Raw genomic sequence first — 72089 nt, forward strand, 5'->3', positions numbered from 1 at the left:
ATACAGGCTAACAAATACGCTACACCAACTGAGACCTGGTGTGGCCTTTCCCCTGAGATTCCCTGCATTTGCTGTGACAATGTGAAATAGCAGTCACAAGCCATCACTGAACTTTGTGGAAACTAGGAGCTGCAAATCCATCCCCGTGGGGGTGTTCTGTGGATAAAGGCAGCGCAATGGCAGACTGAGTAACCAGCAGGGTGCAGCAGAGAGCTCACAAGGGAGTGCATGGTGGATTTATCGAAACAGATGCCAATACCAGTGGTAACCTTGGAAATGCTGCGAGAGCAGGAACTTCAGTCAACAAAATTAGGAACTACTCTGCACCAGAAAGTCCTTGGTTTCCCCAGAGTAAGCATTTTTCTTAAGAGGAAACAGAGAGCGCAAACAGGGTTACAATGTCTATGACAAATGAAAACACTTTATAACTGCAAATGCCATTCTCTGTTCCATACAATAACATCATTTTTGCCTTTAGTACATAAAAAACAGATTCAGATGTGCATATTAATTGTGACATCTGTATAAAGCAAGTACGAATTCAGCATCTTTAATAACAAAATGATCTCTCTGTACATACTGATATTGTTTGGTTATTGTAACTATGACAGCCATGCTTCTTCCGGGATTACAGAGATCCTACAGGACATTAGAACAAATGAAGATAAAATTTTAAAGGTAAGCTCAGTTTCTACTGTCTGTAAGTAACAACTTGCTTCTGCTTAAAATTTACCAAAGTTTATGACAGATTTATTTTCATGATATATTTTATTGTTTCCACCCTTATTCTCCCAGCGTTGTAAAGCTGGGGGCAAGTAACTGAAGCCAGGCTGAATATGATGTCCACAGACTCTCACATTTTTAGTCTAGTGCCAACTAGTAGAAAGTATGCAACTGCATGACCCTCCTTCCTGGTTGTGGGGGAGTATTTGGTTTTCACTTCACATCTCTCCATAGATTTACAGTTCAGACCAGCAACTCCGCTTAAGCAGGAAACTGGCTTATCACAGTGACACTGCTCTTTGGAAGTCCAACCCAGATTTTGTCTGCTCCTTCTGTTTTGTGGCGAGGTTTGAGAAGTGGCTTTAATACCTGTTGAACTTAAAAATCCATTCACTGTCTTTTGGAAGAAGTAAATGCACATAAATTTCATTTCTTTCAGGCTTTGCCCAGGAATATGGATACACCAAAGATAAACCTGGTAAGGTTTCTAATTTTGCTAGCAGAGGTATTAAGTATTTACTTGCAACAATATTGAGGTGGATTTTCCAGTAGATTTCAGAAAACCGAATTCATGATCAAATGGAGGCTCTGAGCTTGTACTTGATGGCAGTGAGATTAGCAAATGTCCTGATGGTGGCCTTGTTATTAACCACCAGTATACTTGCCATGTTTAGTGAGCTCCTGGCTGTTGTCGAGCCTGGAGAGACTCACTGGAAGAGGGAGGTACTGTTGGAGCATGGTCCCTTCAGAGGCATCACTGTAAATGACAAGTTCAGAGCAGAACATCCAATAGGCCCTTACTTAGATTTAGATTACTTACAGTGTGGAAACAGGCCCTTTGGCCCAACAAGTCCACACCAACCCGCCGAAGCGCAACCCACCCATTCCCCTACATTTACCCCTTTACCTAACACTATGGGCAATTTTGCATGGCCAATTCACCTAACCTGCACATCTTTGGACTGTGGAAGGAAACCAGAGCACCCAGAGGAAACCCACGCAGACACGGGGAGAATGTGCAAACTCCACACAGTCAGTCGCCTGAGGCAGGAATTGAACCTAGTCTCTTAGAATGGATAGGATACCCAACTCGTGAAATTCTCTGGACTGCAGATCTTTCCAGTCTATAGCGCCCTCCTTCAGGGATGGAGTCTCCAGATACAATTGCATTTCAGCCTCCCAGATTTAGCTGGTAATCTCCACACTTGGTGAGGGGCTGCTCCATTGCTGGTAAAGGCAAGGCCTAAAACCTATTTCTATCATAATTGTCTGTCCGCCCCAGCTTTTGAAAGGACAGTGATCTTCTTCCTGTGCTGCATGAGAACGTCCCCCTGTGACAGAAATGTGATGATGAGTCATTCCAAAGCGGACTCCCTCCACTTCTCTCCTCCTCGATTCCCATCACTATGGGGCCAGGAAAATTCAACCCCAATGGCTTTATAACATACAAAACTTTGAAAAATCTGCATTGATTCTATTTTCATAACTGTCCTGAGAAGGTTGTTGAGAGCTGTGCTTTTTCTTATGCCACCACAGCATGGAGCACTTGCTTTGACTGGAAAGTGGCAACCATAACAGGAGAACCAGTAACCAAAGAATGCCATTTTAAAATAATCATCAAAACGCTAGAAGGGAGAGCAAGAACAATGATTTGCATTAGCAGTTAGCATGCACTGCCCAAATGGATGGAATGACCTAACCTATTAGTAACTTTCAAAATGCAATTGGATCAAAACTTTAGAAAAGAAGATTTTTCACGTGAAACGATTGGGAAAGAGAGCGCTGAACTTTCAGAGAACTAGTGCAAATACAGCTGGCTATCCACGTGTGCTGAATGATTCAGGGGGGTTGATGAAACAACCATGAAATGCAGAATCAAGGCTATAGTCAGCCAACAATTCATGAAGGAATTAAATTTAAACTCTTTATTGAATTTGAAGACCAGTTTGAAGAGGTGATTTATTGCTTGTTAGTCCAATACCGCATATGTTAGCACTCATGTGTTGCTGGAAAAGCGCAGCAGGTCAGGCAGCATCCAAGGATCAGGAGAATTGACATTTCGGGCATGAGCCCTTCTTCAGGAATGAGGAGAGTGTGCCAAGCAAGCTAAGATAAAAGGTAGGGAGGAGGAACTTGGGGGAGGGGTGTTGGAAGTGCGATAGGTGGAAGGAGGTCAAGGTGACGGTGATAGGCCGGAGTGGGGGTGGGGGTGGGGGCAGAGAGGTCAGGAAGAAGATTGCAGGTTAGGAAGGCGGTGCTGAGTTCAAGGGATTAGACTGAGACAAGGTGGGAGAAGGGGAAATGAAACTGGAGAAATCTAAGTTCATCCCTTGTAGTTGCAGGATTCCTAGGTGGAAGATGAGGCGCTCTTCCTCCAGCTGTCGTGTTGCTATGGTCTGGCAATGGAGGAGTCCAAGGACCTGCATGTCCTTGTTGGAGTGGGAGGGGGAGTTGAAGTCTTGAGCCACGGGGTGGTTGGGTTGGTTGGTTTGGGCGTCCCAGAGGTGTTCTCTGAAACGTTCCGCAAGTAGGAGGCCTGTCTCCTTCCACCTATCGCATTTCCAATGCCCCTCCCCCAAGTCCCTCCTCCCTACCTTTTACCTTAGCCTGCTTGGCACACTTTTGTCATTTCTGAAGAAGGGCTCATGCCCGAAACGTCGATTCTCCTGCTCCTTGGATGCTGCCTGACCTGCTGCCCTTTTTCAGCAACACATTTTCAGCTCTGATCTCCAGCATCTGCAGTCCTCACTTTCTCCTCCATGTTAGCACTCATGTCCTACAACATTAAGTTCTGACAACAGCAATTTACAATCTTTATAGATTCAAAGTAATATGGTGGGTAATTGGGTTAGCAATTCATCTGCCACATCTGTCGCATCATCTGTCAATCAAACTGTTCATCTTTTCAGGTTCATTCTGAAACACACAGATAACCATGGGCTTGTGTTCTCTGCGGAAAACAATCTTTTTAAAATGCTTCTGCTTTATCATGTTTTCAATCACCCCCAATAACCAGTGCAAGGAGCCGTGGACTGCTTTGTTACTAAGTGATCTGATAAGCCACTTTTTTCCCTTCCACAGCCCACCAACCTAAACATCTCTAAAGTTCCCATGTGGCTTTGCCATGAATTGACACCTTCCTTTGGGTCCTCTCTAATCTTACCTCAATCTCAGTCAGAGTTCTCCTGATCAATGTGACATAGCTCCTACTCCTCAGTCATATTTTCATGGAATGACTCACTGCACAAGGTTCCCTCCTGATCTGCATGTGACCCAATATTATTAATGGTGCTATTCAGTCTGGTGTTGTCCCTCTCTTATTCAAATTTGTTTTCATCAGCAATTGTGTCAAAAGATAAGATCATAAAGTAAGTAGGCCATTCAGCCCATCAATTCTACTTTGCCATTAAATGAGATCACTGTTGACCTGACAATCCTCAATTTTGTAACATTTCCTAACTCCATCCCTGACTCAGCTCACCTGTTGCTGACACACTCATCTATACCTTAGTCACCTCTATGTGCAACTGTTCCTACAGACTCCTGGCAGGTCCCTCATGTTCCATCCTCCGTAGCCTTGAGACCAGCTCAACACTGCATTTCTTGACTTAATTTGCTCCAATTCACAAATTTACAATTGGACTTCAGATCCTTGTTTCCAAATTATGGCCTCACCCCTTCCTCTCTGTGTGATCTCCTGCATCCCCACAACCTTCCGAGATGCATGGAACATAGAACATAGAACAGTACAACACAGTACAGGGCCTTTGGCCCTCAATGCTGTGCAGCTTTTTTATCCTACTCTAAGATCAGACTCACATACGTACCCTTCATTGTACTAACTCCCATGTGCCTATCGAAGAATCCCTTAAATGTCCTTAATGTACCTGACAGCACTACCACTGCTGGCAATGCATTCCACATACCGACCCCTCTCTGAGTAAAGCACCTATCTCTGACATCTTCCCAAAACCTTCCCCAGTTATCTTAAAATTGTGCTCCCTCGTGACAGACATTTCTGCCAAAGGAAAAATTCTCTGGCTATCCAGTCTATCTATACCTCTCAATGTCTTGTACACCTCTATCAAGTCACCACACATCACCCCTGGCTCCCTCAACCTTCCTTCATAAGACATGCCCTCCAGTCCAGGCAGCATGCTAGTAAATCTCCTCTGCACCCTCTCTAAATCTTTCACATCTTTTCTATAATGAGGACGCCAGAACCGAACACAATACACCATAGACACTCCCCTTTTGAGCATCACCAGTTTCAATTGCTCTATCAGTGGCTGCCAAGCTGTTAGTTGCCTGAGCTCTCACTGTATTTTTTCCTCCCTCAACCTCTTGACTTCTGCGCTTTTCATTTACCCTTGAAGTCTTTCTTATACCAAATTGTTTTTGGTGAGTTGCCCAATTACCTCTTTGGCAAAATTTTGTGAATCTCTGTCACTGAGTTTGTAAATAACAATGGGGTAGGTTGGAGTATATGTGAGAGATTGTGAGAATATGTGATGGTGTTTCCCAACGTATCCACAGATGTATGAGGTTACAGGTAAAGCCTTGGAATCTGTCCACATTTGGCCCAATTAAAATGCCCAAATGGGTAATTATTGACCATTTTCCACTTTGGATCACCCTACTCCCTCGTCTCCAAAGTCAATCCCTCATGACCACTTCTTTCTCCTCACAAATCTCTCCACCAAGACTACTCTCCTTCTCTTCCATCCCCTCCTCACATCTTCAGCCTTCATTCCTCTCCATCTGACAAGATCTTAGTGTGCTTTTCAACAGAAACAAATTCAAGGTGAGCATAAAGCTTTTTCACACAGCAGGTAGTTAGGGTCTGGATTGCACAGCCTGGAGGTGTGATGGTGAGATATTCAACCGGGCCATTCAAGAGGACATTAAGTGATTATTTGCACAGAAATAATGCACAGGGTTACGCTGAAAAGGCAGGAGAATGTCCTTTCGTTTTGATGATTATTCAGAGTGTAGCTGCAGACATGATAAGCCAACTGGCCTGTTTCTGAATTGTAACAATCCCACCCCCACCATCCCCACACTCCAGGACATTGGTTAATCCACTTTTGGAATATTGCATGCACTTCTGGTCTCCTTCCTATTGTAAAGATGTTGTGAAACTTGAAAGGGTTCAGAAAAGATTTACAAGGATGTTGCCAGGGTTGGAGGATTTGAGCTAAAGGGAGAAGTTGAATAGGCTGGGGCTGTTTTCCCTGGAGTGACAAAGGCTAAGGGGTGAACTTATAGAGGTTTATAAAATCATAAGGGGCATGGATAGGATAAATAGACAAAGTCTTTTCCCTTGGCTGGGGGATTCTGGATTAGTGGTGCTGGAAGAGCACAGCAGTTCAGGCAGCATCCGAGGAGCAGTAAAATCGACGCTTCAGACAAAAGCCCTTCATCAGGAATAAAGGCAGAGAGCCTGAAGGGTGGAGGTGGGGAGAAAGTAGCATAGAGTACAAAAGGTGAGTGGGGGAGGGGATGAAGGTGATAGGTCAGGGAGGAGGGTGAAGTGGATAGGTGGAAAAGAAGATAGGCAGATAGGACAAGTCATGGGGACAGTGCTGAGCTGGAAGTTTGGAACTAGGGTGAGGTGGGGGAAGGGGAAATGAGGAAACTGTTGAAGTCCACATTGATGCCCTGGAGTTGAAGTGTCCTGAGGCGGAAGATGAGGCATTCTTCCTCCAGGCATCTGGTGGTGAGGGAGCGGTGGTAAAGGAGGCCCAGGACCTCCATGTCCTCGGTCGAGGGGGAGGAGGAGTTGAAATGTTGGGCCACAGGGCGGTGTGGTTGGTAGTGCGGGTGTCCCGGAGATGTTCCCTAAAGCGCTCTGCTAGGAGGTGTCCAGTCTCCCCAGTGTAGAGGAGACCCCATCAGGAGCAACAGATACAATAAATGATATTGGTGGATGTGCAGGTAAAACTTTGATGGATGTGGAAGGCTCCTTTAGGGCCTTGGATGGAGGTGAGGGAGGAGGTGTGAGCACAGGTTTTACAATTCCTGCGGTGGCAGGGGAAGGTGCCAGGATGGGATGGTGGGTTGCAGGGGGCGCGTGGCCTTGACCAGGTAGTCACGAAGGGAATGGTCTTTGCGAAAGGCGGAAAGGGGTGGGGAGGGAAATATATCCCTGGTGGTGGGGTCTTTTAGGAGGTGGTGGAAATGTCAGTGGATGATTTAGTTTATGCGAAGGTTGGTAGGGTGGAAAATGAGCACCGGGGGGTTCTGTCCTTGTTACGGTTGGAGGGGTGGGGTCTGAGGGCGGAGGTGTGGGATGTGGACGAGATGCGTTGGAGGGCATCTTTTGCCACGTGGGAATGGAAATTGCGGTCTCTAAAGAAGGCCATCTGGTGTGTTCTGTGGTGGAACTGGTCCTCCTGGGAGCAGATACGGTGGAGACAGAAGAATTGGGAATACGGAAAAGGTGTAATCCCACCCTACCTCTTGCAAACATGCCATCTCATATTCCCAATTCCTCTGCCTCCGCCGTATCTGCTCCCAGCAGGACCAGTTCCACCATAGAACACACCAGATGGCCTCCTTCTTTAGAGAGCGCAATTTCCCTTCCCACATGGTTAAAGACACCCTCCAATGCATCTCGTCCACATCCCGCACCTCCGCCCTCAGACCCCACCCCTCCAACTGTAACAAGGACAGAACCCCCCGGTGCTCACTTTCCACCCTACCAACCTTCACATAAACCAAATCATCCGCCGACATTTCCACCACCTCCAAATGGACCCCACCACCAGGGATATATTTCCCTCCCCACCCCTTTCCACCTTCCGCAAAGACCGTTCCCTCTGTGACTACCTAGTCAGGTCCACGTCCCCCCCTACAACTCACCCTCCCATCCTGGCACCTTCCCCTGCCACCGCAGGAATTGCAAAACCTGCGCCCACACCTCCTCCCTCACCTCCATCCAAGGCCCTAATGGAGCCTTCCACATCCATCAAAGTTTTACCTGCACATCCACCAATATCATTTATTGTATCCGTTGCTCCCGATGCAGTCTCCTCTACATTGGGGAGACTGGACGCCTCCTAGCAGAGCGCTTTAGGGAACATCTCCAGGACACCTGCACCAATCAACCACACCACCCTGTGGTCCAACATTTCAAATCTCCCTCCCATTCTGCCGAGGACATGGAGGCCCTGGGCCTCCTTCACCGCCATTCCCTCACCACCAGATGCCTGGAGGAAGAACGCCTCACCTTCCGCCTCAGAACATTTCAACCCCAAGGCATCAATGTGGACTTCAACAGTTTCTTCATTTCCCCTTCCCCCACCTCACTCCAAACTTCCAGCTCAGCACCGTCCCCATGTCTTGTCCTACCTGCCTATCTTCTTTTCCACCTATCCACTTCACCCTCTCTCTTATCTATCACCTTCATCCCCTCCCCCACTCACCTTTTGTACTCTATGCTACTTTCTCCCCACCCCCACCCTCCTCTAGCTTATCTCTCCACCCTTCAGGCTCTCTGCCTTTGTTGCTGATGAAGGGCTTTTCTCCGAAACGTCGATTTTACTGCTCCTCGGTTGCTGCCTGAACTGCTGTGCTCTTCCAGCACCACCATTACAGAATCTGGTTTCCAGTATCTGCATCATTGTTTTTACCTTGGGTGGGGGAGTCCAGAATTAGAGGGCATACATTTAGGGTGAGAGGGAAAAGATATAAAAGAGACCTAAGGGACAACTTTTTCAGTGGTACATGTATAGAATGAGCTGCCGGAGGAAATGGTGGAGGGTAGTACAGTTGCAACATTTACAAAGCATCTGGATGAGTATGTGAGTAGGAAGGGTTTGGAGGGATATGGGCCCGATGCTGGCAGGTGGGACTAGATTGGGTTGGGATATCTGGTCTGCATGGACTGAAGAGTTTGTTTCCGTGCTGTACATCTCTATGAGTCTATGACTCTATGACTTTGAACCTGAGGACTGCTCATAGCCCCACTCCTGCACATGGCTCCATCTTATATTGCTATGGCTGCAGAGTTATCGACCAAATAGATTAACCAGCAAATGTCTGAGGCTAGATTGCTTCCTCAGTGAGGAGCTGAAACCTGACTCCAGCCAAACAACTTGAGATGTTAAAAAGAGTCACTGGGGCTCAGCAGAAATGCATTCCCCGCCAGCAAGTGTTGCGGTTGTAAATCCATTCATCTGGAAAATCTTGCCCATTGTCTGGCCCCATGTCAAATTTTGCTTTAATACACTCCATTAGATACTAGCTGCCATCCTGCAAAAGACTCTCTTATCCCGACTCTCTGCTTTCTGCCAGTCAGCCAATCCTCCATCCATTCCACTACCTTGCTCCTCACACCATGGGCTCTTATTTTATTCAGTAGCTTCCTGTGTGACACCTTGTCAAAGGTCTTCTGGAAATCCAAGTATATCATTTCTACTGGCCGTCCTGTGTCGAACTTGCTCATTACCTCCTCAAAGAATTTTAACAGATTTGTCAGGCATAACCTCCCTTTGATGGAGAAGTGCTGACTCAGTGCTATTTTATCATGCACTTCCAAGTACTCCCCAGCCTCATCCTTAAACAAATGAAGTCACATGTAGGCCAGACCGCATAAGGATGATGTTAGCAAATCAGATGGATTTTTACAACAATTGACTTAGTTGTATGATTAACAGTAGGCTAGCTTTTTATTGAACTTTGATTTCACTACCTTCTGTGGTCAGCTTTGAGCCCATGCTCCTTGAATATTAGGTTGGATTAATAGTCCAGGGCTATCTCACAGACTTGTCAAGTGACAGTCTGACATAGTCATACTCACGGACAGCATCTTCCAAACTCACAGCCACTTCTATCTAGAAGGACAAATGCAGCAGATACATAGGAATACCACTACCTCCCTTCCAAGCCACTCACCATTTGGCATTCAAATATATCACTGTTTCTTCACTGCGTTGGGTCAAAATCCTGGAATTCTTCCCCAATGGCATTGTGGGTCAACCCACAGCAATTGGACTGCAGCAATTTAAGAAAGCAGCTCACCACCATCTTCTCAAGGGCAACAAGAGATGGGGCAATAAATGCTGCTCCAGCCATTGATGTCCACATCCCATGAATGAATTAAAAAACAATTACCACAACACCACCACCTCAAGAATACCTAGTCTTTGCCAAAACATTAATGACTCATTCTCCAAAGCTGCATGTTCTAAAATTCTTTTTTGTCCTTCTTAAAGTGATCCTTTTTGATCAAGTCCTTGGTTTCTCGCTTGCCTTTAGCCTAGTCTTCATTTACTAATAATGTCACAATGTGATTTTCTATGTTGACCATAAATACAATGTATATACTTTGCATTCACTTTGCACCTCCTGTGCTTTAAAACTTCCAAAATCAGGAGGCTGTGGAGGGACTTGGACAGATTAGGATAGTGAGCAAAGAAATGGCAAATGGAACACAATGGGGGAAGTATGAGGTTATGCACTTCTGTCAGAAGAATAGTGGTGTAAACAATTTTCTAAATGTGGAAAGGATTTGGAAGCATAAAGGAACTTGGGAGTCCTAGTTCAGGATTCCCTAAAGGTTCAGTTGCCAATTTAGCAAGGCAAGTGTAATGTCACCATTCAAGAGTGCCACTTTGGATTGGTAATTTATCTCTTCTCAACAACTATTAATGTTCCTTTTGCCTTTTGTTCTACAACAATGACGATCTCTAATCTCCCTCACTCTTTACCCTATCCCAAACCTTCTTTCTGATATACTCACATCTTTATTCCTCTCACCTTTTTCAATAGCACAAAACGTATAACAGCACTGCCTTCATTTCAGAAAAAGAGATTCAGAATGTTAGCTCAGTTTCTCCATCCATGGATGCTGACAGGCCTGCTGAGGTTCTCCAGTAATTTATCTTATTTTAGATTTTTAGCATTTGCAGTATTTTGATTTGCATTTGTCGTATATGTTGTATGAGCCACAATTGCTGTAGATACTTGAATGTTTAAGTAATTCTACCTATGAGACCCAGGGAGGAGAGGCACTGGAGACAAGTGTTTCAGCTGACTGTACTGTGGGATGACAATTCAGAACGTTGCAACTGCCACAAGAATGTCGTTTGTGATTGTGATTCATACAATTTTGATGCTGTGATTGGTGCAGTAGGGATTATGGGAACTGTTATACGAAAGTGGCATTCACTTACAACCCTTGTTCCTTATAAGAGATTCTCATCAATACATGTGAAATATAAAACAAACTTCCATATTGAAAGTATAGCATGCTAACACCATCTCTAATTTATTCTCTCCATTAGGACAATGGATGTAGAAATGAAATTATTGATAAATTCCATGAAGGGCTGAGGCAAGTCAATATAACTGCTAACAGTCAGGGTGAACTTCGAGTAATAATGGAACGTATCCTGTCAAACTTAGAAAGGGAAAAGGAGAACATGGTACATTTCACTTATATTTGCATTTTAGAATTGCCTATAAAGTTTTGAATGAATACTTGACTAATGACATTTTTCAAATATATTTTAGTTGATAAGAGTAGATTGCCAACATCCTGAAGTGGCAAGAGTGACATCAAGAGAATTCCTGGAAAAGTTCATCAATCTCTTGCAAGGCATTAACAGAAATAGCCGCAGCAGAAGCCACATTAGTATGAAATAACACTAGGGATCAAACTGAAAATTATTTGCTTCAGCATGTGGTAAATAAATACATAATATATAAGTGAGTGTGTATATGTGTGTGTATGTGTGTATCTTTTTTATGTATATATACATACATATATTTATATAGAACATTATAAATATATATGTGCTTAAAGCTATGCACATTCCAACCAATATAGTCAGTACGGTATTTGTTTCAAATCAAGACAAAAATACACATATTTTCCAAATGATTGGCAAGATTAATTGAATGCCTTTTTATCTTCTCTTTTTAAAGAAATCTGTGAATGTGATTGTATTTATTTATTTATTTTGTTTTTATTTTATCTCTGACCTTACTGTGACTCTTGTTGTAGGAAGTCACCAATGGTTTATGTTGTAAACATTAATGTGAAAAAATATTTATGCTGTGCATAGTAATAGATGTTACTATTGTTCATATTTATATCTGAATAAATTATTTTTTTGCCTAATTTCTGTTTTATGTAGCCATCACTTTATACGGGATATTGCAAAGACTTTGTTATTATGTTTATATAATTGTGTTAGAGTTGAAAAGCTGATTGTGGTATTGGTAAAATCACTAGACATGGCAGTGAAGGGATCCCAGTAACTCTAGAATTGGAATCAAGCCTTAGTAATGGTGAAAATGAAATTATTGTCAATTGTAGTAAAAAGTCATTTGGTTCACTGATGCCCAGAATAGAAGGAGATCTGCCATTCTTACCCAGTCTAGCCTAGAAGTGACTCCAGATCTGTATCAATGTGGCTAACTCTTAACTGCCCTCTGAAATTGGAATTGTCTCCCTCATGGCGTATTGAGTCAACTTAAGCATGTTGATTGGAGTCGTTCAAGATGGCAGCTCACCACTATCTTTTCAAGGCATGGACAATAAATGCTGGCCAGTCAATAATGCCCATGTCCCACAAGGGAATATGAGAAATGGGGCCTAGCAAGCCTCTCAGTTCACGAGGAATTGGGGATGAGTAGGAAATGGTGGTGTGAGTAAAAGAAAAAAAATGCACCTGTGGATTTCGTAGGGACTATCAGAAGTAAATTGCCAGCTTAGTCCAATGGTATTACTTTGACTCTGATAATTATGGGTTAAAAGCACAAATCAGTCTCTCTGCTTGTAAGTCTACCCTTATTTTTCAATGAGAAAAGTAGAAAATAAAATACCAGTTTGACTTAATTGAGTACCTTTCATGACCCTCGGATTCCTCAAAGTTCTGCTGTGCAGTCAGTTTTTTGAAGGATAGCTGCTGCTAAAATACAGAAAATACAATTGCTTGAAGCACCATCTCTTAGTTGGAACTAAAACGGAAAAGGTTATTCAGATTGGTGAAAACACTCCTGTGGCACTATCTAAATAAGAACATAGAAATATCTTGGACAACATTCATCCCTCTTCCACTACGTGGTTGTGGAACCTGGTTGTGTGCACATCTGCAAATGGTGAGAAAGACATGATGGATTAAATTAAACATGAAACAGGGTTAGATCAGGATGACAATATGGGATGCATGCCAAATCTGTTGCATCTGGGAGCTTGTAGAGTACAATGAAATTCTAGACAATCTTATCTTTAGTAGCTGTTCACAGCTTGAATAAATTCAGCTCAGAGCTGAGAGCTGGAATCTAAGATGCAGCAATGGCAGTGCCTCAGACAAAGGGGGAATTACCTGGGAATTTTGACAGGTTAAGGAACGTATGGTTCTGCTCAGTGATCATAGACAAGACCGTGTGATGACAACTCAGGCACGTAAGGGAATTGCAGAGAGAGTAGTGAAGGAACTTCAGTCTTTGCCATTGTTCAACATGTATATGATGTCTGCTACTAGTGTGGATGAGAACAAAGATTGGAAAGTCATTAAGTAAATGGGTTATGGCACTATGACAGAGGAGCTGAATCAAGTGGGTGTGTGTGAAAAGGAATGTGGTAATAATAGAGGACTGTATAAATGCGTATAATGAGGATAGATACCATTCAATACAGCTGCAACTGTACTGCGATATAGTGTGTTGTTTCTCCCCAGGGCAGTTTTAAATCCATTTCCTCATGGTTTGGAGAAGAATATAGAAAAAGTGGGAAAGGATCCACTTGTGGTCTATATAAGAACTAATAGCATAGATAAAACCAGGATTGAGGTTTTCCTGGTGATTTAAGAAGCTAAACTACAAACTAAAAAGGTTTCAATTTATCATCTCTGAATTATTGCCTGAGGCAAGTACAAATAGGCATTGTGACAAACAGCTTAGATGTTTAATTGTGTAGTTGGAGATGCTGCCTTTCAACTGTTAGGGCTTGCACACCAGGGCTGGAAAAGCGTTTGTTTTCATTTTGGAACGGACAATAGCTAAATTGGATTAAGTGCAGTGCCTTGGAAGTTGAATAAGGAGATTGATAACAAGGAGGAGGGTGTGTTCAGGTAAAAGTAAATGTAAATGTCTGAAGAGAAAAATTAAAGTGATTTTGGAAAAATTAAGTTGATTGAAGGAACAGAAATTTTAAGACCATTAACAGCATTCACAACTTAGGCTATATCAAGGGTAAATAGCAAAACCTTAGAATTGAAGGCACTATTTCTGAGTACAGGAAGTGTCTGTGACCAAATAAATTAATTAATAATACAGATAGAGATATGGGCTTGACATAGTCACCACTACAGAGGCGTATTTGCAGTTGGTCAAGATTGGAATCTAAATATTCAAGTGGACTTGACTTTTAGAAAAAAATGGGTAAAAACAATGACTGCAGATGCTGGAAACCAGAGTTTAGATTAGAATGGGAGAAAGTGAGGACTGCAGATGCTGGAGATCAGAGCTGAAAATGTATTGCTGGAAAAGCGCAGCAGGTCAGGCAGCATCCAAGGAGCAGGAGAGTCGACGTTTCGGGCAAAAGCCCTTCTTCAGCAACACATTTTCAGCTTAGATTAGAGTGGTGCTGGAAAAGCACAGCAATTCAGGCAGCATCCGAGGAGCAGTAAAATTGATGTTTCGGGCAAAAGCCCTTCATCAGGAATACAGGCAGAGTGCCTTAAGGGTGGAAAGGTAAATGAAAGGAGGGTGGAGATGGGGAGAATGTAGAATAGAGTACAATAGGTGAGTGGGGAGGGGATTAAGGTGATAGGTCGGGGGGCAGGTGGAGTGGATAGGTGGAAAGGAAGCTAGGCAGGTAAGACAAGTCATGGGGACAGTGCTGAGTTGGAAGTTTGGAGCTGAGCTGAGGTGGGGGAAGGGGAAATGAGGAAACTGGTGAAGTCCACATTGATGCCCTGGGGTTGAGGTGTTCCGAGGCGGAAGATGAAGCGTTCTTCCTCCAGGCGTCGGGTGGTGAGGAAGCAGCGGTGAAGGAGACCCAGGACCTCCATGTCCTCGGCAGAATGGGAGGGGGAGTTGAAATGCTGGTCCACAGGGCGGTGTGGTTGATTGGTGTGAGTGTCCTGGAGATGTTCCCTAAAGCTCTCTGCCAGGAGGCGTCCAGCCTCCCCAATGTAGAGGAGACAGCATCAGGAGCAACAGATACAATAAATGATATTGGCGGATGTGCAGGTAAAACCTTGATGGATGTGGAAGGCTCCTTTGGGGCTTGGATGGAGCTGAGGGAGGAGGTGTGGGCAATTGCTGCAGTGGCAGGGGAAGGTGCCACGACAGGAGAGTGGGTTGTTGGGGGGCGTGGACCTGACCAGGTAGTCATGAAGGGAACGGTCTTTGCGAAGGTGGAAAGGGGTGGGAGGGAAATATATCCCTGGTGGTGGGTCCATTTGGAGGTGGCGGACATTTCGGTGGATGATTTGGTTTATGTGAAGATTGGTAGGGTGGAAGGTGAGCGCTGGGGGGTTCTGGCCTTGTTATGGTTGGAAGGGTGGTGTCTGAGGTAATTTCGAGGTAGGAAGATCCACAAGACTGACCACCCTGGCCGACCCATTGTCTCAGCATGCTCCTGCCCCACTGAACTCATTTCTATCTACCTTGACACTGTCCTATCCCCTCTCATCCAGGAATTCCCCACATATGTTCGAGACACCATCCACGCCCTCCACCTCCTCCAAGACTTCCGTTTCCCCGGCTCCCAACGCCTCATCTTCACATGAATATCCAGTCCCTCTACACCTCCATCCGTCATGACCAGAGCCTCCAAGCCCTCCTTTTCTTCCTCTCCCAACGTCCCCAACAGTACCCTTTCACCAACACTCTCATTCGTTTGGCCGAATTGGTCCTCATCCTTAACAATTTTTCCTTTGAATCCTCCCATTTCCTCCAGACCAAAGGGGTAGCCATGGGCACCTGTATGGGCCCTAGCTATGCCTGTCTCTTTGTTGGCTACATAGAACAATCCATCTTCCGTAATTACACCGGCACCATTCCACACCTCTTCCTCAGCTACATTGATGACTGTTTTGGCACCACCTCATGCTCCCACGAGGAGGTTGAGCAATTCACCAACTTCACCAACACATTCCACCCTGATATTAAATTTACCGGGACCACCTCTGACACCTCCCTCCCCTTCCTGGACCTCTCCATCTACATTAATGATGACCGACTTGACACCGACATTTTTTACAAATCCACCGACTCCCACAACTACCTGGATTACACTTCTTCCCACCCTACCTCTTGCAAAAATGCCATCCCCTATTCCCAATTCGTCCGCCTCCGCCGTATCCGCTCCCAGGTGGACCAGTTCCACCATAGAACACACCAGATGGCCTCCTTCTTTAGAGACCGCAATTTCCCTTCCCACGTGGTTAAAGATGCCCTCCAACGCATCTCATCCACATCCCGCACCTCCACCCTCAGACCACACCCCTCCAACCGTAACAAGGACAGAACCCCCCGGTGCTCACCTTCCACCCTACCAACCTTCGCATAAACCAAATCATCCGCCGACATTTCCGCCACCTCCAAACGGACCCCACCACCAGGGATATATTTCCCTCACCACCCATTTCTGCCTTCCGCAAAGGTAGTTCCCTTTGTGACTACCTGGTCAGGTCCATGCCCCCCAACAACCCACCCTCCTGTCCTGGCACCCTCCCCTGCCACCGCAGGAATTGCAAAACCTGCGCCCACACCTCCTCCCTCACCTCCAATCAAACTCCAAAGGAGCCTTCCACATCCATCAATGTTTTACCTGCACATCCACCAATATCATTTATTGTATCCGTTGCTCCTGATGCTGTCTCCTCTACATTGGGGAGACTGGACGCCTCCTCGCAGAGCGCTTTAGGGAACATCTCCGGGACACCTGCACCAATCAACCACACCGTCCTGTGGCCCAACATTTCAATTCCCCCTCCCACTCTGCTGAGGACATGGAGGTCCTGGGCCTCCTTCACCGCCACTCCCTCACCACCGACGCCTGGAGGTGGAACGCTTTATCTTCTGCCTTGGAACACTTCAACTCCAGGGCATCAATGTGGACTTCACCAATTTCCTCATTTCCCCTACCCCCACCTCAGCTCAGCTCCACACTTCCAGCTCAGCACTGTCCCCATGACTTGTCTTACCCGCCTATCTTCCTTTCCACCTATCCACTCCACCCTCCTCCCTGATCTATTACCTTAATCCCCTCCCCACTCACCTATTGTACTCCATGCTACTTTCTCCCCACCCCATCCTCCTCTCATTTATCATTCCACCCTTCAGACACTCAGCCTGTATTCCTGATGAAGGGCTTTTGCCCGAAACGTCGACTTTACTGCTCCTCGGATGCTGCCTGAACTGCTGTGCTTTTCCAGCACCACTCTAATCTAAACTTTTGGAAAAATGACAAAGTGGAGAAAGAGATGGATAACCCTGATAATAAAGTATGGGACAAAGTAACAAAATTATTTTTAGCCCAGAAAATCAAGATATAATAGTAGAATGGATGGAGCTAAGGAATAATAAAGAACTGATTAAAACTTATGTCCTTTCAGATTTCTAAAATGTGTACTCAAGATAGATTGTTTGAACAATATGTAGAGGCACCAGCTATGCAATGGGTTATTTCAGATTAAATATTGTATGATCAGACATAAAATAATTAATAATGATTATAAATTATAATTATTATAATTTAATTATAATTAATTTAATTTAATAATAATTAGAATGACAAATTCTAAATAATTAGGTTTTTTTTAGTTAAAGATCCTATTTGGAAGAGTGGCCATAATATGATAGTTGATTCCATATTATATTTGATAGTGTGGTGGTTAAGTCTGAAACAAGGTGCAGAAATTTAAACACCTTCAATTACAGAGGTATGAGATGTGATTTGGCGAAAGTAGATTGAGACATTAGATTTAAAAGTAGATTGGTAGATAAGGAATATATAATTTTTCAGTGAATGATTATACTTCACAATGATGAACCTTCATTTAAGGGGAAAAAAAAACTCCACTGGCAACAGTGCCCAACTATGGCTAACTGGACACATTAAGGATAGAATTACACAATGAGAACATGCCTACAATATTGCAAGTAAGTAATAAGCCTGACATTTGAGCAGATAATAGAAGTTAAGAATAAGAATTAAAGTAAAAAGAAGGATAAGAAAGGATCAGATAGAATAAGAAAGTAAATAGACTGTGATCGCAGACTAGTGAAAATGTAACCTTTACACGTATTAAGAAGTAGAGATTCACAATAATCTTGACAAATGACTTTGTGTCTGTCTGCATGGCAGAAGAGACAAGGAGAAAAATTGAATTTTTGGAAAACAGCTTCTAAATTAATTATTGTCTATAAGCATACATATGAATCAACATATTTTGGCTTTTAAGAAAACATATGATATTAGGGATCTGTGTTTTGATATCAGCTGCATAAATCTGCCTCACTGGCTTATTTAAGAAAAGCCCAAGTGTAGCATATTGAATCCTGCTGTTGATAAGAGCTGTTAGGAAGATGCAAAGGAATCTAGATTTATTGATTGAATTTGAAGGCTCAACATAAAGAATAATGTGGGGAAATATGAAATCATTTACTTTTGTGAAAAGATTGAAAAAGCATCATAATTCTTAAAAAGTGAGAGATTCATACGTTGGTGTTGAGAGATTTGCACACAGCTCACAGGAAGTTAACTCATGGGTTCAGCAGCAGTTCAAGTGACAACTCCTTTATTGAAAGGATTTTAAGCATGCGATGAAGGAAGTCCTGTATAATTAAATAAGGCTTTGGTGACAATACCCCTGGAGTATTATGTGCACTTACAGATCCCTTCCTAAGAGTTCAACCTGAGGGTCGAGAAGGAGAGACATTCACTGTGACCTCATCTGGAAAGGGAATTGAAATCTGCATTGTCGGTATCTGTCTGCATTGCAAATCAGCCATCCAGTCAACTGCAGTTATATAGGGCCTTGGTAAGACCACATGTGGAGTATTCTGTGCAGTTTTTGCTTTCTAACAAGGTAAGATATGTTTTTGATAGAGAAAGTCACTAGGCTGATACCAGGAATGGAAGGTCAGTTGAAAGAGAAGAGATTGGTTCAATTGGGCCTGTATTGAGTAGAGTTTAGAAGGATGAGAGGGGATCTGATTGAGGTGTATAAAATTCAAACAGAGCTGACAGATGCAGAGAGGATATTTCCCCTGTGGTTGGGGAGCCTAGACGCAGCAGACAAAATGATATGGAGACTCATGATATGGAGTAGGCCATTTGGGACTAAGATGAGGAAACATTTCTTCAAACAGAGGGTGGTCAAACAGTGGAGTTAGTGATCACAGAAGGCTGTGGAGGCTGGGTCACTGAGCTTATTCAAGAAAGGTAGACTTTTAGATATTAAAATAACCAAGGGATATGGAGAAATAGCAGAAATATAGCATTGAAATACAAGAACAGTCATGATCATAATGAATATTGAAACAGGCTCAAAGGGCTGAATGGCCTACTCCTGCTCTTAGTTTCTAAGGTTCCAAATCTTAAAGTGGGTGCAATGAATATTCACTAGATGGATTCTTTTTCTATTCTGTAAGGAGAAATTGAGCGGGTGGGTGGGCAGGCATGGGGTCTGGCATAGCTACACACCAAGTATGTCCTCAGAATGGTTCTTCAGCTCAAAATTTGTAGAAGCTTTTATGGACCTCCTTTTAGTTTTGAATGTTTCAATTAAAAACATATTGCACAGCTTTCAGCTTTCTGCTTTAGATGGGACAAAAGACTGGTTAGACAGTTAATACTGAAAGTTACACAAGTAAAATCTGATAAGATTCTTAGCTAAAACTGAGATACAAAAATCTAAGCTGAAAATGTGTTGCTGGAAAAGCGCAGCAGGTCAGGCAGCATCCAAGGAACAGGAAATTTGACGTTTCAGGCATAAGCCCTTCATCAGGAATGAGGAAAGTGTGTCCAGCAGGCTAAGATAAAAGGTAGGGGGGAGGGGCGATGGAGATGTGATAGGTGGAAGGAGGTCAAGATGAGGGTGATAGGCCGGAGTGGGGTGGGGGGCGGAGAGGTCAGGAAGAAGATTGCAGGTTAGGAATGCGGTACTGAGTTCGAGGGATTCGACTGAGACAAGGTGGGGGGAGGGGAAATGAAGAAACTGGAGAAATCTCGCCCCTCCCCTAAGTCCCTCCCCTATCACATCTCTATTGCCCCTCCCCCCAGTCCCTCCCCAATCACATCTCCATCGCCCCTCCCCCAAGTCCCTCCTGACCTCTCTGCCCCCACCCCACTCCAGCCTATCACCCTCACCTTGACCTCCTTCCACCTATCACATCTCCATCGCCCCTCCCCCAAGTCCCTCCTCCCTACCTTTTATCTTAGCCTGGCTGGCACACTTTCTTCATCCTGATGAAGGGCTTATGCCTGAAATGTCGAATTTCCTGTTCCTTGGATGCTGCCTGACCTGCTGCGCTTTTCTAGCAACACATTTTCAGCTCTGATCTCCAGCATTTGCAGACCTCACTTTCTCCATACAAAAATCTAAAGTTGGTAAGCATAAAACTTGCATATAAAAATAAAAATTAGATAAGTTTCTACAACTGTTGCAGGCTGGCTTAAATGAAAGTTCTCTTTTCAATGTGAAGGAGTTAAATTTGTGGTCAGATTCAGCAGCTGTGATGTCTCTGTTGGCAAATGCACTCACAACTGGACCGAACAGACCAGTTCCTGGGAGTGGGATAATACTTCCTGTGTTTCACTTTTGTGCCAATTTAGATTATGGCTTTTGGTAATCTGCTTCAGACCAGCAGTTCTGGAAAAGCCTATCTGTTGTGAAGTGACTACTCAAGATATTACTCATATTCTCTTCATAAAATGTTAGCTCACACATAGACATTTGCACAGTTCAAAGCTTAAAATGGCTGCTACCCAAAACTGTCAAATTGCGATTTGTTATTGAGGGAGTCTATGCCTGGTGCACAGGTTCATCCATTGTCATTTAGTCAAGGCAATTAAATTGTTAACTGTCACACATCTTGGATGGCTTCCATTTCATTAAGTGTTTGAGAGCTATTTACACACCCAGAGAAAACATTGTCAAGAATTTATTTTCTAACTTTGAGAATGTTTATTGAATTTCAAAAGGCCTCTTGTGGTTTATTTTTGAGGCTGACCTGCTCCCAGCCACAGCTGAACCTACAAGTAAAGTCATCTGACACTTGAAACCATTTTATAAGATTCACAATATCCACTTTATCCGGGCAGCCTATCTGTTTGTCTTCCATCACTGATCTATAACTGTGGATCATAGTCTCAGAAGGGTCTGATTTTGATTGTGGGTAAATTGCTTGAGGTGATTATAAAAGATAGGATTTATGGACATTTAGAGAGGTAAAAATTGATGAGGGATAGTTAGCATGGTTTTGTGTGAGGAAGATTGTGTCTCATAAACTTGATTGAGCTTTTTGAATAAGTTACCAAAAAGATTGATGGTAGCAGAGAAGTAGACATTGTTTATTTGGATTCTAGTAAAGACTTTGACAAGGTTCCGCATGATAGACTAGTTAGTAAAGTTAGGTGACATGGGATTCAGAGTGAGCTTGCCAAGGGGATACATAATTAGCTTAATGGCAGGAGACAGAGAGTAATGGTGGAGGGTTGCTTTTTGGACTGGAGGCCCAATGTTCTGCAAGGATCAGTTCTGGGTCCGTTTTGTTTGTCATTTATACAATTGACTTGGATGAGAATATAGAAGGCATAGTTGTGGAATTCACCAAAACTGGTCGCATCGTAGACAGTGAGGAAGATCTTCTAAGATTACAAAGAGATCTTGATCAAATGGGTCATTGGGCTGAAAAATGACAAATGGAATGCAATCTGGATAAATGCGAGGCATTGCATTTTGGTGCAACAAACAAGGGTAAGGCTTATACATTACTGGTAGAGCCTTGGGTACTGTTGTAGAACAGAGGAACCTAGGGGTGCAGGTACATAATTATTTGAAGTTTGCATCAGATATAGACACACTGAAAATGTGTTGCTGGTTAAAGCACAGCAGGTCAGGCAGCATCCAAGGAACAGGAAATTCGACGTTTCGGGCACAAGCCCTTCATCAGGAATGCAGAATGGTTCAAAAGGCACATGGCATGCTTGCTTTCATTGCTCAGTCCTTTGAGTACAGGAGTTGGGAAGTAATGTTGAAGTTGTACAGGATATTGGTGAAATGCTGTGTCTAGTTCTGGTCACCCAGTTATAGGAAGGATATTATCAAGCTGGAGAGGGTTCGGAAGAGATTTACTCGGACGTTGCTGTGTATGGAAGGATTGAGTCATAAAGAAAGGCTGGGACTTTTTTACTGGAGGTTGAAGGTGACCTGATAGAAGTTTATAAAATAATGAGAGGTATTGATAGAGTTAATGGTAGTTCTCTTTTTCTGAGGATGGGTGATTTCAAGGTTGGAAGCACATTTTTAAGGTGAGAGGAGAGAGATTTTAAAAAATGAGAGGCAAAAGTTTGCACAGGAGGCGATTCATGTGTGGAATGAACTTCTTGAGGTAGACGCAGGTACAGTTACAACGTTTAAAAGACATTTGGCTAAGTGCATGAATAGGAATGGTTTGGAGAGATATGGGCCTGTAACAGGCAGGTGGGACTAGATTAGTTTGGGATTATGCTCGGCATGCACTGGTTGGACCGAAGGCTCTGTTTCTGTGCTGTCTGACTCTATGACTGTATGATTCTATGTCTAATAAGGAACTTTCCTTTTTGGACTGAGACGGGCAGAAACTCTTCACCCAGATGGTTGTAAATCATTGTGATTCTCTACATCAGAGATGAGATGCTTCAATTCAAAGAGTGTAAAGACAGGATATATAGATTTTTGGGATATAGAAATAGGATAGGAAAGGGAAATAGATGCCATGGTCTTATTGAATGGTGGAGAAGCTTCAATATGGTCTAATGGCCTACTCCTGCTTATATATCCCACCTTCTTTAGTTCTACTATGCTGCATTATAATATGATTCATGAAAAGTATTTCACTAACTTTAGGACACCTTGTGGATAGGACAATGTTTATGTGAATGTGCATTCTTCTGTTAATTGTTCTTTAGAAGACTTCAGTTCAAACTGTCTTCCTACCTTTTATGAATGACCCCTAAAATCAAATGGAAACAATGTCCTCTAAGGCAGGATCTTTATCTGTAATCTGAAGTTGACCTGTTTCTTTTCTCACTTCATAATATTTCTCACCCTCCCTCAATCCTTTCAAAGTCTCTAATCAGTCAGACACCTTCTCAAACATCCAGTTATAGATTAGCAGACATTTCTCTCAACTAAACATTAGTATTGCCAAAGACACTATCTTTAGTCTCAGACATAAATTAAATTTCCTAGCTGTCTACTCCAAGATTCTACCCGCCAAATTTTGGAGGCAGAACCAAACTGTTCACAAACTATCACTTGATCCTGGTGTGAGTTTCCTGCCAGGCATTCTTGTCATCATCAAGATCACCTTCTTCTGCATTTGCAACATCTCAGCCCTATCTCAACTGATCTTCTGCTGATGCCCCTGATTCATGCCTTTGTAACCTCTGAACATTCCTATTCCATGACTTTCCTAGCTAGCACCTATGTTCCTCTTTCCAAAAAGTTGAGCTCATCCAAAATTCTGCTTTATTTGTCACAAGTCACACCAATTCTTGCTCAACCTTTACATCCGTGCTCTCTGGCCGACATTGTGAACAGTGAATAGTGTCTCCATTTTAAAATTCTCATTGTTTTTTTTACCCAAGTCTTTCCATGGCCTCATGTCTCTCTATCGCAGAATTCTTATCAGGCTACAAACTTCTGACATATGTGTTCATCCAGTTTTAGCCTCTTGTGCATGACCGATGTAAATCACTCGATGTAAATCATGACCGATAGCACTCGTAGTTTCAGCTACCTCATCCCTGAGCTCTGGAATTGATATAACTCCACAAGGGCTGGTATCCAATCAGGAAGTCATCCTTTATTTACATGAGGAGCGTCCTTGACTCTGATCCAGCTTTCTCAGAGCCAGCTCTTGGAGTGATACTCTTGTTATATCTATCAGCTGGGGCTCCCTGATTGGAGCAGAGCAACAGCCCAAATATTCTGAGGTCCGCCTGGCTGACCTCATTACAATCACTGCAGGAACTACTTTCCCAAATCTATCTACTTCTTTTTCTTTCTTTATTGTTTTTTTAAAAATCTACCTTTCTGACCACACTATCCTGAATGTGACTAGTGTCAGTTTTGTCTGATAATGTTGGCATACTGTTTTACCATAGCAAAAACACCACATAAATGCAAGCTGTTGTTGTATGTTGTTGATTGAACGTAACTTGTTTTTTTTCTCAGCAATTCCATTTTTTTATATACTTGGTGTATACTTACCAAACACATAATCAAACAGAGGATGAAAACTGTAGTTTTGAGGGAATGACTACCTTTCCTAGAATTTATTTGTGAAATTTAATGCTCAGTATAAGTTTCTGAAAATATTAAAATGCTTAGCTAGTTTTATTTCTCATCCCAGTCTCATAACTAGAACTTGACTCATTTCCAAAGTTCAAGGGTTAGATTTCTTCTTGCTGAGACACTGAATTAGTTTAAATTTATCAATTCTTGCATGTACCCAGACAGATTTTAGAATCTGATCAGACTATAGGTGACACATACCTCGTTGCTGAACGATTCCTTTTTTCAATTTCTACAGCTGCCTTCCATGTTAATCAGAATTACAAATGTTGGAAAATTGCAACGATTAATTACAGCAGTGTAAATACTCAACTGTGAAAAAAGGAAAGAAAATCTTGCATTTATATTGTGCCATTCATGACCTCATGACTCAGTGCTTTCAGAGATACTCTGTAAAGTACTTCTGAAGTGCAATCATCCATTGTAATGCAGGAAAATTTGTAAAACTCAGCCAGATCATGAACATCATTCAGATAGCGATCGCAGATGTAAAAGCAACATATTGTGGAAATCAGAAATATAAAACAGTAAGAGCTAAGAATACTTTGAAGGTCAGGCAGCTTCTGAGGAATAAATCACGGATAATCTGTCCTCGTTGTTGGTCAAAGCGTCTGAGGTGAAGTCAGTTTTGGCAATTGTCTCAAGTCAGTTAGAGTCTGGGCATATGACGTCAAGCTGGATATGCAGAGGTGTCACATTGTATTCTGGGTGGCGTTCTAGGATTCAGAGCCTCGCACATTTACTAATAAGAATAAAAGCAACTTTAGTCTGAATCTAATTCTGTTATAGCTAACTTCAAATTGTTTAATTCTGGCTCTGGGACCATAATTGTGAATGTGCATGAGAACAGAAAGCAAACACTGCAAATCCACTTAAAGGGGACAGTGCTGGAGGAGGTTATAGAAAGAGGGAAAAGGGAGGATATGGACCGGTACGCAAACAAGAATGAACATTTGAGAATTGCTGTTAATTGGGAGTAAATGTTGGACATCACCAACCCAAGGAAATCTAAACACATAAATAAAAAGTGGGCCTTACCACCAGTGCTTCACCAGAGATTCACTGATGATGTTACCTAGTATGGAGATGAAACGTCTGAGAACAAATCCTTCAGCTCAGAGAGCAAATTTACATACAAAAAATTGGCAAGTCATGTGGCAGCTGCATAGAACTTTTGTAAAGCTACATTTGGAGTATGGTGTAAATTTCTGATTGCCACACTACTCAGGAGGATGGGGAGGCTTTGGAGATGGTACAGAAGAGGTTGCCTGGTTTGGAGGGTATTAGCTATGAGGAGACTGGTCAAGCTTAATTTGTTTTCATTTGAACATCGGAGACTAAGTTTATAAAATTATGAGATGCTTGGATAGAATGGATAGCCAGTGTCCTTTTCCCAGGGTAGAAATGTCAAATAACAGGGGGCATAGGTTTAAGATAAAGGCAAAAGAAGTTTAAAGGAGATGTGAGAGGCAGGCTTTTTACACAAAAAGTAGTAAATGCCTGGAATGCACTGCCAAAGCTGGTAGAAATTGATAGAATAGCAGTGTTTAAGAGGTATCTTGAGAGACACATGACTAGGCAGAGAATAGAAGGAGTGTGTTGCTGGAAAAGCACATCAGGTCAGGCAGAATCCGAGGAGCAGGAAAATCGACGTTTCAGGCTGGGGCCCTTCATCAGGAATGAGGCTGAGAGCCTTGGGGTGGAGAGATAAATGGGATGAGGTGGGGCATGGGAGAAGGCAGCTAAGAGTGCAATAGGTGGGTGGAGGTGGTGGTAAAGGTGATAGGTCGGAGAGGAGTGTGGAAAAGATAGGTGGGAAGGAGGATTGGCAGGTGGACAGGTCATGAAGTCGGTGCTGAGCTGGAAGGTTGGAACGGGGGTAAGGTGGGGGGAGGGGAAACTGGTGAAGTCTACATTGATGCACTGGGATTGAAGGGTCCTAAGGTGGAAGATAAGATCTTAGCATTACTGTTCTCCAGTCTAAAACATCACTATTTATTACGACTCACTATTTTCTCTCCTTAAGCTAATTATTAGCTCAGCTGTTACTGAATTTAAATGGTCTTCAATTTTATTAACCAGCCTTTAATAAAAGGTAGCACATTGCCAACACAGACATTTTGACAACATCTTCTTGGATGCATATAGTTAGGGACTCCTTAGAAAAAAAACTTCCATTTATTCTTTATTAAAAATTCACTCATGGGATGTAGGTGATGCCTGCTAGACCAGCATTTATTGTCCTTCAGAATATGGTGATAACCTACCTTCTTGAACTGCCACAGTCTGTGTTGTAGGAAAGTGCACAATGGTGGGAGGAATGGAAATCTAGGATTTTGATACATAACAGAGAAGATACATTTATATATTTCCAAATCAGAATGTTGAGTGTCTTGAAGATGATCCTGCTGGTGGTAGTGTTACCATGTATACTTGTCCACCTAGATGTTAGTGGTTGCTGCATGGAAGGTACTTTCCTAGGATCTTTGGCAAATTTCTGCAGTGCATCTTGGAGATGGTATGCACTGCTGCTACTGAGCACAGGTGGTGGTGGTAGTGGATGCTTGTAGATATGGCGCAAATAAATCATGCTGCTTTCGCATGGATGGTGTCAAGCTGCTTGCGTTTTGCTGGAGCTGCACTTATGCAGGCAAGTGGTGAGTATTCCATCACACTCCTGACTTATGCTTTGTACATAGTAGCCATGATGTGGAGGTGGTAGAAAGTGAGGACCTCAGATGCTGGAGAACAGAGCTTAAAAATGTGTTGCTGGAAAAGTGCAGCAGGTCAGGCAGCATCAAAGGAGCAGGAGAATCGATATTTCAGGCATAAGCCCTTCTTCAGGAATAAGGAGGGTGTGCCAAGCAGGCTAAGATAAAAGGTAGCGAGGAGACACTTGGGGGAGGGGCGTTGGGAATACGATAGGTGGAAAGAGGTTAAGGTAATGGTGATAGGCCGGAGAGGGGGTGGGGGCGGAGAGGTCGGGAAGAAGATTCAAGGTCAAGAAGGCGGTGCTGAGTCTGAGGGTTGGGACTGAGATAAGGTGGGGGGAGGGGAAATGAGAAACCTGCATTCATCCCTTGTGATTGGAGGGTTCCTAGGCAGAAGATGAGGCGCTCTTCCTCCAGGCGTCGTGTTGCCATGGTTTGGAGATGGAGGAGGCCATGGACCTGCATGTCCTTGGAGGAGTGAGAGGGAGAGTTAAAGTGTTCAGCCACGGGGTGGTTGGATTGGTTTCTGCGGGTGTCCCAGAGGTGTTCTCTGAAACATTCCACAAGTAGGCGGCCTGTCTCCCCAATGTATAGGAGGCCACATCGGGTGCAGCGGATGCAGTAAATGATGTGTGTGGAGGTGAAGGTGAATTTGTGACGGATATGGAAGGATCCCTTGGGGCCTAGGAGAGAAGTGAGGGGGAAGTGTGGACGCAAGTTTTGCATTTCTTGAGGTTGCAGGGGAAGTTGCCGGGAGTAGAGATTGGGTTGGTGGGGGGTGTGGACCTGACGAGGGAGTCGCAGAGGGAGTCGTCTTTCAGGAACACTGATAGGGATGGGGAGGGAAATATATCTTTGGTGGTGGGGTCTGTTTGGAGGTGGCGGAAATGATGAAGGATGATACGCTGTATACGGAGGTTGGTGGGGTGGTAGGTGAGGAACAGTGGGGTTCTGTCCTGGTGGCAATTGGAGGGGCGGGGCTCAAGGGCGGAGGAGCAGGAAGTGGAGGAGATGCGGTGGAGAGCATCGTCAATCATGTCTGAGAGGAAATTGTGGTCTTTGAAAAAGGAGGCCATCTGGGTTGTTCGGTATTGGAATTGGTCCTCCTGGGAGCAGATGCCACGGAGGCGAAGGAATTGGGAATATGGGATGGTGTTTTTACAGGGGGGAGGGTGGGCGAAGGTGTAATCTAGGTAGCTATTGGAGTTAGTCGGTTTGTAGTAAACAGCTGTGTTGAGTCGGTCGTCTGAGATAGAAATGGAGAGGTCTAGGAAGGGGACGGAGGAGTCTGAGATGGTCCAGGTAAATTTGAGGATGGGGTGGAAGGTGTTAGTAAAGTGGATGAACTGTTTAACCTCCTAGTGGGAGCACGAGGTAGCGCGATACAGTCATCGATGTAGCAGAGGAAATGATGGGGTGTGGTGCCAGTGTAGCTGCGGAAGATGGTCTGTTCCACATATCCTATGAAGAGGCAGGCATAGCTAGGGCCCATGTGGGTGCCCATGGCTACTCCTTTGGTTTGGAGGAAGTGGGAGGATTGGAAAGAGAAGTTGTTCAGAGTAAGGACCAGTTCAGTCAGTCGAAGGAGGGTGTCAGTGGAAGGGTACTGGTTGGTTCGGCAGGAAAGGAAGAAGCGGAGGGCTTTGAGGCCTTCGTGATGGGGGATGGAGGTGTATAGGGACTGGATGTCCATGGTGAAGATAAGCTGTTGGGGGCCGGGGAAGTGAAAATCATGGAGGAGGTGGAGGGTGAGGGTGGTGTCCCAAACGTAGGTGGGGAGTTCTTGGACTAAGGGGGACAGGACTGTGTCAAGGTATGCAGAGATATGTTCGATGGGGCAGGAGCAGGCTGAGACAATGGTTCGGTGGGGCAGGAAAAGGCTAAGACAATGATGTGGAGGTGCCAGTGCTGTACTAGGTTGGTCAAAGTCAGAAATTTCACTACACCAGGTTATAGTCCAACAGGTTTATTCGAAGTCATAAGCTTTCGGACTGCACTACTCCATCTGGTGAAGTGAAGATACCACCCGACAAAGGAGCAGCACTTCAAAAGCTTGTGATTTCAAACACACTTGTTGGTGTAATCTGACTTCTGATTGTGTAGATAGGGGGCAGGCTTTGGAATGAGATATTCCTATCGTCTGTTCTGTGTCATATCTCAACAGCAGAATGTCTCAACGTGCTTACCAGCTAATGAAGCACTTTTAGAAGAATAATCTTTGCTTGTGATATAGCAAATAATTAGCCAATATACTTCAAGGAAGTACTTAATCGATTATGAGACATTCTGCAATGGCTTGAGCTCTTGAAAGGCACTTCAGAAATGCAATTCTTACCTTTCTCTTTTCACTATCTTTGTGGATATCAAAATCACCATTGGTTATGGGAATTAAAAATAGTTTGGGAGTGGGGGTTCTGCAGCAGAGCAGCCAGTCCAGAATGCCAGTTTTACAACTTGGCAGGATGGGTTTCCAAGCTTCTAAACATGATGCAATTAAAAGTAAGACAACATGGACTTTGGAACTTGTGTTTCATACCACAGTGCTATTCTTTTACTCATTATATTAACCAGGATAGTTAGCATATATGAAAAACATGACCAATAGCAATAATATTGACTGAAACCAGGTGAACTATTGAATACAAAATAGATAACACAGTGAAAAACTACACTGCCGTTGAGATTCTGCACTACAGAGCAAACCACCTCCATATTGTTCCCAAAGACAAATACTGTTGATGTTGAAGATGTGGAATAAAAAATAGAAAATGCTCAGCTGTTGGAGAGAGGAACAGAGTTAATGTTTTACATTATGCGGTGAAAGGTCATAGACCACCTTTGCCAAAGCTCCAAAGACTTTTTCTCTTCAGATGTTTTTCAAATTCCTCTTTGAAAAGCCTAATCTTATCTGCCTCCACCAGACTCTGTTATATCCAAGACACATCCCCTCAATCCTCATATGGCCTTTGGTTTTCCTCCACTTACTGTCAATGGGAGCACTTTTCTCTAACCACTGTGTCTAGGTGCCTCGTGATTTTGGACACCCCTCTAACTCTTTGTTTCAATCTTCTATTCAGTCAAGAGGATAATGCCAGTTCATCCAATCTATCCATGTAACTGAGTCCTTCATCTCTGTAATTATTCTTGTAAGTCTTTTCTTGCTCTCTAAAAGGTCCACACCCTTCCTAAAGTAAGAGGCCCAGAACTGGACACTATCCTCCAACTGAAGCCAAAACAGTTTTTATATACATTCAGTGAACTGAAGGGGAGATAGACTTTTGTATCCAACAACGTAAGGGGACAAGGGATCCAATTGTAGACTACAGAGATGAGCCAGGAGGAAGCATAATAATTCTACAAGAGCATTACCAGATAACCATAGAAGGTGCATGCTTGATACTTATGCTCCCAAGTATAATGCCAGAGTAGGTAGGAAATCTGAATGATCAAAGCACTAATTCATCTGAATTAATTTCCTTGCATATTGCTTCAATAAGATTTTGTACCACCATACATAACAGGCTGCATATTCACTGTTGAATGATGTTTGGGTAGTTCAGACAACAACTTGGAAATGGATCACACATCCTGACCAAGTGTCAGTTGTCAGGCAGAAAATAAGCCTCATATGAACATTATACTTTGGAAAGTATTATTTTTCTTTCATGCACAATGTGTTAGGAATTGGATTCCATTGACATTTCTACTGAGGCAAATCCAAACAAATGGTGCTAGTATTTATCAAATGCCTTTTTGATGTTCATTTTGTAATATATTTTACCAAAGCTTTCTTTGTGAAGAGCAGAAATTGATGCTTGCTTTTCTTCTCAAAATAGAACTTGAGGATTTTGCTTTATTTTATCATATCAGCATTTGTAAGCTAAAAAGAAAAATAAAATACCGAGACAGTCAGTTCTTCTGTAATGTGATGGATGCGATTGTGTGCAACCTCGCAATCATGCTTTTGAAACCGTGCTTAAAGTGTTGGTGCTGCAATCGCATTACAGCCAAACCACGTTTTAAAAGTTCATGCTGTAGAAACAGCATCCCCAATTCGTCAACTGTATGATAGTGAATTTGCATTGATGAAATGCTCGCTCTAACAGAACGATCTGTACTTTGAACTGGGAAATTTCCTTGAAGAGGAATGACATTCCACAGCAATGACTGTTGTCGGCCACACATTCAACAAAGCTAAAATCCTTTTTCCCAAGAATGTGATAAAACAACCATGATAAATGAATAACAACATATGCAGCTTCTGACTGGAGAATATGGGCTGAACCAGTTACAAAGCCACAGTTAGAAAATTTGACCAATTCCGAACCTTATAAAGCTTCAGCATTTTGAATGAGGAAACATGCGTATTCTTTTAATAAGATAGTTGTTCTCGTTTGCATAATCAGAAGTGTGGTCCTGCATTAGCACAAAAGAGTTTTCCACTTCCAAATTGCTGTCAAACATATCCACCATCCGTCCCATTCTGACCGTGCCAAATTCAAAAGTTTAATGAAAGTTGTCAACATGAGAACTATTTGCAGTGGGAACAAGGTGTAATAACTAACATTTGTTCAGATAAAGCAATCATAATCTCTGGTAGTAAAGCTCAACCTCACTTGATTCACTTGCCAGTTTGTTCACCCTGTGAAATGTATGAGGTAGACATTAAATTTATAGTCTACCAAAAGGATTTCAAAAAGGCCTCATTCATGCCTCCTGAGGATGGTAGTTGCTGCAATAAATATCTGTCCGCTTACATTAACTAAAGCCTACTTTGTTGCTAGGTTACACATTGAAACACACTTACATTAAACTCAGAAGTTGAAGCCAGTTGCAGTCATGATGGAAAAGTGACTTTTTTTAAAAAAACTGCCCACTCCTACGCAACAATCTTCTAGCCCACCTGTTTTGATGGTGGTTAAAACTTTCCTGATGAGTTGTGTCAATGTGGGATTTCAGATGAGCCCGTGGAGAGAGGTGTTTGATGTAAACCTAAATAGAGGAGTGGATTAAACCTTCCGTTCTTGGAACTAAATACGTTTCTCAATTCATAGTAAGTTCGTGATGGTTTGGAATGCTACTCCTACCAAGATTACCATCATACAGTGGTTTCCTGTCACTCTGTCAAAAGTATAGGTTTAATGACGCTGAGTTGTCTGTTTCACTATTAAATCAGGAGATGAGAGCACAGCTGTCAAATTATTTCCACCTCTAATTATCATTGAGAAGGTACTGGTAAATCATTTTCTGGAACCAATGTACTTCAGCAGGAACAGTCCCAAAGAGTATTGTTGCTTTCCATTCATGGTGTGGGATATGGATGTCACTAACTGGGCCAGCATTTATTGTCATCCCTAGTTGTTCTTGAGAAGATGTGGTGAGCTGCATTCTTGAACTACTTCATCAATGTACATTAGGTGGACCCACAAGACAATTTGGGAGGGAGATTCAGCAATACTGAAGGAATGCTGATATGTTTCCAATTCATGATGGAGTGCGGTTTAGTGAGGGCCTTGTGGGTGTTGGTGTTCTTACTTAGTCCTCAGGATCTTTGGTGCATTTCTGCAGTGTATCTTTTAGGTGGCACATTCTGTTGCTATTGAGTATCTGTGGTGCAAATTGTGGATGTCTGTGGATGTGATGCCAATCAAGTGGGGCTGCTTTATCCTTGATGAAGTCAAGCTCCTTGAATATTATTGGAGCTACACCTCATCCAGGCAAATAATATTCCATCTTATGCCTTTTAGATGTTGGACAGGCTTTGGGGAGCTAGCAGGTGAGTTACTGTGGGAAAGGATCTGCTACCCAGCCTAGCCATTGTAGGCCCACACAGATCATAGGAAAACAAACTTGGCCAACTATACCAGAAACACCCAGAATGACTCAGCAGTGACCAAACAGGCTGAAATGTGAAACTAGACAGAACTATAGTCACTCGCAGGCAACGAAATACACTTCCCAAAACACACTAACAATACCAGGTCAACACAGCTGTCCCAAAACCCCACGAGCAGTCTCATAATACAACAATATCAAAGCCATGCAAATGGCAGGTCAGACAGAGAGGCACCAAAGGACCTCGCCCTCCCAGGACAAGAACAATGGAAGCACTGTTTCAAAAGAGACATTCTTACCTACCTGCAAAGAGAGCTGGAATCTCCTGATCCCATCAAGAACTCATTGATTCTGACAGGATGTTATATTGTATCGACAATCAGGACATTCTTCAGACAACTGTTTTTCAATTATCATCATTGTAACTGGATTACTTTCCAAAATTAAAAATCACACAATACCAGGTTATAGTCCAACAGGTTTAACTGGAAGCACTTGCTTTTGGAGCGCTGTTCCTTCATCAGGTGGAGCTCCGAAAGCAAGTGCTTCTAATAAACCTGTTGGACTATAATCTGGTGTGTGATTTTTAACTTTGTATACCCCAGTCCAACACTGACATCTCCAAACCTTAATTTCCAAATACATTGTATCTTTCCCCATTTTAATTAACCTTATTGTATAAGATTCCTATAAAACCTGGCTTCATCCTCAGCTCAAGGAAGAGAATTCTAGGCTACTTGGACAGACTGTGCTGTTTCAGCTTAGTCAATTTCTCTTTCACTATAACCCTGTACTAATAAACTTGGTTAATTTCACTTCAAACTGTGCTTTGTGATCTCTAATTTATTGAGTTAATTTCTCTGACAGGTCCTCACTGCAGGATTCCTAGATTCTGATCTGCTCTTGTAGCCACAATATTAATATGGTCAGTCTTATTCACTTTCTGTTCAACAGTAGCCCACACAATGTTAATAGTTAAAGATTCAGTGATGATAATGCCACTGAATGTGAATGGGTGATAGTAGATTCTCACTTTTTGGAAAAGATCATTGTCTGGCACTTGTATGCATGAAAATAACGTGTCAGGTCAAACCTGGACATTCCTGAAGAAGGCCCGAAACGTCGATTCTCCTGCTCCTTGGATGCTGCCTGGCCTGCTGTTTTTTTCCAGCACCACATTTCTCAAACCTGGACATTCTCTAGTTCCTTCTGCATTTGGATTTCTTCAGTATCTGAGAAATTGTAAATGGTGCTGACGTTGTCCAATTATCGGCAAACATCTCAACTTCTGATCTTATAATGGAGAGAAGGGCATTCATGAAGCAGCTGAGGATGGTTGGACCTACGGCACTCTGCTGAGGAATTACTGCAGAGGTGTCCTGCAGATGAGATGACTGACCTCCTCCAACTTCCTTGGATTCAAATTGACCTAGTTTTGTTGGGGAATCCTCGATACCACATAAACACAAATACAGAATTGTCAGTCTCTAGAATTCGGTTCTTTTGTCCATGCTGGAATCAAGGATGTAATGAGGCCAGGAGCTGAATGGCCCTGGTGGAACCTAAACTGGGCATCATAGAACAGGTTGTTACTCAGCAAGTCCTGCTTGTAGCACTGTTGATGACACCTTCTATCACTTTACTGATACTTGAGAGTAGACTGAGAGGGTGGTATTTGGCCAAGTTGAATTTGCCCTGTTTTTTATGTACAGGAAATAGCTGGGCAACTTTCCACATTGAAAAACTTGGAAGGAGTTGGATAAGTTCTGGAGTACACGTCTTCATTATTATTGCTGGAATATCGTCAGGGCCACCACACAGCCATTGCAACATCTGGTGTCTCCAGCCATTTTGATATCACGTAGACTGATTGAATTTTACTGAAAACTGACATCAGTGATTCTGGGAACCACTGAAGGAAGCCAAAATGAGTCATTCACTCTGCATTCTGGCTGAAGCTTGTTGCAAATGCTTCATCCTTGTCTTTTGCACTGACATGCTGGGCTTTCTCATCATTGAGGTACTTTTGTGAAAACTATTCCTCCAGTATTTTTTCATTGTCCACCACTATTCATGATTGGATGTGGCAGGATTGCAGAACTTAGCTTTGGTTTATTCTAGGATTACTTAACTCTGTCTGTCATTCGGTGCTTGTGCTGTGTGGCATGTGAGTCATCTGGTTTTGTTGCTGCACCATGTTGACACCTCATTTTTAGGTACGGTGCTCCTGGCATGCCCTCCTATATTCTTCATTGAACCAGGGTTGATCCCCTGATTTGTTGGTAATAATTGAACAGGGAAAATGCCAAGCTATGAGGTTAGGCTGGAGTACAATTTAGCTGCTATTGATGGCATGAATGTCCAGTCTTGAGTTGTTAAATCTGTTTGAAGTCTGTTGCATTTAGCACAGCGATGATGCCACACAGCACAATGGAGGGTATTCGCAATGTAAAGGCAGGACTATGTCTTTACAAGAATTAGGCAGTGATCACTCTTACCAATACTGTCATCGACAGATGCATTTGCAGTTGACAGACTGGTGAGGATGAGGTCAACTATGTTTTTCCCTCTTATTGGTCCCTCACCAACTACTCAGACACAGTCTGAATATTTGTCTTTTAGAGTTTGATCAGAGTAGTCAGTAGTCATAGTGTGGACCACTCTTGGAGATGACATTGAAGTTCCCTACCCAGACCAGAAGACTTCATCCATTTTTTAAAAAGTGAATTCATGAGCTATAGGAATTGCTGGCTGGGTCAGTATTTATAGCTGATGCCTAGTTACCTTTGAAAAGTGATGGTAAACTGCCTTACAGCATGGAAACAGACTCTTCAGTCCAATCTTTCATGCTGATTAGATATCCTAAATTAACCTAGCCCCTTTTGCCAGCATTTAGCCCATGTCCCTTTAAGCCCTCTATTCAAATATTCATCCAGATGCCTTTTAAAAGTTGTAATTGTACCAGCCTTCATCTGATTCCACACATGCACCACCTTATGTGTGAAAAGTTGCCCCTTAGGTCTCTTTTCAATCTTTCCACACTTATCTTAAACCTAAGCCCTCTAGTTTTGGAATCCACTACCCTGGGGAAAAGACCTTAGCTATTCCCATTATTCATGCTCCTCATGATTTAAAAAAACTTCTATATGGTCAAACCTCAGCCTCCATTGCTCCAGGGAAAACAGTCCCAGGCTATTCAGCCTCTTCCTGTAGCTTAAACCTTCCAACTTGGACAACATCATCGCAGATCTTTTCTGAACCCTTTCAAGCTTCACAACATCCTTCTTATAGCAGGGAGACCAGAAATTACTGCAGTCTATTTTGTGGAGGTACATCCACAATGCTGTTAGGGAGAGAATTTCAGGACTTTGATCTAGTGACAGTGAAGGAATGACAATATATTTCCAAGACAGAATGGTGAGTGGCTTGGAGGGGAGTTTGCAGATGGTGTTCCCATGTATCTGCTGTCTTTGTCTTGAGATGGAAGTGATCATGGTTTTGGTATTGTCTAATATGCGTCCTTTACCAGAGACTCCATGTGCTATGCAATGACAGCCCTGAAGACCAACAATGAAGCCTCTGTAGAATTTGTCACAACTGCTTCATATGTTGGCACGTCAATCATCCTCAATAAAATCATGGATAGGAAACCTCTTGTTACAGTTGAAAGAATGTTGTGGTGCAAAACATTGACGTTGTTTATCTGCTGGTAGTTGTAAAACTTGCCATGGTGGAGCAATTGAACAAGACAGCATGATAGTTGATGAGATCAGCCACCAGCCAGTGCACTAAGGAGGAGATCCGATGAGATGGGTGAATGAGGCAATTAGAATTGCTGTGCTTTGGAAAACTATCCCAGTGAGTCCTTCACAGACTGCCTTGAGAAGGTCACTGTAGATAGCTGTTGCAATAGAGTCAGCATTGATATAACAAGTTAAATGGCCTAATTTTGTACTGGGTGATTCTATGGTCTAGATTTTACTCTCCACCTCCCTGTCAGAATGAGGAGTTTGGTGATGCATACCATACCATACCATACCATACCATACCATACCATACCATACCATATATTGAGTGGCGAGTCCACTTCTTTCCTGACTTATCCCAACAGTAGGTCGGTAAAGCAGCCATGAGAGGATCGGTTTCTTAGGCCTATTGAGGCCCTTAAGCCTCTAACTAATTCATAGGGTAAGGCCTCAATCTAGCTCCATTGCAATCACTAACTGATCAATGACTAACCAATGACTGACAGGTCAAATTGGAATGAAGTAGGTCAGGGAGTCATAAATTCATGCACCACAGAAACAAGTCCTTTGGTCCAACTGGTCCATGCCAACCAGGTTTTCCAAATTAAACTAATCCCATTTGCCTGTGATTGGCCTGTATCACTCTAAACCTTTCCTTTTCATGTACCTGTCCAAATCATGAATGTTGTAACTGTATGTGCAAGCACCATTTCCTCCAACAGTTCATTCTACATACAAATCACCTCTGTGAAAAAGTTGCCCCTCTGGCCTATTTTAAATCTTTCTCCTCTTGCCTTATAAAATACATCCCTAGTTTTGAACTCACCCCACCTAGGGAAAAGAACTTTGCTGTTCACCTTTTCTATGTCCCACATGATTTTATAAAAGTCTATAAGATCACCCCTCAACTTCCTACATTCCAGTGAAATAAGCCTCAGCGTATCTAGCTTCTCCTCATAACTCAAACCCTCCAATCTAGGTAACATTCTTGCAATTATTTTCTGAACTCTCTCCAGTTTAATAATAACCTTCCTATATCAGTGTGGCCAGAATGGCATGCAGTATTCTAAAAGTGGCCTCACCAATGTCCTGCACAACCGCAGTCCCAACTTCTATAGTCAATGCTCTGACTAATGAAGGCAAGCGTGCTGATTGCCTTCTTAACCATCCTGTCTACCTGTAACACAACTTTCAAAGAACTTTGTGCCTGAACCCCTAGATCTCTCATTGGCACACTACCCACTCCTGAGATTTCACTCCCCTTAACTGTGCCCCCCCCCCAACCATGTTTCCAACACTCACTTGGGTCATTATTCCTTTATCAGCCTCACTTACCTCACTCTGTGTGGACATACCAGCTCACTATCCTGTCTGAGCAGCTGCTCATGATGCCACCAGCCTCTTTAAGTGTAGAGAACTGCAGAGCCACCTTAGTCCAGTGTGATATTAGGAAACCACTTCTGTGTCTAACTAGAAGTATCTCTTGTACATAACAAGATATTGTTTCCAGTATATTATCTACCTGTCTCAGGATTCATTAATATGATAGGCTGTGTTACCTTCAAACATTGAGGAGGACCTGATATTAGACCTCAGTACTTTGAGATTAGATTAGATTACCTAAGTGTGGAAACAGGCCCTTGGGCCCAACAAGTCCACACCAATCCTCCGAAGAGCAACCCACCCAGACCCATTCCCCTACATTTACCCCTTTCCTAACACTACGGCAATTTAGCCTGTCCAATTCACCTAGCCTGCACATTTTTGGACTGTGGGAGGAAACCGGAGCACACCCACACAGACACAGGGAGAATGTGCAAACTCAACACCAGACAGTTGTCTGAGGTGGGAATTGAACCCCGCTCTCTGGCGCTGTGAGGCAGTAGTGCTAACCACTGTGCCATCGTGCTGTCCATATCATGAATGTTGTAACTGCACCTGCAAGTTAAGTTATTCTGTCCATCATCACCATCACTCCATTGTTTGTATGATCCTCCTCAGCATTGAGATTTCAGATTGCTGTGATCCATATATATCTGAGATAAGACGTCTATGTTCAACAGCTGTTCCAGAGGTGTGCAATGATGTACCTCCAACACCGTCGACAATATTTACTGGTCCTCTTGCAGTCCTGGCAGTGCCTACAGCTGAAGTCTGGCTCTGCTTCCAGTGCTGCACCTGTCGGCTGGTCTCTCTGAAGGGTGGATGGTAGCTCTCAGAATGTTCAGGCTGACCACTGTCGTGTGACTGTCATGCGAAATCATTCGCTTGAAATAACGCTAAAAATTTGAATCACAGAACCCATTCCCTTCCCTGTAAAACTGCTTTGACCCACAAATCATGGAAAAAGTTGACCTGCATATTTTTCTTGCTGTTAATGGCCCTTTAACAAATAAAAAAAATTGTGAGCTTTTACTGTCTTAATCCTGATTTTGAAGCTAACATTGCGGGTGAAATGTTTGCCTCTGTATGTGCAATGGTTAATTATTGACTCTGATAATTTCTCTCTGGCAGCAACTGCAGCAAATGTAGGAAATGTGCAGCAGGTCATCAGAAGGAGATGGAGAGCTTAATGCTCCAGGATGTAACCCTAATCACTGTGTTCAGGCTGGAGAAGCCCCTGGTGCAGGACAGATGGCAAAAACAAAACAAGGAAGCAGCACAAGAAGGAAAGAGTCAAGAGTTCAAATTCATATTTACTGGCATACTGTTACAGAGAGGCCTTTCATTGGCTTAATAGATTCGAACAGACTGGAAAGAGGCTGTTGAATATTGCATGTATGATTTTAGATCTGCATAATGGAAGCAAAATACTGCAATGAGGACAACAAACAGGACATGCTGGAAATACTCAGCTTTTCACAAACTAATGTGAGGAGAGAGAGTTATTGCCAGGATTTTATCCTAGAAGACAATATGGGTTAAACTCCTGTGGGGAAGTTAAATCTGATTAAAACGAAGTGGAGCATGTCAGGTCAATAACTCAGAGCTCTTGCTGGTTATTTACAATTCATCAGGAAGAGCATTTCATGTCAACATATGATAATCTTTTATTTTGAGCAATTTTTCAGCACAGTTTTAAGTCCTGAAGCTCTGCATTGAAAGCAAAGCAAGAAGGTAATGGTGATTGAAGGAGCTGATTAAAACTCACGGAAATACAATAAAGTTGCTCAGTATACAACTGCTTTCTTATCTATTAATACAAAGAATTTGTTTGCAGTTCTTTCCCAGCTTTTAATACTTTGGAGGCATTCCTGAAACATGCCAATGTGTTTAGATTGGGGGAAAAAAACCTAATGAACTACTGGAAGTCAGAAACAAAAATAGAAATTGCTGGGAAAATGCAGCCAGTTTGGTAGCATTTGAGGAAAGAGAGTTAACGTTTCAGGTCCAGTGACCCTTCTTCAGAACTGATTGTGAGTAGGAAGAGGTTGGTATATATGCTGAATATAGAGTGGGTGGAGGGGTGAAGGAGTAAATAGTAGTAGAGATGGAACCCAAAGAGACAGAAAAACAACTGGACAGACAAAAGAATGGGTAGCTGCTATCAGGGAATCATTAGTGGGGGCAATGGGATTGGTGTAGTAGCAGTCCATGTGATGACAAGGCCTGGTATTGGGGCAGGGTGGGCGTGGGGGTGGAATTGAGTAAGGACATGGGAGAAGGTGCTCAGGCCCTAAAATGATTGAACTCAATATTGAGACCTGAAGGCTGAGGCGTCCCCAAGTGGAAAGCGAGCTGCAGTTCTTCCAGCTTGTGTTGAGCTTCCCTCAAGCACTGCAACTTCACTGGACTGGATTGCTGACAGAGGTAACATCAAGCACTGTGGGGTGCAGTCACCTCCAGCCTTCAGCAGCTGCCCAACTGCACCCAGACAGTAGAAGCTGAACGTCTGCCGAGAGGTTGGAGGTGAATGTTAAGACCTTGGATTTACATGGCTCACAATCATTTTCTTCAACCTCTGGAAGATTGTGATTAAAGATCCCCTGAACTTTGCAATGTACTGGAAGAGTACTTATATGGATTTTGGGGCTGTCCCATCCCAATGGCCAATAAGATCAATTTACCATGGATTTTTATGCCAGAGGAAGCGTCTCTCCACAGATGCTGCCAGACCTGTTGAGCTTTTCCAACAATTTCTGTTTTTGTTTCTGATTCACAGCACTCACAGTTCTTCCATTTTTTATGCCAGTAACTGGGGATTAGTTTAGCACCTCCCAATCCTCAGGCCAGAATAGCAGCAAAGACATTACTAGTGCCATTTTCCCAAGAGTGCATCGCTTTGTATGCTCCTCTGAGAATGATGAGAGTCAAGCAGTTTAGGCACTGAGGGTCTGCTGTGCTTCCTGTTATATGCACATTCACTGGGTGACAACAATGCCTGCATGGAGAGAAGGGAGAAATTAGTTGTCAAAAATATATAAAGGCTTGCACAGATTAACCATGAGAAAGTAATAATGGTGATGGAACACCAGTGTAGCATAGCACAGTGAAGCTCACTGGATTGGTTGCCCATTAGTGTCTCCCCATTTCCACATGAACTGCCTTCCTCTGGCCCGTTTGAGTACTTTTTCCTCATAGAGAGTGAGCACTTTGGTGTCCACCGCTCCACCATCACCATGTCCCAACTCCTCCTCGATCGTGGGGCCCTGTCAGCTCAGTTATGGGCCGATCTTTCCTTTCATGAGACGAAGAGAAGTGATTGAATATGACCCAAGTGGATGTGAGAGCAGATGGTGGTTGTGCATGAGCCGGAGAGTTGGTAAGTGAGTCAGTGAACAAATAGGAAGTGCAGAGAGTAAACGGTTTGTAGTCTGGGAGGAGCTAACAGGACTGGGCAGGGCAAACACCGGAAGGCTGCTATCGAGGAATGGGAAGTCCAGAACCAAACTCTCAGTCTAAGGTTACAGGATGAGCTATTTAGGAATGTGAAAAGGAGAAATTTCTTCATTCAGAGTGGTGAGCCTGTGGAATTCCACAGAATGTGGGTTGAATCCCAAACATTGATTGTTTTCAAGTAGCAGTTAGGTATACTTCTTAGGGCTAAGGAAACCAAAAGCAATGGGGACAAAGTGGGAACAAGGCACTGAGTTAGATGATTAACCATGAATGGTGAAGCAGGTTTGAAGGGCCGAATGGCCTACTGCTGCTTCTACTTTTTATGTTTCTATGAGGTGGCTGAGACCAATTGAATGGACATGGTTTACGTAGTACTGAGAATAATGATGCATATGTCTTAGTGAAATGCAAGAAAGGATATTATTAAATTGGAGAGATTGCACAAAACATTTACAAGGATGTTGCTAGGACTGGAGGGTTTGATTCATAAGAAGAGGCTGAATAGGACGAGACGTTTTTCACTGGTGAATAGGAGGTTGAGGAGTGGTCTTAAAAATGGTTTATAAAATCATGAGAGATATAGTTAAGGTGAAAAACAAAGGTGTTTTCTCTTTGTGGGAGAGTTCAAAATTAAAGGGCATGATTTTAAGGTCTCTTTAAAGAGGGGAAAGATTTAAAAGGGATCTGAGAGGCAGCTATTACACACAGGCAGTGGTTTGTTTTTGGAATGAACTGCCAGAGGAAGTAATAGATGCAGGTCGAGTCACACCATTTAAAAGACATTTGGACAGTTGCGTGAATAGGAAAGGCTTATAGGGACATAGGCCAAATGCAGACTGAAGGGGCTGTTCCTGTTCTGTATGACTCTATGAAGGGGCTACTTTCCTCTCAACTATCCTATCCAATATCACCTCCAGACTGCTGTCATGGAAGAAGGGAGCTAGCTTTCCTTGCCTCTGCAACATTGTCAGGGGAGAGCAGTACAGTCTGAGAGGATGCTCCTAATTCAGCAGTATTCAGAGTGTTTGCAGCTGGCTTTTAAATATAGCACCAGAGATACATAAGCCAGAATGTTTCACTACTGGAGAGCGCTTTCATTCTAATGCCACACTATTCCCTACCAATTTCGGCCAATAGTTTTGTTGCAGGATTAATGAGGCGAGAAGCAGGAGATTGTGTGACAAAATTTGTGCTGGCCCATAGGGGACTGAACACCATGAAATTCGTGATCTGCCAGACTTTAAATGGGAAAATTCAGCCTGTTCACTCCACTTTCCACGGACACTGCCTGACCTGACGTATTTCCAGAAGTTTTTGTTTTTGTTTCAAATTTCCAGCATCAGCATCATTTTGCTTTAGTCTCAGGTAAGAATTCCACCGCACCACAAAATGTAACTCAGCCAGCAGAAAGGCCTGATTGTACTGAAAAACGTAATGTGGTTCAGGTTGTAAGTTTGCTCGCTGAGCTGGTAGATTTGTTCTCAGATGTTTCGTCACCATGCTAGGTAACATCATCAGCGAGCCTCCGGTGAAGCACTAGTGTTTTGTCTCACTTGCCATTTATGTATCTTAGTCTCTTATAGTGGATGTTATCATTTCCTGTTCTTTTTCTCTGAGCTTGGTAAATGGGGTCCAAATTGATATATTTATTGATGGAAGTCCGGTTTGAATGCCAGACTGGTAGGAATTCCCCTGCATGTCTCTGTTTAGACTGTCCTAGGATGTTGATTCTTGAACAACGAGGCAAAAGTGAGGACTGCAGATGCTAAAAATCAGAGTCTAGATAGATTGGTGCTGGAAAAGCACAGCAGGTCCGGCAATATCCGAGGAGCAGGAAAAATTAACACTTTGAGCAAAAACCCTTCATCAGGAACAACAAGCCCAAACAAGAAGACGCAATATGCCCAGACACTCTAGCCACACTCCCCTATATCAAAGACACCTCGAAGATGACTACCAGACTACTCCGACCCTTTAACATCATGGTAGCCCACAAACCTACCAATACACTAAAACAGCTACTGATGAACCTAAAGGACCCTGTACCAACAACCAGCTAAACAAATGTCATTTATAAAATAAGCTGCAAGGACTGCAACAAACACTACATTGGACAGACAGGCAGGAAACTAACACCAGGATACATGAACACTAACTAGCCATCAAAAGACTTCACTCACTATCACTAGTATCCTTATACACAGATGAAAAAGGACACCACTTCAACTGGGACAACACATCCATCCCAGGACAGGCTAAACAGAGACATGCATGGGAATTCCTAGAGGCCTAGCATTCAAAACGTAACTCCATCTATAAACACATCGATATGGACCCCATTTACCAACCTCTGAGAAAAAGAACCAGAAATGATATCACCCACCTTAAGAGACCAAGACACATAAATAGAAAGCGGGATGGAACACCAACGCTTCACTGGAAACTCACTGACAATGTCACCTAAAATGGTGACAAAAAATCTGAGAAAGAATCTACCAGCTAAATGAGCAAACCTACAACCTGAACCTCAACCTGAGCAACAAATCTTCTCAAAAATCACAAATGTATTGTGGTTTCTGAGTTTTACATCCTGTTTCAAAAATAAACACATTATGGTGAGAGAGGGAGTTAAAAACTATGCAGAAGTTACAATTTTGCCTCAGTTTATGCTTTGTATATCATTAGGGAGGTGACAGCTTAGTGGCAATATCTCACTGGGCTGTTAATCTAGAGGCCCAAGTAATGTTCTGGGGACCCAGGTTTGAATCCTGCCACGGGCAGATGGTGGAATTTGAATTCAATAAAAATCTAGCTTTAGAGATTAATGATGAGTGTGAAGCCATTGCTGATTATTAGGGGGAGAAGTCACCCATCTGGTTCGCTAATGCCCTTTAGGTAAGGAAGCTACTATGTAACTCCAGCCCCACAGCAATATAGTTGACTCTTAACAGCTCTCTGAGATGGACAGGAAATGCTGGCATAGCCTGCGGAGCCCTGATCTTGGAAATTAATTTTTTAAAAGTTTGGTTTTTATCTATGTGAAAGGGGTATGATATGACTATATACATAATTTGTTTGACACACTAACAGGAAATCATTTCATGATTACTTCAAAGTAGGAGGAATATTCCAAACCACTGCAATTTTACTTTGAATGAGGCTGATTAACATTATCGGCTTCTAAGAATGAAGCACTTACCTCACTATTTTATCCAGCTTATTACCCAAATGTAATGCCCCAGGGCTCATTTGCTCCAGATAAGGGGCATTCCAAAGTGATACAACACAGGGGATAGTTTCAATTCCGCAGCAAGGAATACGGAGGTGCATTCGGTGCTTTGTTTGCGGAAGGGGAGTTTAGTTAAAATACATCAATTTTACATCATGATTGCTATCTGGTTCAACGTCTGGTTAACATTAGGAGTGTTTGGATGACTAAATCATCAAAATTGGGACTTTAATTAATGGCGCAATAATTAGTCAGTTCTTGTTGTATCAATGAACATAGGAGAAACCAATGAGGTGTTTTAAAATTGAATTTGACTTACTATAAATTTATTGTCATTAGCAAGGGGTTTCCCCTGATATGAACAAATGACAAGCGAGATTGAGCTGTGGATGTTCAAAGTTGTGATTTCCACACTTGATTAAAAAATGCTCCCTTATAACAACTGGTGTCTCAATTTCCTCTGATACATTTGGCAAATAGCTCATGTAACTTTTTAATATATTTGCTCACTGGTTATAGATGTCACTGCCAGGATCAACATTTATCATCCATCTCTGTTTTCTCCTGAAAAGTGATGGTGGGCTAAATGAATGATTTGCTGAAGGCCATGCAGTGTGCATGCAGCCATGCAGCCTATTAGACAGTGTGTTTTCGGATCTTGAGGCCGCAACAGTGAAGGTAAAGTTTCAGGTCAGAATCCTGTTTAAATTGGAGGAGAGCATGAATGTGTTCACATGCATCTGTTGACCTTTACCTTAACAAAGGAAGGGATTGAGAATTTGGGCGGTGCTAACAAAGGAAAATTGCTGAGCTGCTGCAGCGCATCTTGTCGTTCACACACACTCTTTTGCTGTTGCATGTCATGGCATTTTCAGTGAATGTTGAAGCTGATGAATGGGGTGCCAATCAAAAACAACCTGGATAGTGTCAAACTTTTTGCCTTTTGCCCGTCCTGCACGCATTCCAGGTGCAAGTAGAACGTATTCCATCACCCTCTTGACTTGGGACTTGTAGACAGTAGATAGCTTTTGGGAGTCATGAAGTCAGTTCCTCATTGCTGAATTCCCACTCTCTCATTGGCCACAATACATACATGGCTGGTCCAGTTCAGTTCCTGGTCGATGGACATGATGATTCTGATAGTGAAGGATTCAGCAGTGGTGATCCCATTGAATGTCAAGGGGGATGGTTTAATCTTCTCTTGTTGGAAATGGTCATTATCTAGCAACTGTAGCATGAATTCCACTTGCACTTAACAGCCCAAACCTGCATATTGTCCAGGGTTTTCTGGGCATGAACATGGGCTGCTTAGGTATCTGAGGAGTTGCCAATAATTATTCCCACTTCTAAGCTTATGATGGAGGGACATTTGATGGAGTGGCTAAAGATGGTTGATCCTGAGTCCTGAGGAACTTCTGCAGCAATGCCCTGATTGGCCTCCAACAGCTACAACCATCCTTCTTTGTCTTGGGTGCTTTGTGTTAAAATAGCATTTTTCTAAACCTTGGAGATCAATTCCTGTTGTCTGTTTTAACTGCCTAAAATTTCCTATTCTCACTCCTTTCAGTTATGATTCTTTTTTCATACTGATGTTTTTGAGCTATACCTGAGCAGTCTTGCATTGTTGCTGCCATCAAATTCTCCATTTTTGCATTCCTGTTGAATGTACCAATTAGAGTCATAGAGTCATAGAAATGTATAGCATGGAAACAGACCATCGATCCAACTCGTTCGTACTGACCAGTTATCCTAACCTAATCGAGTCCCATTTGCCAGCATTTGGCCCATATTCCTCTAAACCCTTCCTATTCATATACCCATCCAGATGCCTTTTAAATGTAATTCCACCATTTCTCTGGCAGTTCATTCCATGCACGCACCACCCTCTATGTGAAAAAGTTGCTCCTTAGGCTCCTTTTAAATTATTCCCCTCTTACCCTAAACCTCCCACCCTCTAGTTCTGGACTCCCCCACCCCAGGGAAAAGACCATGTCTATTTATCCCAACCATGCCCCTCATGACTAATAAACTTGATAGTAAGATCGTGGGGATTGTTGCTGGATAAACAGACCTTAGAATGCAGATTTATAGTTCCTTGAAAGTGGAGATGCAGGTAGATAGGATAGTGAAGAAGGCATTTGGTATGCTTTCCTTTATTGGTCAGAGCATTGATTATATGAGCTGGGAGGTCATGTTGCAGCTGTACGGGATGTTGGTTAGGTCACTTTTGGAATATTGTATGCAATTCCGGACTCCTTTCTATCAGAAGGATGTTGTAAAACTTTAAAGAGTTCAGAAAAGATTTACAAGAATGTTGCCAGAGTTGGAGTATTTGAGCTGTAGGGAGAGGCTAAATAGGCTGAGATCATTATCCCTGGAACATTGGAGGCAGGACTGATATCAATGCACTTTTTCTCAGGATTTTGTTACAAAGCTCCTGACATCTGTTCCAAAAGTATGTTTTATTTTCTGAAAATCTAACTCTAATTAATACTAGAAGTCAATCAATGTTTAAATTAGCATGCCTAGCAATTCAAGGCATGCACTTAATTATGTATTTGGCACCTAATGCAGTCCTATCTTACAGATAAAGCAACAAATGATCTCAAGAAGAAAGCTCTGAAAATCTGTTTGCAATTAGCAAGAAGGGGCTTCACAGAATCAATATACAGAGGAACCTCGATTATCCGGCATTCGATTAACCAAACAAAATACTCCTTGCCCATGTCCTTCGGATAATCGAGGTTCCTCTGTATTTGGTGTTTCCACAGATGATCAAGTATTAGTAAAAATTAGTAAAGTATAACAAACCATAGAGATCTGTAACAAATTTGGTTTGTTCCAAAATAAAGTGAATTGATACGCTTCACTGGTTGTAAGACTGAAACAAAAATATAGGTTTTTTTCCAAGTGCTTATTCAAGATCCTTGAAGAGAAGTGCCTCATGGAATGCGGAATAATTTAATAGAAAAAAGAGTCAGTCTTTTTTGTTTGGGTTGCTTTATAATTAAGTATTTTTTAAAGTGAAGGAAGCAACGTTTTGAAGGTTGATCATTTAACATGGGAAAAAAAACCTCTCCACATAATTATTTCCTGACCTATATGGTAAGATACAGAACATGAAAAAAATCTTTTTTTTGTTAATTTGGTTTAAGGATTGTTTGTATGTCTTCAAAATAGTTTATTTAGAGAAGAGATTAATCTGCTAATATACCAAGTAGTTAGCAAGTAATTGGAGTTGATGGATTAATTAATTAATTAGCAGGGTAGGTAGAAAGGGGCAAAGGTGGGACTGGTGTGTGGAAGAAGCTCTTAAACTGAGTAATTAATAAACTCTGGTAAAAACAATGACTGTAGATGCTGGAAACCAGATTCTGGATCAATGGTGCTGGAAGAGCACACCAGTTCAGGCAGCATCCAACAAGCAGCAAAATCGATGTTTCGGGCAAAAGCCCTTCATCAGGAATAAAGGCAGAGAGACTGAAGCGTGGAGAGATAAGCTTGGCTAGGTTGGGGGTGGGGAGAGAGCAGCATAGAGTACAATGGGTGAGTGGGGGAGGAGATGAAGGTGATAGGTCAGGGAGGAAAGGGTGGAGTGGATAGGTGGAAAAGGAGATAGGCAGGTTGGACAAGTCTGGACAAGTCATGGGGACAGTGCTAAGCTGGAAGTTTGAAACTAGGATGAGGTGGGAGAAGGGGAAATAAGGAAAGTGTTGAAGTCCACATTGATGCCCTGGGGTTGAAGTGTTCCGAGGCGGAAGATGAGGCGTTCTTCCTCCAGGCGTCTGGTGGTGAGGGAGCAGCGGTGAAGGAGGCCCAGGACCTCCATGTCCTCGGCAGAGTGTGAGGGGGAGTTGAAATGTTGGGCCACGGGGCGGTGTGTTTGATTGGTGCGGGTGTCTCGGAGATGTTCCCTAAAGCGCTCTGCTAGGAGGCGTCCAGTCTCCCCAATGTAGAGGAGACCGCATCGGGAGCAAGATCCAGAATTAATAAATTCTATCTATCCACAAAGAAAGGCGTTTTGTCTTCTGCCTCACCAGCTGGTTTGTATCCACATTGTTGATAAGAATTATACAGAAGGGAGGCAATTCTATTGCCAGCTATCAGCAGTTCTCTGTTTCTCAGTCTCTTTTGTGAGAGATATAGATGTGTCCAATGCATCCGCCCCTTTGTTTTCGAGCTAGAGCATTTAAAGAGCCCATCCCCCTGCTCTAGTTCGTTCCTTTGTATTTTGTGCTCCTTTTTTGACATGATGTGTATAAAGACACCTGTGAATAAGAGAAGATGAGGTATTCATTGGATGGATAAGGTGATGGTGACTACAAGATAGATACATTATGTTGTATAAGAATAAATATGAAAACCATGTATTGTGTGCATGTGAATTTTGAATTCTTGCAATATAGACTCTTGTGGTAAAATCACTTGCTGCTATTTCCTGGAGGTGTTGTAGAAAATCCGACTTGAAGCATTAACTATGTTTCTCTTAATACAGGTGACACCAAATCTGCTAAGTCTCACCAGCACTTTGTGTTTTTTTTTTCAGGGTTCCAGCATCCATACTATTTTACTTCCATCTTATGCTGATATTTTCTGACAAAATCTATATCCTCCCTCAAGTTTGGTGAGCAACTGAGCAGAAAGCACATACATGAAAACACATCGCCACAGCAATTTGCTGTTTTCAGAAAATAAATGGGGCAGAAATTTGTCGGAAAAATAAACTGCAAGCTAGCATTTATTAGATTTGCAAACCCTCTTTGCCTTTAGTAATCATGTGAAGAGCCATTTTAAAAGATTTTGCAACTGTTTTTCTTCCTTTTGTCTCAGGATGTTCCAAATCACAAGGTCAGAGTTGGAAAAATGCTGGTTTAGGAAAATGAGTTCTTACTTCAGGAAGCAAGTGTTTGAATATCACGCAAAACGGATGCAACTGTTATAGTTTGGGTTGATAAGTGTATTGAAAAGAACAGAGAAAGTATCAACAGGATAACAGGGTTATTAAAATGTTCATTGCCCAAATTTAAATTACATTATAATGGTAAATTATGTGTTGTGGGAATGAGCAACAAACAAAATGGAAATGTTAAGAGTTTTCAAAATGGAAATTACAAAACTTTGAGTGACTTTATTTCCTCATAATTTAAAAGAAAGATATCATATGTTAAATATTTGATCATTGTTTTTCCAATGAATTAGATTTTAATCAAATCTCTAAAGGATTGTATGAGAAATTGATATACCTTGAATCACATTCAACAATGCCAGTAAATTGCAACAATTAGAACAATACTGATTGCTTGTCAAGAAAATACAGCTAGTTTCCTTGAAATGACTATGCTTAAAGTGATTTGTAATTGCATAAGTTGTGTGCCAGGATAATTGTGGTTGTGGCCCATGACATGATAAATGTGATGGCTGCTAAATAAACCATCTGCACTCCCAATGATCTTCATTTATATTCAAGGGTCTTTTGAGTGCACCTTACAGTTTTCCTGTTTCCCAAAGCACCAATTCTGATCAAAGTATGAGAGGAGATTGAGGATATCTCAAAGATCCCAAAGGATCAGTAGGAATCAGTGCATGAATGTATGTACTTGCTGAAAATAAGGCTTGTTGCATTGCTATGTGATGCTCCATTCAGTTAGGAATGCCATATTAAGTGCCTCATATAGAAACTCAAGAATTGTCCAGAAAAATGTGCTTGACCACAAAGTTCCATAAATGTCCTTGTGGGTCTACAGAGAAAAGAGATGGTGAAACTCATTGTATGGTTCTTTGAATAGACTTCAAAATGCCTCATCATCAGAGCTTTCCAGTACCACTAAGTGGTAACTCATTAGTGGTGGGATGCAACAAACACATTCCAAATTGCAAGAGATCTCAAAGCAGAACTCTTACAAGTTTGGAAATGAAATATCTAGCTATTGAGTTGGATCTGAGTCCATTGAAGCTAGTTTTTTGTGGATGCATTTTTTAAAAAACTGCTCTCATGAGATGTAGACATCATTCACTAGGTCAACAAATATAACCTACACCTAATTGGCTTACTGGGCCACTCGGACAGCAATTAAGAGTCAACCACATTGATGTGAATGTGACATCACACATAGGCCAGACTTGGTAAGGATTGCAGATTTCCGTGCTTACAAGACACGAATGAATCTGATGGGATTGTACCACAATTGATAGTAGTGACTCGTCAATGATGAGCTAATTCTTAATTCCAGATTTTTGAACTAAATTCACATTTTACCACCTGCCATGTTGGGATTTGAACCAGTATTACCAGGGCTCGGGCATGGGGTTATGGATTTCTGGTTGAGTAATATCACCATCACAACACCTCCCATTGAAACAACATCAGTTCCCAACTCCAGAAGCATTAGGCTCATGAAGTCTGCTTCACAATTCATTAAGATCATGATGTCTTTGTGTGTCTCATCTACTCCAATCCAGTTTCTGGTTGATGCTGATTTAGCGGATGCCATCCAGGATGACAAATTATCTCTCTGGCTTTGTTTGATGTAAAGGAAATACCGACAAATAGTCTTACTTCTGATTTCTATCTAATGATTCATAGAATCCTTAGTGTGGAGACAGGCCATTTGACCCAACAAGTCTACACCAACACTCTGAAGATATCCAACACAGACCCATTCCTCTACATTCCCCCTAACTGATACTCCTAACCTATATATCCCTGAACATTGTGGGCAATTTAGCATGGCCAATTCACCTAACCTGCACATCTTTGGATTATAGGAGGAAACCCTCACAGACACAGGGAGAATGAGCAAATTCCACACAGACAGTGTCCCGAGGCTGGAATCGAACCTGGATCCCTGGTGCTATGAGACAGCAGTGTTAACCACTGAGTCACCATGCTGCCCTGCTGGGGCAAGGGTGGGACTGACCTATAATTTTGCCTTTCATGGTGAAGCAGCCAAAATAAAGAGCAGCCACTCGAGGGTCTAGCTATCTTGAAGTGAATCAATCTGCTGTCAATGGTGCCAAATGGGAGGAATGATCAATATCTGGGATCCTTTGCTCCAGTTACATTATTTATTTAAATCACTGCAGTTCAATCTGATTCTTTTTTGTTAAATTTAAAGTTAAAAACCACTAACACTTTAGCTTTTTCTGTGGTTATAGTTGCAAACATGAAAATAAACTTGCCATGTCAAACCAATACTCTGACAGTCTTCTTCCATTAACTTTGATGTTTCGCTGCTTTGGTGGCACAGGTGATATTTCTGACCTCAATGTTCACACGATGTTGCCTGAAACACATTTCATCGTACTCATTAGATGTTTTGGAGTGGCAACGAGAGTTCACTAGAGTTTAAAAGAATGAGAAGCAATTTCCTTCTAAAGGTAAGATCTCCTTTAGGATTTAAAGTTGAGAGTGGGATGCTGGAAAAGCACAGCAGGTCATGCAGCATCTGAGGAGCAAGAGAATCAGGCAAAAGCCCTTAATCAGGAATGAGGCTTGTGAGCCAAATGGATGGAGAGATAAATGGGAGGTGGGTGGGGCTGGAGTAAGGTGGCCGAGAGTGTGATTGGTAGTCAGAGCTGGGGTAATGGTGATAAGTCAGAGAGGAGAGTGGAGTGGATAGGTGGTCAGGAAGATGGACAGGTAGGACAGTTCGTGTGGGTGGTGCCCAGTTGGAAGGTTGGATCTGGGATAAGGTGGAGGGAGGGGAAATGTGGAAACTGGTGAAATCCAAATTGATGTTGTGTGGTTGGAAGGTTCTGAGGTGGAAGATGAGGCATTCTTCCTCCAGGGTGATGAGGGTGTGGTGATGGAGGAGGCCCAGGACCTGCATGTCCTTGGCAGAGTGGGAGGGGGAATTGAAGTGTTTGGTCACAGGGCAGGGGTTGTTTTTGGGTGAGAGTCCTGATGACTTGTTTAGAGTTTGACAGGGTAGGTAAGAAGAAGTTGTATGAGTTGTCTAGAGCAAGGAATCTTGAGGCTTAGGAAAAAAAGAGTCTATACTTTAAGAATGAGAGGGGGAGAACTAAATTGCCCACAGTGTTAGGTGCATTAGTCTGAGGGAAGTGGGTCTGGGTGGGTTACCCTTTGGACAGTTGGTGTGGACTGAAGGGTGAGCTGAAGGGCCTGTTTTCATACTGTAGGGAACTTAATCTAAAGATTTATCAGGGACACCACTATAAGATGGAGCAAGGGTACACATGCACAGAAATGCAGCAGTGCAATGCAACAATCTGTTTCATTCCATCCTGCTTGAAACTAAAAGCTGAAAATATTTAGAATGCTTATTCAGTCTTATCATACTATATTCAGTTATTTTGTTCAAGTCATCTTCAGCATTAACTGTATTCTCAATTTGAGAACACAATTCTTTCAACTAAAGTTGCTCAACTTCGTAAGATTTGTGCAAATAGTGAATAACACTGACCTCAAAATTGCTCCTGGAGGAACATCACTTCACACTTTACCACTGATTTGTTAGCATTCTGTTTAAATCTCTGTTTTGTCTTTGTAGCCAACTTGCTGTAGGTGGTCATCAAGTCTGTTTCCCCAGATTCAGGAGCTGAAAACAATTAAACAAAGTGTCAGCATGACATTGCAGGTGCAACTGTGCAAATGCAGATAGAAACAGCAGTGGAGAACAGATAGTCTATGTTAAAGGTATTTCAATATCTGTGAGGAAGTCTTGAGGTTGTGAAAGACATCAATAATATTGCAAATTCTTTATCATCTTCCTTTAGTCTCCTGATAATTGAATGAAAACAATTATTTTGTAATACAAACATAAATAATGCTGAAATGTAATAATTTTGTATTGTATTTAATTAAATTATCTGTTATGTCAAATCATGTGAATTTGAGTGAAGTGTAAAGATCCTTCTTTAAATGCATTATCACTCTAGTACTAAATAATACAGATTGCCTTTTTTAGAAATCCAGATGGTGACTTTTCACATTTCAGGAGACTGTGAAACCCTCTATTTTAAAGCTTTCTATTTGAGCTTTTTCTGTTTTTGTTTCAGATTTCCAGCAAACTCCAGTTCTTTGCTTTATTTTAGTGAATGTCACCAACTGTTCTCTGGACAATTAGGGAAGGGCAATAAATACTTACCGAACCAATGAAGTCCACATCCTGTGAATGACATAAAAGAAAGTTTGGAAAAGCCTGAACAAGGGCTTGATGATTTCTCTCAAAGAGAATATCAATGAAATTTCAGTTAACAGAATGGAAATATTTTCCTCAAAGCCTTTGGAGTAATATAGTTACTGCAGTGAACTGCATAGCTGGGGGTTCCTGAGTTGAGTGTAGGTCCAACATGGAACTCAGCATCGGTGCAGGTGTTATTGGTCAGCCGGTTCTGGGTTCAGGAATCATGATGGAGGCAATGGAATGAAGTTGGACTCTTTTTCAGCTATACCTTTTTATGCTTAAACTATTCAAAATGGTGTCAGGCTGTGGCAACAGTTGAAGCTTTTCACTGTATTTTATTATGTTGTTCATTGTGACAGTACGAGTGACAATAAATCATCATTCATTCATTCATTCAGATTGTCTTTTTTTACTAATTATTACTTTTCTTTTCTAGGACATACCATTTTCTTGGTTTGTTGGAGTTGCATGCCTATTGGACACCTTCTGAGAGTATGGTATTCATATGGCATTCTTGGCAGTGATTTTTGACAATTTATTTAATCTTGCCAAATCATAACTGAAAATAATCCCACTAAAGTGCAGCCTGATGATTGGCTGCAAGGCAGTGAGTTAGAAACATTTCTGATTTTCACTTGTGTTACAGGGAGAATTTTTAATAATTATTTCTTGGGAGATAGGTGTTGCTGGCAAGGATGGCATTCCTAATTACTCTAGCCTTCTTGAAGTAGTGAACGTGTTCCCACATTACTGTTAAGCTGGAGAATACCAGGCTTTTGGTTTCTAGCTCTCATCTATGTCACAACTTTAATGCAATAAAATGTTCCAAGGTTTTTCACAGGACCATTATAAATCAAAGTATAGTGCAGGGTCACATAGAGCAGTAGAATTTTACAGTGCAGAAGGAGATCATTTGACCCATCTTGTCTGTCATGACTCCCCGAAGAGCTACTCAGCTAGTCCCACTCTCCAGCCATATCGCCAGATAATCTTTTTCAAATATATATGCAGGTTTCTTTTGAAGCCTCATATATGCCTCCACTATTCACCCAGGCAGTGAATTCTAAATTCTAACAAATCTATGAATAAAGAAGTTTATCCCCATCTCACTCCCAGCTCTCTTGCTGATAATCTTGAAATTGCGAGTCCTAGTTACTGATCTACCAAATAGTGAAAATATCCTCCTTAAGCCTGTCAAAATACCTCAATAAGGTCACATAAGGTATTATTAAGTTAGAAGGTCAAATGCTTGATCAAAGTGGTAAATTTTAAGGAAAGTCTTGAAAGAGAAAAGCAAAGCAGAGAGCCAGAGAGGTGTAAGGAGGTAATTCCAAAGCTTGGAGCCTGTAGTACTGAAGTCATGGCCAGCTGTGCTTATAGCAGGGAATGCTGTGCAAAATAGGACAGTACAATGGCTCAGTGGTTAGTACTGCTGTCTCATAACACCAGAGATGTGGGTTCAATTCTCCCGTTGGGTGACTGTTTGTGTGAAGTTTTCACTTTCTCCCCCATGTCTGTGTGGGTTTCCTGCCAGAGATGTGCAGGTTAGGTTGATTAGTCATGCTAAATTGTCCAGGGACATGTAGACTAAATGGGTAAGCCATGGTAAATTTGGGTTGTGGGGAATGCTTGTTTGATGTTCAATGTAGACTTGATAGACCATATGGCTTAGGTCTGTACTGTAGGGATTCTATGATGAGGGCAGATATGGTTTTGTGAAATTGACAGAAAATACACAGATAGCGAAGGACAAGGTCATGAAGGAATTGCAAAACAGGTTAAAAATGTTAGAATCATGATATTACTTGACTAGGAGCCAATGTAGATCTGTAAGCATTGATGTATTTATAGTACTTCATGCGTGTGAGACCATGGGCAGCAGAGTTTTGAATGACTTCAAGTTTGCAGAGTGTAGAATGTTAGAACCCAGTCAGATGGGTATTGAAAGTAAAACAGAATTTTAATGTCTATATGATTCAATTGCTAACTGTCTTAATTTAGTAAATCATTCATGGAGTTAAAAAGTTATTTTATATTTCAGTATATTTTGTAACCAAAGTAATTTAATCATATCTACTGTATGGGGTGCTGTAGTGAAATGTCTCCATATTTTCAAGTCTCTTTTTCAGAGTCCTGTCTAGTCAAAGCATATTCAATGTGTCTGCACTTGGTTTTAGAATGTCAAATATTAGGTTTTTAGACTGAAGCTGTTGTTGCACTATCAGATACACATAAACCAAAAGTTTAAATGTTACTGTGTCTGAACTGCTTCTGTAGCCTCAATCAATTCCAACCAGCACTGTGCCATCTACCTGAACGTACCCTCTGCCTTTTTGCTTTGTGAATAAATGCCTCCCTTATTTTTGGTGACAGCTGCTTCCCTGACACCTGATGACTCATGGGATTAGGAAATTACTGAACACGAAATAGGAAGCATTTAAAATTTTCTGGTTGCTGCAGATTTCTCAGTGTCAGCCGACGCATGTTAAAATCTTTATACTCCAAGCAAATATTAACTACTGTTTCTGTCACTGCTTTTAAGTGATGTGTATTTCCACACCATTATACCCTTGTCCTTGAGGTCACATTTTCCATTGAATACCGCTAAGGGAGAAAATCTGCATACAGCAAAGAGAACACTATAACCAAAATGCTTTTTAATTGCAAGAAGGTGTGCAAATCTATTATGAGTATCTGGACAGTGGCTAATATAAAGCTAATGTTTTACAGAATATTTGAAAGCAGCAAGTCACACAGAATTTGATATCCCTATATAAAAACAAATTACTCCGGATGCTGGAATTCTGAAACCAAAAGAGAAAACCCTGGAAAATCTAAGCAGGTCTGGCAGCATCTGTAAGGAGAGAAAAGAGCTGATGTCACAAGTCTAACTGACCCTTTTAGCTTTGACAAAGGGTCAGTTAGACTCAAAATGTCATGTCTTTTCTCTCCTTACAGATGCTGCCAGACCTGCCGGGATTTTCCAGCATTTTCTCTTTCGGTTTGATAGCCCTGTACATGTTGAACATTGCCAGCTAATACACACTATTCATCTACAAAATTAAGTTGAATAATTATGAGCAATTTAAGTTTAAATGCCAGACAAGATGATAGAGATAAGTCTAAGCAATTGAAGATAAGTAAAGTGAACAGTCAGCTCCTGTATAAAGAATACTGCTGTGTCTGAAATCTATTAGCGGTTTATTCAGGGAAAAATTGTTACCAATTAGACCTATTCAGTCTGCCAGAATTTTAATATATTTTCACATCATGTCCTCAACTGAGTTTTGACAGGCTGACCAGCTTGCGGGGAACACCTTTAAAACATGAAGGTTTAACGTATTCAGTGTAATATAGGAATGCAGAAGATACAAAACAAAGATCGCTAAGGTATAAAGATTTATGGACCAGACTGAGGCCTTCAGGCTAGAAAGGAGTATCCAGCTATGTTCCATTTCCAATTTGTTGATGCGTTATAGACTATCACACTGCAAATGCATGTATACATTCATTCTTTCTAGATGCAGTGAGGGTTTCTAAACTCTATCACTCCTTAAAGTAGTCAGTCCAGCAACCACTGGGTAAAACAATTGCTCCTCCTCTCCAATCATTTTACAATTTACTTTAAATTGGCTGGTGACCACTTAGGCAAAGGAAATTGCCAAAGTGGTCTATTTAGGCTCTACATATGTTTGTACACCTCAGCTATGTTTCCCCTCAATCTCCTCCTCGAAAGGGAGTAGCTCCAGCCTATCCAATTTTTTTCTCATCTCTTAAAAAAACCAATTTACTCTCTCCCTTCTCTGGGCAAACTCATTCTGTGGTGACCGGAACTCCACACGATATTCTAGCTGCAGCCTAACCAGTCTTTGATACATCTTGACATTTCTATGTTTATATTCTATGCCCTCAATTAATTAAGTATTCAGCATATCTTCTTAACCACCCTGGTCCTGATATCTTCAGAGATCTGTGGGTAGGCATTGAAGCACGCTATACTTCTCAGAACCCAAACCATTGTGTATGTCTTTGCCTTCGTTGTAGTCATCAAATGTATTAAGCCATAGTTTTCTGGATTGAAGTGTATTCAATCTTTCACCTTTCTGCTCACCTTGCAGCTTCCTTCTTCATTATCCAGCAGGTAGTCAGCTCTTACGTCATCTTCAAACTTCTTAATCATACTCCCCATGTTAAATCATTGTCTAACTCCTTGATGCCTTCCAAAAGAAGCTAAGGAACTTGAGGCTGAGCCCTGTGATCTTCCACTGAAAACAGACTCTTTGGCCAATGGGGTAGATCTTAATGTAATTATGTAAAACAGACGATAATAAGTTAGCAGGCCCTCTTTCCATCTCTCTCTTATTGAGGCATAGAATCTCAACATAGGAACAGGGCATTCAGCCCATCAAGTCCACACCAACCCTCCGAAGAGCAGCCCATCCAGACCCACTCCCAATAGCCTATCTCTGAAACCCCGCATTTCCCATGGCTAATCCATCTAACCTGCACATCCCTGGACACTATGGAAAATTTGGCATGGCCAGTTCATCTAACCTGCACATCTTTGGACCATGGGAGGAAACCAGAGCGCCCATAGAAATTTCACGTAGATGTGGGGAGAACTTCCAAACCCCACGCAGTTGCTTTCTGTATAATCTGTAGGCACCAATGGACATTAAGATGGGTAGAGATATAAGACAGCCAAGTGACTTGCTTTCACCTCTTTTCACTAATACACAAAGGCATACACATGCTGCACAATCTTCAGCTTTTTCAACATTCCTGATGAAGGGCCTTTGCCTGAAACTTCAACTTTTCTGATCCTTGGATGCTGCCTGATCTGCTGTGCTTTTCCAGCACCATTCTAATTTTGACTCTACACTCCAGCATCTGCAGTAGCCACTTTCGTCTAGCATTTTAAACTGTGCCCATTCTCCATGGATAGTATTTTCATTGCACAGGGTACCACTGACATAAGTATCACAATGTGCAGAGGGTGTTTGATCATCTTTGGTCAAACCTATCCCTGAACATTGCCACCGCTTTCTACTATGTGTTTATCCAGCTCTTTTTTGAATATAATAATGTGCATTCACTGTTTTTGCTCAGAGGTTCTTCTGTTCATTCACTTCTCTAGCATATTAGCTGTTTTTGTTTATTATGTTCTCACACCTTCCCATTCTTTGCTCATCATTTGGATAAAATAGCTTAATTCCACTTGCATTTCCAAAACTGAAATAATCTTCCTTTAACAAATATGAAAATGTTTGAGAGAGCTAAGCACAAGCATTGTCCTTTCTGAATGTTCTTTAACACTGAAATCTTATTACACAGCTTGGAGCAGGCAGAACCGGAACCTGGGTCTCCTGTCTCAGAGGTAGGGGTACTACCACTGTGCCACAAGCAATCAATCTAGGCATGGTAATGATAGATTATCATTGTTTCTATGTGATAAGAATACAATCTAACAATTGAGTATTTTGATTGCAATCCCATATTGACGGGATGCTGTCATTAATTGGTCAGAAGATTAAATCAAATTATTTTCTTTGCTTCCAAAGAACTTTTATTGTTTGGGTGAGAAAAGTTCTCATTGTCATATCAGTTGTATTGCATTCATCCACATTAAAATGCAAACCATCTTGACCTTGCTCTTGTATGAATCCATGAACATTGTCAAACTCCATTATTAAAAATTACACAATACCTGGTTATAATCCAACAGGTTTATTTGGAAGTACCAGATTTCGGAGTGATTAGCTTTCATCAGGTAGCTGTGAGCAGGATCATAAGACACAGAATTTATAGCAAAAGATTACAGTGTCACTGTGTTTCTGTGTCTTATGATCTTGCTCCACAGCTACCTGATGAAGGAGCAGTGCTCTGTAAACTAGTACTTCTAAATAAACCTGTTGGACTATAACTTGGTATTGGATGATTTTTAACTTTGTCACCCCAGTCCAACACCGGTATCTCCAAATCATAACCTCCATTATAACAGCAGCTTACATTTTGGGGACTGCTCAGTTCTTTGAGTATAGGAGTTAGTAAGGAGCCCTGATGAAGGGCTCTGGCCCGAAACGTCGAATTTCCTGTTCCTTGGATGCTGCCTAACCTGCTGTGCTTTAACCAGCAACACATTTTCAGCTCTGATCTCCAGCATCTGCAGACCTCACTTTTTACTATAGGAGTTAGTAAGGCATGTTGAGGTTGTACAGGGCATTATGCCCGAAATGTCGATTCTCCTCCTTGGATGCTGCCTGACCTGCTGTGCTTTTCCAGCAACACGTTTTTCAGCTCTGGTTCTGTGCTATCTGACTCCATTTCTTTATCAGTCTATCTATCCATAACTTGCAGGGTTCACAAATTAGTTTGAAAAAACACATGTGGCATGATAGTTAGCCACTAGATGTCAGATTTGTTACAAGAAAATGGCTGTCAAGTTCCGTTCAGCTATTACATAACTACCACATTTTTTGTGCTCAAATTTTACAGTCAGTTGGGAATGAATTATGCTTGTCCACAGTTTTCCAATGAGGTTTTGTACTAGAACTTATTTGTGGCAAAATTTCATTTCAGTATCCTCTACAGGGGCCTGAGAAGGTGTGAACAGAGCAAGTTAATGCATATGCCCAAGATCAAAAATAATGAAGAGTTCTAACTGAGCAGCACAGAGTCTGAATATCTTCTCATTGAGTTCCATTAAATTAGATATGAAAAAGTACCATAAACTAACTTGGTGACTTTTTAACCTGTGGGAAGCAAATGTTCAAACTTTTCTTTACATTAAGGCTGTTTTTTTTATCCCTTTTGGATTATGTTTAACATAATTATGTTTAACAGTCAGTGTTTTATCAGTGGAGAAAAATCATTAGAAAATAAGAACAGGCATTTTTTATTGATGGAAGAATTCAAGTTCAGAAGCAGGAATGTTTTGCTTCAATTTTGCTGGAGTATTGTGTGTAGTTTTGGTCTCCTTATTCTGAGAAAGACTGTGCAGAGAAGTGGCTTTGGAGGGAGTGCAGCAAAGGTCTACCAGACTGATTTCTGGGCTGGTGGGAAGGGGGTATGAGGACAGGTTGAAAAGGTTGGGATTACATTCACGGGAGTTCAAAGGAATGAGGAGGGAATCTCACAGAAACAGTAAAATTCTAACAGTACAGAGTAGGTACAGCAAAGATGCTTCCAACGGTGAGGGAGTGCAGAACCAGGATCACAGGGCTAAGGGTATGAGGTGTGCAGTTTAGGACTGAGATAAAGAGAAATTTCTTTATCCCAGTTGAAGCTTGTTGATTCGCCATCATACAATGCAGTCGGGGCCAAAACATTATATGATTTCAAGAAGATTTTGGATATAACCCTGGGGGCTAAATGGATTAAAGGATATGGGGGAAATGCAGGAACAGGACATTGAGTTTGATGATCAGCCATGGTTATAATGAATGGTGAAGCTGGCTCAAAGGGCTGAATGGCCTACTCCTGCTCCTATTTTCTATGCTTCTCTGGATATGAGGCCCACATTTTCCTTATCAAACTTTTGCTTTGACATCCAGGACATAACATCCTGATTTACTGGCGTCCCATCCGTAACCTTCAACCTTTACTCCCTTCACCACTGATGCATAGTGGCAGTAATGTGTACCATCTACAAAATTCACTGCAGTATCTTACCCCAGATTCCTTTGATAATATCTTCCCAATCCACAATCTCTACCATTTGGATAAATACTTGAAGGGAAAATATTATTGAGCTCTAGGAAAGGTGAGGTGGAATTTGGACAGCTCTACCAAAAGCTAGCATTGATATGATGGGCCTAATGGCCTTTTTCTATGCTGCATCATTCTATGATTCTATAATAATAATAGATAATACCGGCAACATTCAGCAGTACAACAAAAGTCACCAGCAACAACCGATAGCAACTAGTCACCAATGTGTAAACGTTTGCACCTCAAATGTATACCGTTAGCTTTCATTTGTCTGACCATGACCCATGAAATACTTTGACATAATCAGATATGATGCAAAAAGGACTGAATAACTCAGAAATATGTTCAACATTCAAAATTTTGTTGACTTTGTTCCCAATTTCTTGAAATCAAGTCCCTAATGTTCGCCTATGCTTATCAGCTCCACAGTGCCACAGGTATTTATCTTTACAATTATTTCTTAATAATTCAATATATTATATCAATTACTATTTTAAAAATTCAAAAGTTTATTGACCAAATATATCCTTCACCGATTCATAGAATTATTGAATGGTCTAACATAGATCAAGACTAAATTTTCTGGCTCTTTCAAAGAACGATCTAGTTAGTCGTACTCTGTGTCTTTTCAATTCTTCACTTCACCCCCAGCATGGTGGATCAGTGGTTAGCACTGCTGCCTCACAGTGCCAGGGATCTGGGTTTGATTCCAGCTTCAGCTTGCTCATTCTCCCTGTATCTGTGTGGGTATCTTCCACAGTCCAAAATTGTGCAGGTTAGGTGAATTGGTGATGTTAAATTGCGCATAGAGTTAGTTAAGGGTAAATGTAGGAGAATGGGTCTTGATGGGTTACTCTTTGGAGGGTCAATGTGGACTTGTTGGGCCAAATTGCCTGTTTCCATACTGTAGGGGATCTAATCTATTTATTCAATTCTCTTTTCAAGATTAATAATAAACTTGCAGCCACCACACTTTACAAGATTACTAGTGAACACGCATCCATCACTCTCTTAGGCAGCACATTCCAATACTCAACACTGATTGATTTGAAAAAGTATCTTCCTCATATCACTTCAGGTTGTTTAGTCAAATGTTTTAAACCTCTTCCTTCTGCTTATTAATCCTACAAATTAATAGCTGCAGATGCTGCCAAATGTGTTAAGTCAGAGAGTCATAGAGTCATAGGCATGTACAGCATGGAAACAGACCCTTTGGTCTAACCTGTCCATGCCGACCAGATATCCCAACCCAATCTAGTCCCACCTGCCAGCACCCATCCCATATCCCTACTAACCCTTCCTATTCATATACTCATCCAAATACCTCTTAAATGTTGCAATTTCTTTCCGATAGTTGTTTTCCAGCAACTGCAGTTATAGAGTCATAGAGTCATAGAGATGTACAGCATGAAAATAGACCCTTTGGTCCAACCCGCCCATGCCGACCAGATATCCCAACCCAATCTAGTCCCACCTACCGACACCCGGCCCATATCCCGCCAAACCCTTCCTATTCATATACTCATCCAAATGCCTCTTGAATGTTGCAATTATACCAGCCTCCACCACATCCTCTGGCAGCTCATTCCATACACGTACCACCCTCTGTGTGAAAAAGTTGCCCCTTAGGTCTCTTTTATAGCTTTCACCTCTCACCCTAAACCTATGCCCTCTAGTTCTGGACACCCCCAGCAAGGGAAAAGACTTTGTCTATTTATCCTATCCATGCCCCTTATAATTTTGTAAACCTCTATAAGGTCACCCCTCAGCCTCTGACGATCCAGGGAAAATGGCCCCAGCCTGTTCAGCTTCTCCCTGTAGCTCAGATCCTCCAACCCTGGCAACATCCTTGTAAATCTTTTCTGAACCCTTTCAAGTTTCACAACATCTTTCCGACAGGAAGAAGACCAGAATTGCATGCAATATTCCAACAGTGGCCTAATCAATTTCCTACACGGCTGCAACATGATCTTCCAACTCCTGTACTCAATACTCTGACTGATAGAGGAAAGCATACCAAACGCCTTCTTCACTATCCTACCTACCTGCGACTCCACTTTCAAGGAGCTATGAACCTACACTCCAAGGTCTCTTTGTTCAGCAACACTCCCTAGGACCTTACCATTAAGTGGATAAGTCCTGCTAAGATTTGCTTTCCCAAAATGCAGCACCTTGCGTTTATCTGAATTAAACTCCAATCTGCCACTTCTCAGCCCATTGGCCCATCTGGTCCAGATCTTGTTGTAATATGAGGTAACCCTCTTCGCTGTCCATTACACCTCCAATTTTGGTGTTATCTGCAAACTTACTAACTGTACCTCTTATGCTCGCATCCAAATCATTTATGTAAATGACAAAAGGTAGAGGACCCAGCACCGATCATTGTGGCACTCCACTGGTCACAAGCCTCCAGTCTGAAAAACCACCCTCCACCACCACCCTCTGTCTTCTACCTTTGAGCCAGTTCTGTAGCCAAGTGGCTAGTTCTCCCTTTATTCCATGAGAGCTAACCTTGCTAATCAGTCTCCCATGGGGAACCTTGTTGAACGCCTTACTAAAATCCAAATAGATCACATCAACTGCTCTGCCCTCATCAATCGTCTTTGTTACTTCTTCAAAAAACTCAATCAATTTTGTGAGACATGATTTCCCACGCACAAAGCCATGTTGACCATCTTGAGTCAGTCCTTGCCTTTCCAAATACATGTGCATCCTGTCCCTCAGGATTCCCTCCAACAACTTGCCCACCAACGAGGTCAGGCTCACTGGTCTATAGTTCCCTAGCTTGTCTCTACTGCCCTTCTTAAACAGTAGCACCACGTTTACCAGCCTCTAGTCTTCCGGCACCTCACCTGTGACTATTGATGATACAAATATCTCAGCAAGAGGCCCAGCAATCACTTCTCTAGCTTCCCACAGAGTTCTCGGGAACACCTGATCAGGTCTTGGGGGTTTATCCACCTTTAATCGTTTCAAGGTTTCCTGCACTTCCTCCTCTATAATCTGGACATTTTGCAAGATGTCACCATCTATTTCCCTATAGTCTATATCTTCCATATCCTTTTCCACAGTAAATACTGTTGCAAAATATTCATTTAGTATCTCCCCCATTTTCTGTGGCTCCACACAAAGGCCACCTTGCTGATCTTTGAGGGGCCCTTTTCTCTCCCTAGTTACTCTTTTGCCCTTAATATATTTGTAAAAACCCTTTGGATTCTCCTTAATTCTATTTTCCAAAGCTATCTCATGTCCCTGTTTTGCCCTCCTGATTTCCCTCTTAAGTACACTCCTACTTTCTTTATACTCTTCTAAGGATTTACTCGATCTATCCTGTCTGTACCTGACATATGCTTCCTTCTTTTTCTTAACCAAACTGTCAATTTCTTTCGTCATCCAGCATTCCCTATACCTACCAGCCTTCCCTTTCACCCTGACAGAAATATACTTTCTCTGAATTCTTGTTATCTCATTTCTGAAGGCTTCCCATTTTCCAGCTCTTGTTGATTGTTTTTCATATTTCCTCAGGCTTTGTAGGTTGAGAAAACAAAAAGTACTCAGAAGCTTATTGCTATATTATTAAGTTCCTCTATCCATTTAAGAAAATAATGTTTGTTAAAAGTGCTTATTTCCTATTTGCATCCAAATTTACTTGTCATTAAGTTCTATTCATATCTTTTAACATTTTTGGCTGTTGTGTTCTGAAGTGACAAGTTAATGAAATGTGCTATTGGTTTCAAGACTAGTCATTGAGTCTCATGAAGAAAGTTTCACTTACCTCAGTTTGGTGTTGAATATTTCCTGTAATTATTAGTCACAAAGTGACTTAACAAATTATTAGCCTGGCTGTTATTATGATGAATTTTGGAGAGGCGTCTCGGTTGAATATACCAAGGACTTATAAATTTCTTAGCCCGTCAGTTTTGATCTGGTAATTTTAATGGCTGACTGAATGCAGTCAATACAGAAAGAATATGAGGAAGTTCAGAGAAAAAACATTTCATGGTCACATGCTGATAATACCATACTATAATTTCAAGATTAAAAATGATTAAGTCTCATAAATACTATGAAATTATTTTCACTGATACTTGTCAAAAAAAGTGTTTTCAGATGATACATATGTTCCTTTTTTTAATTTGTCTTGTCACCTCAGACTTGTAAATGTATAAAGCATTCGTTATTTAACAAATGTTACCAATTTCAAGAGATCTCCTATCACCTATTTGAAATATTCATTAACTACATCCGACATCATTATGCTTAGTTTTGTGCCAATTCTAAATATATTTACATGATGCATTGACTCATACCATGTACTGGTCTGAGAAGATTCAAAACGATTAGTAAGAACTGAAGTTGCGTCAGAGCTAACTTCTTTCCCTGCCATATCCATGACAGAACCAATAAATGTTTATTCTTGGAAAATAACATTTTGTGATGCAGCACATTTGAAACAAAATGTATGATAAGTGCAGGCTATGTAGCTCTACTTCAGAAAGTCAGGTGTGAAGGATAAAACTGGAGCCAATCTTTATACACTTACATTTATTTCAGTTACACATTACAAACAAACATCTCCTAACAGAACAACCGCAGTTTTGGTCTGCATGTGTTTACAAGAGCCCAATTATTTCCCACCATTTGCATATATTTATGTACAAATATTCATAATTAACATGATTGGGAAGAGTAATTACCTTTGAACATATTGTTCCTAAAGGTCCCATTACTGGGATTACTTTTTTGTTCACACATATGTTAAGAATTTAAGGCAACAGGAAATAAGAATATGAATGGGCCATATGACCCATTAAGTCTTGTTTATCATACAATATAGTTCATGGCTGAATTCCAACATCAATTCACTTTTGCACCATATTCAGATATCTCTTGATAACCTTTGTGCCGCAAAATCTAGAGATCTCAAATTTAACTGGATGAATCTGGGCATAGAATTTCATTATTGTATGATTGAAAAACATTACTCCTCATCACATATCTAAATAGACTAACATTCTCTCCTGTTTTTGAAACCATGCCTCGCATTTCTATACTCTGCAGCCAGGAGAAACAACCTCTCAACATCCACCCTGTCAAGCCTACTAATCATTGTATACATTTTCATGGGATCATCTTTCATTCGTCTAAATTCCAGGCTTTATAGACCCAATCTAATTGATATCTCCTGAGAGAACAACCACTTCACCCTATTACTCAATCTAACAAATCTTCATTATATCCCTTCTAAAGCAATTAAAGATATCCTGAAACAAAGATATCAAAGATGTATGCAGCACTTCTGCTCTGATCTCACCAAAGCTCGATAGAGGTTTTGCAATATCTCTTACTTTTATGCTGAAGCACACCCCTTTAACAAAGGTCATAAGATTTCACACATCTTTTAAATTGATAACTGTACCATATGTTAACTTGCTGACATTTATGTCCAAGGGTCAAAAACAAATCAATATAAAAAGTAACACTTACAAATGTCTCACCTTTTTAAAAGCTTATGCCTTTTCATGCTTATTATCAAGGTTGATATTTCATGTTCCTGTACATTATACACCATTCCCCTAGCCTCGGTCCTTTTGCAGTTTCTCTGTTCCTTGGCCCAGATTACTTTCTCACCAAACTTTGTATTATCAGAAAACTTGGGAATATTACACATGCTTTCCCCTAAATAAATCATTGATATAGATTATAAATAGTGACCCCCAAGCATCGATCCTCCTGATATTCCATTAGTTACACCTGCACTCCAAAAAATAACCCAATTATCCTTCTGTCTGTCTGTTGCCCATTAAACAATCATGAAGCCATATTTATTCATTTCCCCAATTACATTGGCATTAATTCCTTCTAATATCTTTTTATGTGTTGCCTTTTTGAATGCTTTCTGAAAATTTAAATATACCGCAGCCACCCTTGCTCACTATTTTTCACTCTGCTAGTTATGCCATTGAAGATTTCTAATATATTTGTCAAACAAAATTTCCATTTCATAAAACTATGAGAATACATTGGGAATGATCTTAACAAGGTTACTATGGGATTTTCACCCCTCAGTGAAAGGAACTCTCACCCTCAAGAACTACCAGGCAATCTGCTTTGCTTGTAGTTCAGTATGCCCAGCAGTGTCATAGCTAAACAGTGCTCACTGTTGGGATTATCTGCACCCCTGGGAACAACCACGGTGTCCAGGCTCAAGTTCCTGGTTGGGAGAGATTGTGGATCCTAGTGGAGGGGGTAGACTTGGTGGGGGAAGAGGAGTGCAGGGTGGATTGTATGGTGGAGGCCAAGACATTTTGGAGGCTGAAGGTGAGTCACGAAATGGGGATGGGAGATACCCCCAATAGAGTAATGGAACACTCCAGAGGAGGTACCCTCCTTTCCTTCGCACCTTTGAGCCTGGTGTTTTGAAGTAGTGTGCTGACCTCCTGTGTTCCAATGACCCCAGCCGTCAGGGATGTGGAAGCAGGCTCCTAAACTGGCTATTAATTATCCGCTTAAGGACTTCAATGGATGAAAGAGCGAGTGGATTAGTTGATGTCCTACCTGCCCACATGTCCTATTTTGTGTTGCTCTTCTTGCAAGCGTGCCAGGTAGAAAGCCAAGCAATGCCCCTGGACTGCTCTCTCCCCCTAACTCAAACAACTGTCACAGCCCCTTCTCTGCTAAAACATGGACAGATTGCTACCTTGGCCAAACAGCAATTGATACTGGGTACATTGGCCAAGTAAAATGCTGAATTCACAAAACTTACATACCAGACAGTGCAAACACAATCACCAGGCTGTAATGACAACAGCATAACGTAAAAGACAACAGTTATCCTGGACAGACATAGCCCCAACAACGTTTCCAGGAAATATTGAGGACTGCAGATGCTGGAGAGTCAGTTGATAAAATGTGGTGCTGAAAAGGCACAGCAGGTCAGGCAGCATCTGTGGAGCAAAAGAGTTGACATTTCGTGCATAACCCTTCTTCAGTCCTGTAATGTTGACTCTCTTGCTTCTCAGATGCTGCCTGACCTGTTGTGTCTTTTCCAGCACCACTCTTTATCACCCTGAACAACTTATCCACCAAACAAAGGAGGGTCCTGCTACACAAAGTAACGAACAGTAGCAAACCATCCAAATGATTGATACTGTTTCAACTATTAAGTGCATCTCCCTGAATGGCCAGAACTACAGAGAGTTCCAGAAAACCATTGAAAATGTATAAATATAGGGTTGGCCCATGGACTGCTCTCTTAAGTCTTCTGGAGGTCATCCGAGGAGACCACCATGGCAAGAGGCAAAGACCAGGTGACCATCCAGAGAGAAACAGATAGAGAGAAGCTTCACAGTACTAGAGACAGAGCCAAAGAGAGAGAGCAACTGCATAAATCTACAAAAGACTTGTGAAGTATTGTTAGCTTAGCATGCTAACTTGTATTGTTTTATAGCAAAATCTATCGTTACTTATTTCCTAATAAAGTCGGGAGTGTTTTGCACCTGTACTGGCTTGTGTTCACAGTGATCTGATTGCTTTAGTATTGTGGGACATCTGGGCAAGTTTGTTCGTAACATTCTAGTTGTAGCTGTTTTAAAGAGGAGCTAGAAAACACAATATATTTCCATCTTCAGTAACGTGTATGACATAACTTCAGTATGGAAGTGTATATTTTGATTTTTTGCACTGTGTAGAAAATAAGTTCATAAATTTTGCTTCAAATGAATTCTGTGGCCTGCTGGCATATGGCTTTGGCAAACATGACTTATTTGAAATAATATTTAAGCAACCTAGTGAAACAATGTTGGGGTGTTGAACCAGGTCATAGTTTTAAAGACTATCATAATTATAATGTGATTAGAGCCAATTATAAAGAGCCCAAAAGACAGAAACAGTTGAAGGCTTGCAAACATAGCTGTATCACCATCATTGTATCTTCAGGGACGCCAAAGAAACTCATTTCCTGGATGAAATCACTGTCGAAATTCAGGAATTGTATGTCTTTTTGCAGGTAGACTTTGTTCATCTTCCTTAAACTTCTTACAAAGGCATACTTGGCTGCTGTGCTACTGGCCTCCCAGCTACAGACAGTCTGAAAGTGCAGGTCAAGATAAGGATTATCCTACAGAAGAGAAAGCCAACAATATGCTTGTTAAACATAAATGTTCAATATTTTGTTTTCCCATCCTTTGTCCAGATGATAATGACACTTAAAGGGCAATTAATGTGAGAGAAACTAATCACAACATGTAAACATAAGTCAAAAAGCATGAGTGTAAGTGAATCCCCCCTCAGTTCTCAAATCAGATTTAAAAGTCATCTCTAATTTCCATTTTGGGTGGCATTCAATTCTGAATGACATCTCCAGCTTTGCTCCCATTTCTCCTGTTTACAACTACACACAGGCTCTCACTAAGTGGCAGCAGACCAGATTAAGAGAACCATACCAGGGGTTATCAACGGTGAAGAAGGTTAAACTGTTTGTCACACTCATTGATGTTTCTCATTCCAGATTAAGATGTCAAAAGGAAAACAAAAGAGAAGTTATAACATAAGTAGTTACATATTGTTTCTGATGAGACCCCAATTGTCATTATGTAGCATCTGTGGGACGTTTCACTATAAATTGGATCAATGGGAGTCATTTTAATATTGGCAACCTTGAATGTGTTGGATATCATTCTTCAATACTAATCAATAATGGCGAGTGAATTTGATGTTCAATGCCTCCCCCCTTTTACTCCACTGCCCAAAATTAAAATTGCTCAAAATTTATCAACTGTAACAGAAAATAATTTTCAGTCTGTGTTGGAATTTCACTTAGCCCATTGACGGATGTAACATCCTGCTTAGTGCAGCTTGGATAGATCATGCTAGGCACTTCTAACAATGGATTATACTTACTTCCTCTCCCCTAGCTCACAGTGAACTGTGATCTAAGCCACCAACTTATCAAGATTACTTTTATCTAGAACCCTGCCTTCTTGGTCGAACCAGTGTCCTCAACCACTGAGGAAAAGAGCAGCAATGTCATGAGAATAATGTCACTCCAAATTCTTACCAAGCAGCGGCACAGTGGCTCAGTGGTCAGCACTGCTGCCTGGATTCGATTCCAGCCTTGGGTGATTGCCTAGATGGTGTTTGCCTGTTCTTCCCGTGTCTGCATGGGTTCCCTCTGGATGCTCAAGTTTACTCCCACAGTCCAAACATGTGCAAATTGAGTGGATTAGCCATACTAAATTGCCCATAATGTCCAATGATGTGCAAGCTAGGTGGATTAGCTATGGGAAGTGCAGGGTTATAGGAAAGGGAGTGGGATGCTCTTCAGAGGATCAGTGTAGACCTGATGGACTAAGTGGCCTTCTTCCACAAAGTAGGGATTCTATAAGTAACATTTGTCTGAACAGAAACATATGTCATTATTGACTTCCCCATCACTGGATCAATATAGCTTGTACTCCCCATATAACATCATTATGAGTGCACCATAAGCACAAAGACTTCAGCGATTAAAAATAATAAACATTAAATGGGGTCTTACAAGAATCACCCACTTCTCAAAAGATCGTAGGTGCTTCTTTAGTGTGTAAAGGATCAATGAATGGCAGCTCTTATTATTTCAGTATTAAAGTGGTATTCAGTATATAGTATTAAAAATTAATTCAGTATTATAATAAGTCATATTTTTCTCTTCAAATAATAATTTGGGGAACAGAAGGAGCGGCAGTTGTCACTGTGGTAGAAAAAGCCAGTGGACTAGGTTTTCATAAGTAAAACATGACTGATGTTGGAATCATAAAATAAGGAAATAAAATTCTGGTGCAAACAATAATAAGTGCAAACAATGTCTGTGGAGATAGCAATAAAGTTAGAGTTTTAGTTCTTTAGCCTTTCATCAGCTCTGACTGTGTTCATGGTTCATCGTGCTTGGAATGCACCTACTGCCCAAAAATAAAATAACAGCGTAAAGATTACATCTTTTAATTTCCTTTATTTGTAAATTACTTCTTTAAACCAAGGAGACTTTGCAAAGAGAACGTTGCAATTTTAAAAATTATGGTTACTGGAGCACATTGCCAGTTGTGTTAAATGTTGTACTTTTCCTGAAACACTGAGAGAGGTAAGCACCACAGAGCTGATAGTTTCAGATCTGAGCACCAGTCCATTGTTAACAATGTTTTGATTGGCTCCTGGCAAAGTGAACAAGGCTTGCATGGGGCTGAGAACCACTGACTCTGCAAAGATATTACTTCATAAAATGTCCCTCTGTAATTAACAGTAAAATACTGCACAGTATTTGAATGAAACACTGAAAAGGCAGGAGAAATTTAACAGGTTGGGCTGCATCTCGAGTGAAGAAGAGCCTTGGGATTCAATATTAACTCTGTTCCTCTCTCTTTGCAGTTACTGGCAGACCTGATGACATTTTGCAGCATTTTCTGTTTGTATTTCAATTTTTTTTCTGTGTGTTCTCTTTCCTGTGGAGCCAAAACATCTCCAGTAACAGCTCCTTAACACTCCTGTCTCAGAAATCCCCTGTTGAAGATGAAATAGGTTGCCTTCAAAGAAAGAGAAAGGTCAAATTCTCAACCAGCAAATGAAAGACAGAATCAATGTGTGAA

The 72089-nt window shown here is 41.7% G+C and overlaps 1 long non-coding RNA gene across 1 annotated transcript; it reads left to right on the forward strand.

Annotated features, from left to right (window-relative positions):
• Window positions 1–18571: 18571 nt before the first annotated feature.
• On the forward strand, window positions 18572–54134 carry LOC132823259 (uncharacterized). The gene is made up of 4 exons (XR_009645520.1): window positions 18572–18779; window positions 49161–49238; window positions 51862–51991; window positions 53633–54134. It is a non-coding gene; the product is annotated as an uncharacterized LOC132823259 (long non-coding RNA).
• Window positions 54135–72089: the final 17955 nt, after the last annotated feature.

The sequence above is a fragment of the Hemiscyllium ocellatum genome, chromosome 16, assembly GCF_020745735.1.
Source record: "Hemiscyllium ocellatum isolate sHemOce1 chromosome 16, sHemOce1.pat.X.cur, whole genome shotgun sequence".
NCBI classification, from domain to species: domain Eukaryota; kingdom Metazoa; phylum Chordata; class Chondrichthyes; order Orectolobiformes; family Hemiscylliidae; genus Hemiscyllium; species Hemiscyllium ocellatum.